Below are 71,065 nucleotides of genomic sequence, written 5' to 3'. Positions count from 1 at the left end.
CAGATGGCACTGTGTATCATGGTTATTGCAAGAGTTGCTTCTATCCCGCCGTGGATGAGGAGTAAGCCTTGGGCAGGCTTCTTTATTAATCCCTATCCTTGCTTTTGTGGACTGTGATCCTACTTGGCACTGTACTAAACTATGTTGGCAACTTTACTTTCAAACTTAATTTGCTTCCGCTTTTATCTATAAAACTCAGTTTGTAATAACTCGGTTTCATACTCTGATGATGAAAATGTATCTGTGAACTTTATTTAATATGTGATATATATGTTGAATCATGTACGATCTTGGTTGTTGTAAATCGTTTATTGAGACCCGTCATGGTACTCGATGGACTACCGGATTTATATGGGTTCAAGTATGACAGTGCGACGGCTTGCGGGCTGCTATTGTACTTGTACTCTTATAAATTGGTTGGTTCTACGGCATCAAACTCCACCACCACAACCCTTGCCCAGGCATGCTAGACCTTTTGCTTTCAATGCTCATTACATTCTTAGAAAATACTCTAGTGGTAAAATGAAAATCATGTTCTTAGAACCTCCCAACAAAAATAGGCCTAAGAAAAATTAAGTTGCAAAGTCACTTGTTGAGAAAATCAATGGCCCTCAACAAGTTTGGGTCCCTAAACAAGCTTGATCTCTTGTGTGTAGGTGAACTACAAGACCGGTGGAAGTCATTGGGTAATTGATAGTGGTTGCACTCAACATAAGACCGGTGATCCTCGTATGTTCACCTCACTAGATGAAGAAGTTGATGGTCAAGAAAGAATTACATTTGGTGAGAATTCAAAGGGCAAAATCAAAGGATTGGGCAAAGTGGCAATATCAAATGATCATTCAATCTCAAATGTGCTATATGTTGCTCCGTTGAGTTTCAACTTGCTATCCGTTGGACAATTGTGTGATCTTGACTTTCAATGCTTGTTTACCGAGAAGGAAGTCATTGTATCTAAGAAAGATGATGACCAAGTTATATTCAAGGGATTTAGATACAACAACCTATATCTAGTGGATTTCACCTCTGAAGATGCTAACTTGAAGACATGCCTATTCACCAAAACATCACTTGGGTGGCTATGGCATAGAAGACTTGCTCATGTTGGGATGAGTTCACTCAAGAAGCTTATGAAGAATGAATTAGTGAGAGGGTTGAAGGATGTGAAATTTGAGAAGGACAAGCTTTGTAGTGCATGTCAAGCCAGCAAGCAAGTTGCAAACACTCTTCCTACAAAAGCTTTCATGTCAACAATAAGAGTGCTAGAGCTCCTTCACATGGACTTATTTGGACCAACAACTTATAAGAGTTTGGGAAGAAATCTTTATTGTCTTGTGATTGTTGATGGCTACTCTAGATATACATGGGTGTTCTTCCTTCATGACTAGACCGAAGTTGCATCATGTTTCAAGAAGTTTGCCAAGAGAGCACAAAATGAGTTTGAAGTGAAGCTCAAGAAGATAATAAGTGATAATGGAAAAGAGTTTGACAACACAAACATTGAAGCTTATTGTAATGAAGTTGGGATCAAGTATGAGGTCTCCGCAACATATACTCCTAAAAAATGGTGTTGTTGAGAGAAAGAACCGGACACTTATCACACTTGCAAGAACAATGCTTGATGAGTACAACACACCCGAAGCTCTATGGGCGGAAGCTATCAACACCGCATGTTATGCATCTAACCGCTTATTCCTTCAAAAGTTTCTTGGCAAGACACCTTATGAGTTCCTCAATGGAAAGAAGTCGGACGTCTCATTCTTCTAGGTGTTTGGTTGCAAATGCTACATCTACAAGAAGTGACAACACCTAGGAAAGTTTCAAAGACATTGTGATATTGGCTTTCTTGTTAGTTACTCATCAAAGTCCAAAGCATATTGAGTATTTAAGCATGCCACCGGCTTGGTTTAAGAAACATATGATGTGGAATTTGATGAATCTAACAGCTCCTAAGGAGCACATGAGAATCTTGATGATGTAGGTGATGAACCATTGAGGGAGGCCATGAAGAACATTCCAGTTGGAGACATCAAGTCTAAAGATGATGAAGATGATGTACAAGTGATTGATCCACCTTCGTCATAAAATGTGCCACAAGATGGTGATAAAGATGGGAGAGTAGAAAATGAAGATACTCATGTCTCCTATGATCAAATAATGGCACAAGCTCAAGATGTTGATGCTTTACAACATCCCCCTCAAGTGGTTGATAGAAGAAATTCACCTCTACTATAAGCTTATCCACAAGATCTCATCATAGGGAGTCCTTCAAAGGGTGTAATGACTCAATCTCAAAAACTTGCTTCATCTATTGAACATCACTCTTTTGTCTCTTGTGTTGAACCTAAGAATGTAGAAGAAGCTCTTCAAGATTCAGATTGGATCAATGCCATGCATGAAGAGTTGAACAACTTCACTCGTAATGAAGTTTGGACTCTTGAAGAGCAACCACAAGGTGCAAGAGTCATTGGAACAAAGTGGGTATTCCGCAACAAGTAAAATGATCAAGGCATTGTAGTGAGGAACAAGGCAAGACTAGTTGCAAAGGGGTTCTCTCAAGTTGAAGGGTTGGATTTTGGAGAGACCTTTGTATTGGTTGCAAGACTTGAAGCTTTTCATATCCTCCTTGCATATGCATCGCATCATGAAATGAATTATATCAAATGGATGTTAAAAGTGTATTTTTAAATGGCTTCATAAATGAACTAGTCTATGTTGATCAACCTCTTGGGTTTGAAGACCCTAGATATCCTATTCATGTTTATAGGTTTCTAAGGTGCTATATGGGCTTAAGCAAGCCCCAAGAGCTTGGCATGAACGCCTTCAGGATTTCCTCATTGAGAAGGGCTTCACCATTGGGAAGGTCGACACCACACTATTCACCAAGAAGCTTGATGGAGAAATCTTCATTTGCCAAGTATATGTTGATGATATCATCTTTTGATCATCAAATGAAGATTATTGCAAAGAGTTTGGTGAATTGATGTCGAAGGAGTTCTAGATGTCAATGATTGGAGAACTTATATTCTTTCTTGGTTTTCAAGTCAAGCAAATGAGAGAAGGGCTTTTTATCTCTCAAGAAAAGTATACAAAGGATCTTCTCAAGAGGTTCAATATGGATGAATGTAAGTCAATCAAGACCCCAATGCCATCTAATGGATATCTCAACCTAGATGAGGGAGGTAAAACGGTTGATCAAACTCTCTACCACTCTATGATTGGCAGCTTGTTATATTTAATCACATCTAGGCCTGACATCTTGTTTAGTGTGTGTATGTGTGCTAGATTTCAAGCTAATCCTAAGGAAGCTCATTTGGTTGTCGTTAAAAGAATCCTTAGGTACCTTAAGCACACACCAAGCTTTGGCCTTTGGTATCCCAAAGGAGCTAGATTTCAATTAGTTGGCTATTTCGATTCGGATTATGCCGGTTGCAAAGTTGATAGGAAAATCACATCCGGAGGGTGCAATTTGCTTGATAGATTACTTGTGTCTTGGTCCTCCAAGAAGCAAAATAGTGTGGCTTTGTCCACCGTCGAAGCGAAATACATTGCCGTGGGTGATTGTTGCGCACAAATACTTTACATGAAGCAAACTTTGCTAGACTATGGTGTAGTTCTAGGAAAGGTGCCTCTTTTGTGTGACAATGAGAGTGCGGTAAAGCTTGCTAATAATCCGGTTTAATATTCTCACACCAATCACATAGATATCCGTCATCACTTTCTTAGAGATTATGTTGCTAAAAATAATATATCACTAGAAGGTGTAAGGACCGATGATCAATTGGCGGATATCTTCACTAAACCGCTAGAAGAGGCTACATTTTGTCGGTTGAGGAATGCGCTCAATGTGCTTGATTTTAGTAACTTCACTAGAAAATGAGCTTGTGTTGTCCCTTGCATTGCATTGTAATATACAACATGTTTAATTTTTGGTAATGCATTTAGGGTTTGTTTAACATGGTTAAGATAACTGTCGAAAAGCGTGTGAAGAAGCTTAACCTTGGATCAAACTTGACAAGCAACTAGAATTAATTTCAAGTATTGCATTGCATATGCATGTGTGTTGTTATGTTGTTTCCTTTCAATTACCCTTTTATTGCCTATTTTCTTAAAAAGAAGTATAGCCTAAGGCAAAATATTTTGAAAATTTTGAGGGTTTGAGAGAGGTCACTCACATCAGTCCCAATTGGTGTTTATTTGGATCTTATTGAAGTTGGGACTTGAATGGGAATAGGCAGCGTGAAGGAACAATGAAGATTTGCTAAAAAAGGGCGATTGGACGCTGCATCGGACTCTAGATTCTAGCTTCCGATTAGTTCCTAGGAGTTGAACAAAAGCGCAAAGGAGTGACCGAATGCTAAAATAGTGTTCTTCCTACGTCTGGTCAAATGGTGTCCCTACGTCTGGTCAAGTGAAGAAGGCCTTGTCATGATCGATCGGACTCTGGCTGCGTTTGGTCAAGGGTAACTAGATGCGTCCGGTCACGATTTGAGGGGATTTGGACCTCTCTGTAGTCGACCGGACTCTGGGTAGCAGCATTCGGTCGCTACCACCAGAGCGTCTAGTCAGTAGAAATCATGCAGATCTAGAACTCTTTCTCCTTTCCTTATCCATCACGTGGGGGCCATCATATAACTCTGTACATCACCGCGGTTTCACCTAATCTCACAGCCACCAAGCAATCGTGCCCACGCCGACTTTGCCGGTTCCCTAGCCGCCGCACCGCGCCCACTCTGCTCCTACCGTCATGGTCCCATGCCTATGACTGCCTCTCCACTACATAGCTCGGCCGCCGCACTACTTCGAACCCTAACCCTAGATGTCTAATTGCTGACCCGGTGGTTCCCTATGATTCGTTCCTCTGTCGTTTGGTCGTCGATTCACCGGTTCCTCAGGTAGTAAGCCATCGCCTCTAATTTCACATCTAATGCTTGCATCTTAGGGTTTCATATCTCTAGATGTATATTGTAATTATTCATATATCTGATCTACTCCATCGTGTAGCGAGTCGGTGTCTTTGAGGTTACTTTGGCAGTTGTCAGTTAACTTGGGGCCAAGCCCGTGAGTACAGATCGAGGCCAAGCCTCATGAGTGTTAGTTGGTAGTTGGTTCTTGTCCATGACAGCAGTTCATCTCAGCTCTAGCAATGGCACATGTCAAGAATGTTGGAGGTGGTCCAGGTGATGAGGATCCAAGGCCTCCACCTCGCTTGACTGCTTAGGAGAAAGGCAAGGCCAAGAAGACTACAATGAAAAAGCGGAAGCTCGTTGTTGTAGAGGCTAAGAGAGTAGCAGCAGTAGCAGCAGCAGTAGAGCATGTAGAGAGAGGAGGAGCTCAGAGTGGTGTCTGTATTGCAGATCAGCTTTCACCTACACAGAGGGTTGTCATCGAGAGGGTTGAGAGTCTTCATAGTAGTCCAGCTGGGACTATCATGCTTTGAGGATGATGTGTTGCTATAGATGAGAGTTAGCCTCAAGGGGAGACTATTGAGCAGCAGGCACATCTAGCTGAGCAGTCAGAGGGTACCTAGCCGATAGAGCAGACTCAGGAGGTAGAGCAGACTAAGGAGATAGAGTAAGCTCCTCAGCCATAGCTACGACGCTCTGGTCGTACTCATGCTTAGGTGACACCGAGTCCTGAGACACAGAGGAGGGGTTGTCATCTGCCTCCTAGACCATAGGGTCCACCCCTAGTGACTCACCATGACTTGAGAGCTACCACAGCCAAGCAGGTATAGCAGCTTCGATTTGTGTAGTTCGAGGACTGGTTTTCGCCAAGACAGGATGAGCGTGCTTCAGAGCACTTCTACACACTACTGTAGGAGGATTTCTATCAGGCATATCTTAACAGTGGGGTTGCTTTTAGATCATAAAGAGTGTGTTCTATTGAGGCACTTGTAGCAGCAGCAGGAGAGCAGATTTGCCCACACCTCTCTTATCTACCAGGGTTGATAGACCTACTTGGACAGACTGGCCAATATGTTCCATCATAGGTCCGTGAGTTCTACTCTTCACTTTGGATTGACCCGGGGCATAGGTTCATACACTTTGCATTCAGAGGCCATGACTATAGGCTGTAGAGCTCCAGGGTCAGAGAGATCCTTAGGATTCTAGAGTCACCCATTCACCTTCATGAGGTTTGCTATGGTCAGACAGAGCCTCCTAGATGCCCTCACGACAGTCTTGTGCCTCCTATAGATCTGGTCTGACCTTGCTTCATAGAGCCTTTTGGTGAGGGGTCAAGCAGGACACCTAGAGACCTTACTCCTATAGGTAGGCTGTTTGATGCTATCATGAGGAGGACTTTGCTCCTAAGGATGGGTTATCATGAGGGATTGACTCGCATCTAGCTATGGCTAGTGAACTCTCTGATATAGCAGATGGTTTTTATATTTGAGATGTCATCCTTTTAGAGATGGAGGACACTCTTGCAGAGGGGTTTAGAGGTCACCGACAGCTGCCTTATGCTCACTGGATCATATTATTGATTCGCAAGGCAGTTACAGTGAAGTCCCTAGAGACGATGGCTGAGTACACAGGTGCTACTACAGAGTTTCCACCATTTAACCTAACTTAGATGCTCTGCCACAGTACAACAAGGACTCCTAGCCAGCCATGTCATCATCTAGAGGTACCAGAGACTGTATCCTAGTAGGATGAGATTATTAGGGGCATTGCAGTGACAGAGGAGGAGCAGCTAGATGCTTAACAGGAGGGTATAGTCAAGAGCGATCCTAGTGATAGCTCAGATGATGATTATCAAGCTATTCCTCATATGCCTCCATGACCACATGATAGTGAGGTCGGTGGCTCTAGCTCAGCTCCACCCCATCCACCATAGATAGACCCCGCTCTTCTTGCTATTCTTGAGCAGATGAGGTAGGATCAGGCATGCTAGGCCTAGGAGACTGCAGCTGCACTAGCATAGGTTCAGGCTAGATAGGACGAGTTCTAGAGACAACAAAAGGCCATACAGCAGCAGCAGCAGGCCATGTAGTAGCAGCAGCTCCTGATGCAGCAGTAGTTACTTGGATTTATGCAGCATATTGTCACTGCTATTGGGGTTGCTCCGCCACTATCTACACCTCAGCTCATCCAGCCTGCCACCACTTCAGTGACTCCAACAATATAGCCCAGTGGGCTTTAGAGTCAGGGACAGCCAGCTACATAGTTTGCTTCATTGATAGAGGTGTCCGAGTGGTTTGCTTCGCCAGTGATAGCCTAGGGTCCACACTTCACACCTATAGTTACAGGCTTCACACCAGCTCAGAGTTCCTCAGTACTTGTGACTGACACCCTAGTATCTAGGAGTCTTGGTGCGACTTTTAGCAAGCTTACAGGGTAGCCTACACTGCTAGAGCTATGTGTCTCTGCTCCCACTATAGTCGCTCTAGTTACTAGGACTGCAGAGACGCTCCCATCATCCGTTGCATCATTAGAGCCAGCTACTACAATAATACCTACAGAGTCACAGGCCACACCAGTCCCAGAGCAGACCCAGACCGCTTCAGCTTCACTTCTAGCGACAGAGGGTCAGACAGCTCAGAGCTCCAGATCAGAGGATGATATTACATAGTTTCAGATCACTCATCGCACCTTGGCACCTGACTCGTCTGCTCCTACCCCGCTGACTAACCCTTAGGTTTTTGGTGCTTGATGCCAAAGGGGGAGAGGGATCGAGTATGTTAGATCTAGGGGGAGCGATATATCTAGGGGGAGCTTATGATTTATTACTTTTGGCTTTTTATGTGTGATACATTATTATGCATTCATGTTTACTTTCATGCATTGAACAACATACGTGTGATTGTGATACTTATGTGATGTGTTATGTGATATGTGACATGTGTGCTCTCTACTTTGATCTATATATATGTCATGTCACTTCATTATGCTCATTTGCTTTTGCTTCCACGTTTTACACCGATTCAAATGAGCTTTATTTCTTGTACTCATGCTTATTTCATATCTATTGAGTACACCATGTTGGCTTGGGTCATATAAGCATGTCTAACTCCTTTGCTCTTATTGTAAAAAGCTTATATGAACCAAGCATGTTGAAAACCTCATCTCTTACACATACTCGAGGTTGTATTGTCATCAATCACCAAAAAGGGGGAGATTGAAAGCATCTAGGCCCCTAGTTGGGTTTTGGTGATTAATGACAATACGAGATTACTATGACTAACGTGTGTTTTGCAGAGGCAATTAAGTTAGGTCATGGTAATGGCAAATGATTAGGCAATCATGGTTGTCATGCCTCTACGATGGAAATCATTTTGGTTTTCAAAGGATGGACGACAAGGTTAAGGATGGACTAGTTCTAAGTGTCGTTTGGTGTTGAAGAGACACTTAGAGTAGTTTATGACTTTGTTTTTCCTTTGACATACTATTAAGGGGGGTATGGACTAATAGCTTGATCTAGGTGAGTGTAGTGGGTTAGGTGTGGTGCACACTTGTCAAATCTAGCACTAGGTAGCTCAGAAGAAGCCCTAAGATCAATTGGAGCAAACTTCATTCACATATGATTTTGAGTTGGAAGTGAATGGAGGGTCAAATGACTAACTGAATGCTGGTCCAGTAGTGACTGGACGCTGAAGGGTGAGTTCGGTCAGTTCATTTGATCAACTGGAGCCATCTGGTTGTGATCGGACGCTGGGTGCCAGAGTTCGATCAACTCTAGAGAAGTTCTAGAGAGGGAGTTTCCTGATTGGACACGTCCGATCAGTGCTGACCGAACACTGGTCAGGATCCGGATACTAATCGGACGCTGAATAGCGAAGTGATCGGACTCTGGGTTCTAGCATCCGGTCAACATCAGTAAGGTTCCAGAGAGCAGTTTTCATGTCTAGACGCATCCGGTCTGTGCTGATCGGACGCATGTTAGAGTCTGGTCACAACTTAACAGCTCTGTGGCAGGGATAACTGACCAGAGCATCTGGTCGCCTTCACTAGAGCGTCCGATCACCCCACATAGTGCTGACTCAACCTCCTAACGGTTCGTTTTGAATGAAGGGGTATAAATACTTTCTCTATTCATCCAACTCGAAATCATATTGCTGACTCAACCTCCTAATGGGGAGTGGCGACTCTCTGATACCTCGGTAAAACATCGCTGTGTTCCTTCTCCTCTCTTTACTTTAAGTATTTACATTTGAGCAATTCATTTCTTGTCTTTACATTCTTAGAATTGCCATGCTAGAGTAGGATTGGAACTTAGGGTGCTAAACTTTTGTGCGGTAGACCAATAGAATCATATTTTAGGCACAAGGGGTGAAGTGGGCTAAGTGTAGGGTTTAATTATTGCAAAGAATTTTAGAATTAGCCCAATTCACCCCTCTCTTGGGCATCTTGATCCTTTCAGCGAGGAAACCAACGGATCCGGTGAGGTCGACAATGGATCCAACGAGGACAAAGCGAGATCAAGGGTTAGGGTTAGGGATTGAGCTAGGGTTGGGGATTGTGCCAGTGCCGACCAGCGGTGGCTCTAGAGGCCATCGGAGAGCGAGAAGAAGAGAGAAAGTCAGAGGTGAGAGAGGAGAGTGAGTCGCCGACATGGCGACGTGGCTACGCCAACGCAGTGACGCTGACTCACCGAGAGAGGAGAGCGAGATGAGAGAGGAGCGAGTGAGACGGCGCTACGGGGGAGAGCCAAGAGCGAGGCGAGAGAGTGAGAGCAAATGAATTCGGGCGACGGAGCGAGACACGGCTGACCAGCCGGGACGGGCAGTTTTATACCCCCTATTCCAATGGCCAGATCCAACGGTCTGATGGGAGCAAGGCCGAAGATCCAACAGTGATGAGCCGTGCCGCTGCCGGGCCGACCCATATAGTGTGTCGTGCCTAGGCCAGCACTATGGGCCAGAATAGCGGCCCAGGAACGGCACTAAGACCGGGTCAAGCTAGACACTGGCACAAAGGCCATCGGGTCGGTGAAAGGTCCTTGTATGGTTTTGGTAATTGAGTGACAACCTAGGTGGACTAATTGTGTTTATGTGAGATACACAGGTGATTAGTCCATAGGTACATGTGTGTGAGCAACATATGCCATGAAGGTGAAAATGGCTTGGAGATGTTGCAAAAGCTCACACAAGAGAAGATGAAGGAGCTCATTACACATGAGACATGACATTGAGTCATGTGATCAAGGTGGAGAAGATCAAGATAAGACTTGGCTTTCAAAGGCTTTAGAGCGATGGACCGTGTGGCGGTGAAGCTTGAGCAATACTTGGCACCGATAGACGAAGGCAACGGTGAAAAGCAAGTGAAGTCAAGATCGATGAACCAATATGATCACGTGATGATATGAAGTGGATCATATCATTGTTGATCGTGTTGGTCCATGTGTTGCATCGACATTGGAGGAGATAGAATGGAATGCGCAAGACAAAGGTATAACCTAGGACATTTCATTTCACCGGTCATAGGTGTGTAGAGAAGTTTATGACCGGGTTTAGGATAGATGGCCATACTATCAAGAGGAGCAAACTTGTTTGCATATTGGTCATCTATGTGCCACTCGAGTGATCTAACTTTGCATCATCACTAGAATTGAGTGGCATGGCAAGTTAAGTGGCTAATCCTTTGAAAAATGATTGTGAAAAGCTAACACACATACACATGGTGGTGAACACTTGGTGGTATTGGCACATTTACAAAGGAGATGAAGTTGGAATTGATGTGGATCAACTCGGTGAAGAAACAGAGATGAGAAAGGTCCCATAGAGTGGACCGGACTCTGGTCACGCAGTGACCGGACGTTGAGGCTCAGCGTCCAGTCAGTGGTGGCAGTCAGCGTGCAGCGTTGGTCAGTCGATCGGACACTGGCTCTGAAAGTGACCGGATGCTGGAGGAAGTGTCTGGTCCTATTGTCGAACGAAGCAGTGTCACTAGAGAGTGATCGGACGATGGGGCTATGTCCAATCACGTCCGACTAGACGCGTCCGGTTGGGGTCGGTACCTTACTATAAACGATCGGATGCTGAGGGTCCAGCGTCCGGTTAGTTGAAGCTGCTGCATCTGGTCAAAAGATGACCGTTGAGATCGGAAGAATGCTGTTGAACGCAGGTGACACATGGCTATTATCGGGCGACCGGACGCTGAGGTCCAGCGTCCGGTCAACACGACCGGAGCATCCGGTCGGCCCGATTTTTGCCCAGTGAAGGGGTAACGGCTAGTTTAGCCCTTGGGGCTATAAATAGAAGTGACCTTCAGCCATGGCTAGTGCTGAGCACCATGGGGGACTTTGTGTCCATGCTTGAGAGTGCTTAGGAGCCCTCCATCTCACACATACTTGATAGTGATCATCCAATTGTGTGAGCGAGCGATTCTAGTGCGATTGCATCATGAGGTTGCATCGAGTGGCACTAGGTGATCGAGTTGCAAGCCGGTGGTGCATGTTACTCTTGGAGGTTGCCACCTCCTAGACGGCTTGGTGGTGGTCTCCGTCGAAGCCCACAAGAAGCTTGTGCGGCGCTCCGGAGAAGAGCTTGTGAGGGGCATTGTGCTCGCCCCACGGGAACCACGAAGAGCAACTTTAGTAAATCGTGTCATTGAGCTACCCTCACTTCTAGGGTAGGTTCTTGCGGCGCCTGACGTGCGGGCTTGGCGGGTGATGCCAATTAGCCGCCGAACCACCAAGTGAGAGGTCGACACAACGGGGACTAGCGTGTTGGGAAACACGTGAACCTCAGAAGAAAAATCATCATGTCAACCTTGTTCTTCCTGTTGGTTTGCATCCCCGTTACACAAGCTTACGATTACTTTTATATACATTGAGCTTGTGTTGTTGCTTTTGTAATTAGTTAGCTTGTGTAGCTTGCTAGTTACCTTCTTGCTTGTGTAGCATAGAAGTAGCTCCCTTGCATGGCTAATTTGGTTTGTGTAACCTTGTTAGTCACATTGCTTAGTTTGTGTAGCTAAGTAATTGTGCTCTCTAATTTGGCATTGGTTGCCTTGTTATTGAGCATTGCTAGTGAGCTTAGTTGGCTTTGTGCTCTTGCTTACTAGCATGTGTAGGAGCTCCCTTGTTGCTTAGAGTACTAGTGGAATAGGTTTGTGTGACCTTGCTTCTAGAATTGGTTAGGAGAGCTCTAGCTAGCCAGGCACCTTTGTTGCTTAATTAGTATATTTGCAAGGTGCTAGTGAACATAGATAGAGGGGTGTAGTCTTGGCTAGACCAATAGTTTTAATTCCGCACTTGTTTTGGTTAGCCAACATGATTAAGTTTTAAAAAGGACTATTCACCCCCCCCCCTCTAGTCGCCATCTCAACCCTTTCAAATGGTATCTGAGCTTGGTCTCTCATTTGTGGTCTTCACCGACCCGAGAGGATGGCGGCTTATGGGCTAGATATTGATTGTCCACACATTTTTGATGGCACACACTTTACGTGATGGAAAAATTGGATGATATACAATTTTAAGTTTATTTGCCCTCAAATGTGGTGGATGGTAGATGTAGGCTTTTCTCATGTGTTGGATGAAGATAATCTAACTCAAGCACAAGAGAAATGCCTAGATCTCGACATCCAAGCTACTAACATCATGTATAGATCTTTGCATGATTGTATATTTGGAGAAATCATTGACATGAAGACTGCCCATGAGATTTGGAGTTATCTTAATGAGAAATATGGGACAGTCTCCGATGATGATGATGATGATGATGAGCCCAAGATGGAGGCACATGAGTGTGTTGAGCATAACCACAATTTTGTGATTGTGGAAGATTGCTCCACCTCATGGTCAAGTGATGATGATGATGATCGATCTACCACAAGATCACTTGACAAGATTGATGATGCTGCCACAAGTGATGCCAATGATGATGCTACTCCATGCACACTTGATGGTGATAATGATGGATCATGCTCGGGCTACGAGAGTAATGTTTCTTCAAGCTCTCCAACTACATCACATTGCTTCATGTCACAAGGTGACACTAAGGTATCTAATGCAAATGTGATTGATCTTGATTCATATGAGGAGCTTCTAGATAGATATGGTTGCATGATCAAAGCTTTAGAAAAAGAGATGGCTAAAACCGATAAATTGAAAAATGAAAACTCTTTTCTAAAGAACACATGTGAACAACAAAAGCATCTACTTTATGTTACTACTTATTCACATGAGGAGCTAAAATTGGCTCATGAGGAACTTAGTGTTGCTCATGATAACTTGATACAAGACCATGCTTTTCTCACTAAGGAGATTTCTAATGAAAAAACTAAAACTAGTGAGAGCTTATCACATGGGTCAATTGACCAATCACATATTATTGCTAACCCTTGTGATGTAGGCAAGAAGCATGTATCCACCTCTTGTGATGATTTATTAGATATGCCATGCTCTTCACAATTAGATGCTTGTTCTACTTCTATGTCTTGTGAGACTAACATTTTGAAGGAGAACATTGAGCTCAAAAGTGAAGTGAAGAAATTAAGCAACAAGTTAGAGAGGTGCTAAAACTCAAAAGTCACCTTTGAACACATGTTGAAGACTCAAAGAAACTATGGTGACAAGTGTGGCCTTAGCTTCAAGAAGAAGATGACAAAGGACAAAATAAAGAGAGAAAGAAAGATGAAGAAGCTACAATAAAGAAAGCTCTCCCATACCATGTGCTACCGGTGTCATGAAGCGGTACACCTTGCAAATGGTTTCCCTAACATTGAGAAGCTCAAGAATATAAAAGAAGAAGAGAGGCTAAAGCATGTCAAGTGCTTCAAGTGCCGTACTTGGGGTCATCTTACCTCAGTGTGCCCAACCAAGCAATTGGTGAAGCAACAAGTGAAGCCTCAACCAAAGCCACAAGTTGAGCAAGAGAAGACACCCTAAGTTCAAATCAAGATCAACCATGAAGATGGTGGTAAGGGGTGGAAAGGCAAGGCATCTAATGCAAACTCAAGATGCCAAGATGATGAACAAGAATGAAGATGAGAAGAAAGATCATGCTCACATCAAGTGCTTCAAGTGTGGAAGTGTGGGACACTTTGACTCTAAGTGTCCTACCAAGCTTGAGAAGAAGGCTCAAGCAATCCATGAGAGGCAAGACAATGAGAAGCACCACATGAGCAAAGAAGAGAAGGCTCAAGCAAAAAGAAAGTGCTACTCATGCTGGGAAAGGGGACACATGGCACATTCATATCCCCTAGGTGACATTTCTAAGTCTATTTCAATTGTTAATAATAATGTGCTTAGAAAGGATGGTAATGGTACCTCTATGGTTGCTATTGCAAAACATCCCGCTACTCATACTAAGGCATTGCCTAAGTATGTTGCTCCTAACTTGAGAGGACCCAAACTTGTTTGGGTACCATCAAAAGGTGGATGATTGATTGTAGGTACCATCGGCATTGGAGACTTGACTCAATTGATCTCACATTGTTCATCATATGTTGAATCAAGTTATGAAGCTTAGTGCACATCCTAACCCAATACCAAGAGAAAATTGAGTGAAGTCCAAGTGCTACAACATACAAGTGTCATATTCAAGTTGTGGTGATTTATTGGATTATTTGATGGCTTGCAAATAATTGAGTTGAAGCTTGCAAGTTGGATGATCATGAGCCAACCAAGGTATATCTCTTGTTGATCATTTCATTTGGGTGCATATGAGTTGATTGAATTGGATAAATATACAATATTGCTTGCTATGAGATATTTGAATGGATAAATTAATTTAGTAGTCAAGTTTAGATTGATTTGTGTTGGATAAGTTCATAAGATGACATTTAGTAAGTGGTTTGAATGGATATGTGTCTTATGGAAGTATTCAAACAAGTTAGTTTCAAGTTTGATTCACATTTGATGAAGTATAGCTCAATTGTTGAAATCTGTCCTATAATTGAGAATCTGAGCTAGCTGTGATCTTAGCCATATTTGAGTAATCAAAACCTATTGGATTGGTATAAAAATTGGTGTACATGCTCTATACTTATGGTATAAGATGCTGTACAATTTTCATGAGAATTGGATAAGAAATGCTTCGGTTTTGGAGTGGATCTTGTCAGCTATAGTGCAGCAGTTTTTAGCATGTAGCAGTGGTGGAAGAATTGATATATGGCAGCAATCTAGAAGTCAAATGAAGCTCAAATTTTTACAGCTGCTAGATAACTTAATAAAGAACATTTCCACCAAATTTCGTGGTATTTAGATTTGTACTTTGGGAGATATACTTATTTCTTTGAAGGGTACAAAATCTGTCAGAAAAGTGATAGATGTTGGATTGATCTAGAGTCACTTTGATTGAAAGGTCCTCAAGTTGGAAACATGTTTACAAGTGTTTGAGGTACCTAAGTTTGGTTTTGAGATGATCTAGAAGCATGACAAGATATGAGTACAAGGCCATTTGATTGTGGAGTGTACTTTGCATATATTTGGTACTCAAATTGGAAGATCAAGATCAAACTCAAGATGAAGTTGAAGTTTAAGTTCTAGTGACTATTGGAAATCAATTGGTAGAAAGAAAAGGACTTAAACAAGAAGAAAGAAAAGGACTTAAAGAAGGAATCAAGGTTACTCATCAAGTTAAGTCCATCACTTGGATCAATGTATCAAGTTATTTCAGGTGAGTGTCAAGAATGATTCTTAGAGAGAGGTCACTTCTCCCTAGTGTAGGGGCTTGCCGCCTATGTGTAGGTAAACCAAGTGTGGTACTTGGAAGGCTAACATGGAAGTGGTGATCCGAGGAACATTTGAGATACTTAGTTGAAGCAATCAAAAGGGCTGATCAAGAAAAGCAAGTAACACCCAAAAGAGAGCTAGTCATGATATTTCAAGTGGTATTCTCAAATTGATGCTCTCATGCAAGCAAAGATCAAAAGATAAAGCAAGCCAACCACAACAAGAAAGTGCACTTGATCATAAGTGGTATTCATTTCATATGGGTGAAGAATAGAATTCAACATGGTATCTATTGGTCTTCACCAAGCTTATAATTGGACTTCACATTGCTATTGGAGTAATGAATTAGAATCTATGTGACTATCCTCTACTCCAACATAGCAAAGGTATCATTGTAATGTGCATGATCATTTCATCCCTTACTAGTATGCGGTTAGTGCATATAGTACATGCTTCATAGGATCATACATAACAAATGAAATGTTTAAATTCATAGCCTACCACTATTGTTTGAATGATTACTTGATCTAGTGGTTAGTATATGAATTTGTTTATGAGCTAGTAAACCCAAGTACTTGACTCAATTTGGATTGCTAACAAGTGACAAGTACAACGTTGGCAAGATAACCCTTGCAAGAGGTGTGAAAAAGCTTGTCATTGGTTCAAATCGGACTTAGAAGCTTAGGCAAATCAATTTAGTTCAAGTCAATCTTAGAAGCTCATGATAGTGATAAGAGTACAAGCACAAGACAACAATGCAAATGAATATCTAGTTTGTATGTTTCAAATAGTATCTAGACTCAAGTATTTTATCAAGAATCTACAAATAATGTCTAGATCAACTCACAAGTGATATCCTATAAGTGGTACTCATAAAGATAGCAAATGTTTAAGAAATGGTCTTTATTGATAAATCAAACAAGTGGTTCCATACTAGAAGATTCTTTCAAGTGGTATTACATCTATATATGATATCAACCATGAAAGACGATGGTTCCACAAGTGATCCTCAACTTTAAGTGATCATCAAATGAAGAATGCATCCCTCAACTATAAGAGCTCAAGTGTATCAAATGGATGACCCATGCTATCACATAGGGGGAGATATACCACAAATTGGTATCAAGAAAAGATTCTATGTGTGGTATTTCAAGAAGCCCTACACAAGATACAAGTGATACAAGTTACAAGTAGTGTCATTCCAACAATCATGAAGATGTCCATAAAAAATACAAGATTCAAGCCTCAACCATCTACCCCAAATGTATACATGTGCATCAATAAGAAACACACATTTTATGGAAATTGATGACAAAAGGGGAGAGATTGTACAAAGATATGAAAGCTTGATTGAATGGTGGAGAGATTAAGATTGTACAAGGGGGGAGATGAGATATAAAAGAAATAGAGGTTGGACATGAACATGGACAAAGAGGGAGCAACATTGGAGAAAAGAGATGGATCAAAATTTCTTGGACAAGAGAAGCACACAAGTAGGGGGAGCAAGCTCATGAACTTTGATTGATTGCATTTGATATGTACATATTCATGTGCTTACTTGCATTGCATAAGCTTTCAAATTCAATATGCATGCTTGTGTGGTGTATGCTAGTTGTAGAACTTGAATGATGATTTGATAACTAGCATGCATAGGATGATAGCTAGACACTTGGTATGCTTTTCAAGTAATGCTAGTACCTTGCTTTTAATGTTGATCTCACAAGGTATCTAGTGCATTTATTTTCAAGTGATATCTAGCTAACCATGGTGCTAAGGATGAACTTAAAGGTGTAACTCCAATTGGTACACGCTTCAAAGGTTTATTCTATACACCTTAGCATCATTTGGTAGTAATTACTCTCCCATAATTTTAATCTATGCATATGTGCAAGCTTCAAATCAAACACTCTAGCACATATGTAGGGGGAGCTAATACTACCATCTCGGGTTTGTGGTACTTGTCCAAAATCATTTTCACATGGTAAAATTGCTTGGGCAAGCAACATGAATCCAAAAGAGCTTAATTTCCATATCTTTGTAGAGTTGTCATCAATTACCAAAAAGGAGGAGATTGAAAGGTCCTTGTGTAGTTTTGGTAATTGAGTGACAACCTAGGTGGACTAATTGTGTTTATGTGAGATACACAGGTGATTAGTCCATAGGTACATGTGTGTGAGCAACATATACCATGAAGGTGAAAATGGCTTGGAGATGTTGCAAAAGCTCACACAAGAGAAGATAAAGGAGCTCATTGCACATGAGACATGACATTGAGTCATGTGATCAAGGTGGAGAAGATCAAGACAAGACTTGGCTTAATGGACCAGTTGCAAGCGTGAAGGGCAAGTCGAAGGCTTTGGAGCGATGGACCGCGTGGCGGTGAAGCTTGAGCAAGACTTGGCGCCAATGAACAAAGGCAACAGTGAAAAGTAAGTGAAGTCAAGATCGATGAACCAATATGATCACGTTGTGATATGAAGTGGATCATATCATTGTTGATCGTGTTGGTGCATATGTTGCATCAACATTGGAGGAGATAGAATGGAATGCGCAAGGCAAAGGTATAACCTATGGCATTTCATTTCACCAGTCATAGGTGTGTAGAGAAGTTTATGACCGGGTTTAGGATAGATGGCCGTACTATCAAGAGGAGCAAACTTGTTTGCATATCGGTCATCTATGTGCCACTCTAGTGATCTAACTTTGCATCATCGCTAGAATTGAGTGGCGTGGCAAGTTGAGTGGCTAATCCTTTGAAAAATGATTGTGAAAAGCTAACACACATACACATGGTGGCGAACACTTGGTGGTGTTGGCACATTTACAAAGAAGATGAAGTTGGAGTTGATGTGGATCAACTCAGTGAAGAAACGGAGATGAGAAAGGTCCCACAGAGTGGACCGGACTCTGGTCACGCAGTGACCGAACGCTGAGGCTCAGCGTTCGGTCAGTGGTGGCAGTCAGCGTGCAGCGTCGGTCAGTCGATCGAATGCTAGCTCTAAAAGTGACCAGATGCTGGAGGCAGTGTCTGGTCCTGTTGTTGGACGAAGCAGTGTTACTGGAGAGTGATCGGACGCTAGGGCTACGTCCGATCACGTCCGACCAGACGCGTCCGGTCAAGGTCGGTACCTTAGTGTAAATGATCGGACATTGAGGGTCCAGCGTCCGGTCAGTTGAAGCTGCTGCGTCCGGTCAGAAGATGACCGTTGAGATCGGAAGAATGCCGTTGAACGTAGGTGACACGTGGCTGTTATTGGGCGACCGGACGCTGAGGTCCAGCGTCCGGTCAACACGACCGGAGCGTCCGGTCGGCCCAATTTTTGCCCAGTGAAGGAGTAATGGCTAGTTTAGCCCTTGGGGCTATAAATAGAAGTGGCCTTTGGCCATGGCTAGTGCTGAGCACCTCGGGGGACTTTGTGTCCATGCTTGAGAGTGCTTAGGAGCCCTCCATCTCACACATACTTGATAGTGATCATCCGATTGTGTGAGCGAGCGATTCTAGTGCGATTGCATCGTGAGGTTGCATCGAGTGGCACTAGGTGATCGAGTTGCAAGCCGATGGTGCTTGTTACTCTTGGAGGTTGCCACCTCCTAGATGGCTTGGTGGTGGCCTCCGTCGAAGCCCGTAAGAAGCTTGTGCGACGCTCCGGAGAAGAGCTTGTGAGGGGCATTGTGCTCGCCCCGTGGGAGCCACGAAGAGCAACTTTAGTAAAGCGTGTCATTGAGCTACCCTCACTTCTGGGGTAGGTTCTTACGGTGCCCGACGTGCGGGCTTGGTGGGTGATGCCAATTAGCCACCGAACCACCAAGTGAGAGGTCGACACAACGGGGACTAGCGTGTTGGCAAACACGTGAACCTCGGAAGAAAAATCATCGTGTCAACCTTGTTCTTCCCATTGGTTTGCATCCCCGTTACACAAGCTTGCGATTACTTTTATATACATTGAGCTTGTGTTGTTGCTTTTGTAATTAGTTAGCTTGTGTAGCTTGCTAGTTACCTTCTTGCTTGTGTAGCATAGAAGTAGCTCCCTTGCATGGGTAATTTGGTTTGTGTAACCTTGTTAGTCACATTGCTTAGTTTGTGTAGCTAAGTAATTGCGCTCTCTAATTTAGCATTGGTTGCCTTGTTATTGAGCATTGCTAGTGAGCTTAGTTGGCTTTGTGCTCTTGCTTACTAGCATGTGTAGGAGCTCCCTTGTTGCTTAGAGTACTAGTGGCATAGGTTTGTGTGACCTTGCCTCTAGAATTGGTTAGGAGAGCTCTAGCTAGCCAGGCACCTTTGTTGCTTAATTAGTATATTTGCAAGGTGCTAGTGAACATAGATAGAGGGGTGTAGTCTTGGCTAGACCGATAGTTTTAATTCTGTATTTGTTTTGGTTAGCCAACGTGATTAAGTTTTAAAAAGGACTATTCACCCCCCTCTAGTCGCCATCTCGACCCTTTCAGTCGGCCCGTTCCTGCACCGTGCTATTTAGTGCCATGCTTGGGGCGGCCCATAGTGCCGGGACCAAATGGCCAACTATACATCCCACCATGATTTTTTTTTAATTTTAACCCTTTTTTTAATATAATTTTAAATCTAACACTGTCATTTTTTTAAAAAAAACTAACACTTTTGGCCGCGCCTATTGCCCTGGCGTGGCCAAGTGCCTGTGCCGCGCCATGCATGGTGGCGCGGGTCGGCCGAGGGGGCCACTGACGTGGCGGGTCCTGCCGCGCCACCGACCCTGGCGCGGCAGTGCCGTGCCCTGTTGAGTGGCGTGGCTGGACCGACCAAACCGCGCGAGCAGCCACACCACCTGGCCGCTGCGCCTGCCGTCGTCCTAGGCTACCTGGATGGTAGAATCGAAACGCGTCGCGCCCGTATTTTGTTGAGTTTTTTTCACGGCCGAATAGAGAATTTGATAAGCCAATGATTAGTTTTTCATCTTTCATAATACGGTTATGCACCATTTTAACTAATCAATTACGAAAAATTGCCACCGGTGTCCAGATACGTCGGGACTGCCGGTTCTCGAACGCAGGGTACTTAATCTCGCCGACAGTGCTGCCACGACTCAACGAAATGAATAAGAAACAAGTTGACAAGCTGTCACATAACATATTCATTGTTTTGACATAAGTTTGACATAACATAACCAAATAACCCCGCAAGTTTCGGATGCCAATATTCGTTTGACCAAACAAACTAAGACTCAGGAGTGTAAGGATCCCTCGGACGCCTCTGTCTCTTCGGATTTGTTAACAACACATTGGGAGTGTAGCCAACGTCGGTATGGTCGCATCGACAGTGCGTACGGCTCGTACCCTGCAGGTATATGATACGCACGATTACTTATAATTCTTTATGATCATTAGTTCATGGAGCCTACGTATTGAAACAAACTATCTTTGTTAGTACCTGTGAGGCTCCTTGGGTGCCAAACGGGCCACCACCTAGCTAAGACATGTCGATCTCGTCCTATGGCCATTTGTCCCACTGGCCGTGCTGTCCGCAGAAGCCCAAGGGTTCATCATCGTTGTCATCGTCCTCCTCCTCGTCCTCGGTTGTAGGGTCCTTCCCAGCGCTATGATGTGGTGGTGTATGCACCGCGGAAGTGGCACCCTGCGTCATTGGCTGAGAAGAGCTAGCTGGTGTCCTCAAAGAGGCTGAAGACGTGCCACCCGACCGCGCGGGGAGTGGCAGTTCCTCGTAAGGAGTGTCCATGTAGCTCAACTTCTGAGCTAGCTTCCTGCAGCTCTTCTTCACCTTCTGCATAAATAGACGTTAAAGTTAGTTCATTAGCCAAACACATATACAATAAAGACACATTTTCGAAACGGACAAGTTTATGTTTACCTCCACAAAAGCTATGAGAACGCCTAGCCCCTGCCCTCTAGACTCATGAAGCCGGAACGCTGCTTCGTTGGACAGCCTTGCCAATTGTGTCGCCTGGGTACAGAAACGCGGTTGGATAGTTTTAGTACACATACTTAATACCAAAAGGATAACAAATTATACCATTCAAGTATCTTACCACGTATCTTTGAAGTGGGGCTCTCTGTAGCTGTGTCCTACCTAGTGGTAACATCGTACACATCTTTGATGACATCTTCCTCTGAGTCCTCATTAATCGCCACGTCAGTGTATGGAGGCTTGATATGTGTCCTCGTAGACCTATGAAATCACCATAGGTACTCATCGAAGGTGTGCTAGTCGTGTGGAGGACCCGCATGGACCGCATGTGGTACCCTGGTCTGCCACAAATGGATGTACGAGCTGTGTGTCACGCGCCAATCCTTGGTCTTGTACCTCTTCCTACGGTCAAACCTACAACAAAACAATATTAGTTGTACCAAACACACATCTGAATTATAGCATTGTTATTAATCGATAACGCACCCGTGCAATACTTGATTGGTGGAGTAAAGCGGTGGTGGGTAGCCTGTCATTCTTCCAAACTGTCTGCAGACCCAGATGGGCAAGTGAATCTCGACCACATGGAAGAAAATAAGAGGGACGTCGCAGCGATACTCGTGTGACTCGTCCCTAGTGACAGGACTCAGATAGTCCTGGAGCTCCAGAGAATCCCAAGGACACCAAAACACCTGAAATTTCGTAATTGTGTTAGGTTGTGATATAGTGTACATCGAAGAAGACACTGCTACGATAGTATAGAGAGCGTAACCTGGTGTTGTGTGAGGACGTCGAGACCGTTCGTATACTCCCTATACTTGCGCCACGTATTCCCTCTAACTAACTGTGCTTCTGTCCAGATATACAGAGCTGTAGGGAGTGTATCATGCCCGTTCCATTGCTGCATTGAACACGATAATGAATTAGCAACAAATAATCTTATCATATCTAACTGCCTGGAAGAATATAATGAACCGAAGTACTTACCGGTAAACCATTATTAAGGGGCCTCCCAACGGGCAATCATTCCCAACACCAAACTTGGAGTAGGTAGGAGCAACCCCCAAGGTTCGCATGTCCTGAGGTGCGACGGCAGGCAACGCATAGTTGTCGATACGTCCATGCCAGGACTGCGCTGCCCCAGCTGTACCCCGCTATGTTCTCCCACGGCTGGCGAAGTATGTCAAGGAAGATCCAGCTATTGGTGTTGCCCGAGACGTCTGGGAAGAGGAAAGCACCAAGAAAGTGCCAAAGCCACACTCGAGCGAACCTGTCGATCTGTGCCTCCTCAGCTTGTGGGTCTAAGTACTCAAAGCGCTCTGTGATCCAGGACGACGAAACACCGGATCTTTTCCTGTAATTGATCAAAGAAAATGAGACCCGATGCTAGCTGTAAAGCAATGCAAGTATTAAATAGGCTTGAATTACTCACTTATTTTTCTTAGAAGCATCATCGTCCGGTGGAAGAAAACTAATAAACTGAGCCACCAGCTCCCTCCAGTGATCGTTGTCAACTATCCCTGTCACTGGAAGTCCCCCCAACCGAAGGCCTAAAATAGCCTTGACGTCCTGCAACGTCAAGGTCATCTCGCCACAAGGTAGGTGGAACGTGTGGGTCTCAGACCTCCACCTGTTATAAGAATAGAACGACTGTTAGTTGCCTCCAATTTGTTATAAGAAAGTTTACGTACAAAAAATGCACTCGCACCTGTCCACAGCTGCAGTAACTAGTGCTAGATCAAGGGGCGGAAGACCGTGGTTGACAACACGGACAAGCTCGAGGAAACCGGCACGCCGTATGTACGGTGGATAACGCTCGTCCCATGATGCGCCCTGGTGTGACTGCGGGGCCTCAAAGGAGGCAAGGACACCTCTACGCCGTTGTCACTCAAGATGTGTGCTCGATGCTGGTCGTCGTACTCCACCTCCAGAATGGGGTACAACAGGTGCTGCGTGGGAGGAGTCATCCTGTTACAAATTGATAAACAAAGCGTTAGAGTATTCAAATTAACAAAATTCAAGTTAACATTAGTAAGTTCACAAACAAATTCACTAACCTAACTAGCCTAAATCTCTAAACCCAAAATCCTAACTATACTAAATAATAAATACATAATCAATCCATATAAAACTTTGGTTCTAAAATTACAAGTAATCTCTCCGTCTCAAAATAAATACACATCTTGCTTCTCGAGTAGACAAATATGTTTAAGTTTGATCAAAACTAAATAAACGGTATCAATATTTCTATCTCCTAATAAATTTATTACGAAAGTATACTCCATGCTTAATGTAATAGTACATATTATGTTTCATAAATATTAGTACACTATTATATAAATTTGGTCAAAGATATTAATAGTAGATACAAAAAATACTAACTATACTACATAATAATAAAAAAATATAAAATCGAGAGGGAGGTACCTTAGGAGCGGGCGGTCTTGACGCGCCGGTGTTCGTGGCGCGGCCGGCTAGGGCGCTGCGCGGCAGGAGTGGTCGGGCGCGGCGTGGGCGAGCGGCCGAGGCCGGGCCGTGCGGGCGCGGCTGGGGCGAGGCGAGGCCGGGCGGGCGCGTGCGCGGCGTGGACGGTCGGGCGCGGGCGCGTGCGGCCGCAGGCAGGGCACTGGCGGCGGCGGCGGCAGCGTTCGGGCGTCGTGCGGGCGGGCGGCCGGGCTCGCGCGCGGGGTATATATCTGCTCCTGCCGCGCCACAGATCAGGGCGCGGCACTGCCGCGCCATGGTCGGTGGCGCGGCAGGACTCGCCACGTCAGTGGCCCCCCCGGCCGGCCCGCGCCACGTCAGCCCTGTGCCGCGCCACAATGCATGGCGTGGCACAAGCATTTGGCCGCGCCAGGACAATAGGTACGACCAAAAGTGTTAGTTTAAAAAAAACGACAGTGTTAGATTTAAAATTATATTAAAAAAAAGGTTAAAATTAAAAAAAAAATCCCCACCGCTTGTCCGCATCCCAGCCCGGGCTCTGCATCGGTTATTTGATGGATGGGGAAAGAACGTTCGCTGGGAAGGAGCCTCTACAGGAGTCTTCTGGAAGATGGGAACGAGTGGAGGAGAAGGCCTCCACGTGTACGACAGTTGGTTTCTTATTTACGGCAAATGGATGGAAACTTTGTGCAGGTGCTGCCAGTGGTCAGACGTTAGCGTTTTTTTTTGACAAAATTTAAACTCTACGGTGGCGTTTTTTTTCGGATGGAGGGAGTATGCGTCGTTAAGGCAGCACGGAGTGGGCGTACAATGTGCCATTGTCGGGTCACCTTTGGCAGGCAGCCGGAGAAGAGCGCGAGATAAGAAGACGACACGACGTACACGACGACGTACGCCGCCGTCACAGGCACGCCAGCTCATCGCCGGCCGATCGATCGATCAAGAGAGAAGCATCTCGATTGGCCGATTGCTGCACCAACGTGTGTGACGACAAATGAATGAAGCCGTCCACGTTTAGTCGCCCTCGCTATGAATAAGCTTTGCATCGGATTCGCTCGACAGGGGAACATGCAAGACACGTACACCACCGGCGGTAGCGTTACGCCACGAACAGTGGTCAATGTTTTGTCGTTGAACGGCAGCACGTACTGTATACGAGTACGTGCAACGCTAGATTGCTGCTGGGGCTAGTAGGATATACGTATATCGTCTGATCCCATGTTTTCCCCGTTTTGGGTTCATCGGCAAGTGCTGCAGTGTGCAGCGTGCTTTGTAAAGCTCGGTCGAGCTAGTTATTGATAGCTGCTTTGTACCAGGCAATGCAGTCAGTATTGCATCTTCCACTTCCTTCGTCAGATTGTTTTGCCAAAAGAGGTGTGGGGCTGTGGGAGTTCGGCTACATGAATCAGGTTTAATTAGCTGCTCATGCATGCCTTGCGTGTGGTGATGTGGACGACATAGACGACGATAGTCGATAGATAGATTATGATGATGGAGCCGACAGTGTATGTATATGAAATTGGCTTACCTTTGCCTACACTGCCGCCGGCGAGGGAAGCGTAAGCCGGTTCCGAACGTCCAACGTAGGTATGAACGCGTGCACATGCATGTCATGTCATCTACTAAATCCGTTCCAAATTATAGTTCGTTTAACTTTTTTATCCTCGGTTTGATCACTTGTCTTATTCAAAAATTTGTGCTAAATATCACTTCTTTTGCTATGGCTTGCTTTATTAACAAAAGTTCTTCAAAAATAACTTAAATTTAACTATGTTTGTACAAATTTTTTGAATAAAACGAGTGGACAAACTTGAGATCAAAAAAGTAATGAATTATAATTTGAAACGGAGGAAGTACCTAGTTTTGAGTATGACCCGACGGTGCGAAATCACCAGCGTATCTCATGATCAGTCTGCCCCATGCCTGCGCGCCCGCCCATTACTAGATGCAGCCTGTTCGGTTAGCTGGTTCATATCGTTGCTGGTTCGTGAAGAATTACTGCTGGTTGGTTTACGTAAGAGAAAAAAACTATTCCTACTCCGTTTACGACAAGCCACAGCCAAACGAACAACCTGCATTTATTTGCTCACCTGCAGACAGCCGGCTGCAGCTAGCTGCGGGGATCCGGCACGGAAAATGGCATCCCCGCAGGCGGCCGCCTCCGCCCTCCGTGCGTCGGCCGCATACGGCGACATGACATGCAGGGAGGCTAGGACTAGGACAGAACCTCTGCGGCTCTTCATGGTCGACAAGCTCGACATTGAGGGTCTGTTTAGTTCCCAAAAATTTTTAAGCAGTACTCATCCCATCAAATCTTGCGGCACATGCATAGAATACTAAATGTAGATAAAAAAAAACTAATTGCACAGTTGAATAAAAAATTACGAGACGAAACTTTTAAACTTAATTAGTCCATAATTAGACACTAATTACCAAATAAAAACGAAACTGCTACAGTAGCCAAACCCAAACTTTTTTAGATCTAAACACGCCCTGATATTAAGGTGCTATGGATTTCGCAAAATGTAGTTAAGCCTTGTTTAGTTCCAAAAAGTGCTACAGTAGCCATCACATCGAATCTTGCGATACGTGCATAGAGCATTAAACGTGGACGAAAAAAAAAACTAATTGTACAGTTTGATTAAAAATCGTGAGACGAACATTTTAAGCCTAATTAGTCTATGATTAAACACTACGTAACTAAATTCCTAAATTTCACGCAACTAAACAACTATTCTATGAAGTGACCCCATAGCAAAAGAAAGCGCTGTATTCTGGCTGTCTGATTGGATCGGGGGTACCAATCAATCCCAGCATGTCCTGCACTGGCCTGATTTCTCTGCAGATTTGGTCGGTTTACAACTGACTAGACGGTGGTCCCATTTGCAGAGCTTACACATCTAATAACTGCAGTGATGCTGTAGAAAGAAAATCCCAAGCTGATTACAGTTGTTAACCTCGTGTAATTCCTGAAGCATACGGGGGGTTCTACTTGTACATTCTTGCAAGAACAGGAAGCGTCAGCGATATCAATCAGTTCCCAGGTCAGCAGCATCCAGGTCTTCTTGCAACAGACATGCACAATACAGAAACAACTGCCAGTAGAGCAATGAAATACCCCAAACCGTCCAAATGTATTTGAGCTATACGCCTATACCGCGGGATCACAATGTGGTAATAATATATACACATTTCCAGATTTCCTATCACACGCCTTTATTTTCGCCAGCCTGCAGAAACCTGGGCTTGTCTGCGTGCAGCAGGAGCAATTGGCCAACTTGGCTTTGCTGGCACCGTACATCAAACAGGATCATGCTTCTTGGACTTTGGGTTCGATGCTTTGTATAGCCTGCAACTACAATCCAAGTAGGCCCTAAACCCCCCAATCTTGATCAGATATTTGTAGTACGGCTAGGGCCTGTGGGTGAGCATGACCAACTCAGCACAGCCCAAATGCACTGCTCTTATGTACCATACAAAATAGTACATTGTATCCTTACATCTCGTTATAATTGTGGACTGCATCAGCAAAATGGGGAAGTTGGGAACTGATAATGGCATTCCTGATGTATGCGAATGCGTCAAAGTTAGTTGGATGTAAACAAAACTATAAAATTCATTGTACATAGAATTCTCCAAGATTTGACTTAGGTAAAGCAATTTCCAAAATACAACTGGATGAGTGATGCAATTGGTTTGTCCCAGATGTACTCATCAAGCAAATTAACAAAACTTTGGAATTTTGTAACTGTAAATTGGATCAACAATGATGAACTATTGCAATAGTAGTACATACCTTTGTAAGAACTCCGAACTTCAACAGATGTATTGAGTAACTCAAAATTTAGAGGGATGTAAACCAATCAGCAATAGTTCTTGAGAGGACTCTTGTTTCATTGAGAGCCAATGATTTCAATCCTTGTGCAATGGCATCTGCTGGAGTGTATTCTGAACCAACTTGCCATTTGACATCCTGTAACACAGCAAAGGTGAGTGCCTGACACGGCTGAAACATATGAATTAACAATTTTCTGAAATGGTAAACAAGGTAAGAGCACTAAATTCTCTGTAGTGTGAAGCAGTGATTTCGAGCATACTAAATGGTGGTGAAACCCTAAAATAACATCATCTTGCTTACTTACATTCTAGTGCTGTCAAGTAGAGACTAGAGACTATTATTGTGGTGAATGAAATAAGGTGATGCACTTGCACATATGTTTCAGAATTCCTTTAAGTACCCATTCTGTCAATACAATGCGTGAATGAAAAGTATGACACATCACCTGTATACATGGAGTTAGATGTGTTCCTGACAGTATGACCTTCTTTATTTGTCCACCGATTGAGTCAACGCGGGATCTCAGGACGTCTTCAACTATGTCTGTATCATCAATAGCATCTACGCTGAATTTGACCTACGAGACCAAAAAAAAAAAAACAGTAAACCAGAACAGCTAGAGGTTGGATCGGATAGATGCAAGTTCATCAGTACCAATAATGTATTGGGTACGCTGTAGGAATTCTTGCAGAATTCACGGTTTTCAGGTGGTGTTGGTTTGAATTCAGACACACCTTCTGTAACCTGCAAATAATATGGGAAACAGCTACCATCATGACACAGATGCACTGAAGCCTGAAGGTCACTATAAGTCTAGCAGAGGACATGGATGTACTGAAGACAGTTTTTTTTTTTTTTTGAGCCTGTACTGAAGACAGTTAAATGAAAAAAATAGACGTGCTACTTTCTAATCTAAAAGAAATTCCAATAGACAAGCATAATTTCATACAGTACCTGATTCATTACCGATGGTAACTGATCGACAAATTTGCTCAGGGATACCATAGCTTCTTGATCATACTCACGTAAAAAACCTCCAGCTAAATCAAACAGAGCCTTCCATGCATCTCCTAAAGTCATGACATCACATCTTTTTAAAACAGAACATGAAGCATGTCAAGCAAAAGTTCATACCCTTGTTTTGTTCTTTCATTTTACAAATTTCAGCAGACAACAGTGCACACTTTTACCATGTCAGAAAGTTATATATGTTATTGTGTGTGGCAGCAGCAACACGATATCATGAAGCACTGAACTCCAGAAGCTACAAACTATAATTAAGAGCAAACCGTCAACACTAGACGGGGTGATCAGGTTGCTTGCTCAATGGATCCATAATGGAAAGCTTGTGATAAAGCATAAGTTTGTTATGGCTCTTTCAGCCAAAACAAATTTATTGAATAGATAGATGCAGTGGTGGAGCTTCACGTTAAAGTTAGGAGGGGCCAAGAGGGGCCATTAGTGCTAATCCACATAGATTTTCAACATTTACTGCTCAATATTACTCTTAAGAAACAATCGAAATCAGGGGTGGCCATGGCCCCCTTTGGTCTCAATGATCCTCTGCCACTGGATAGATGACAGATAACATGAGCAGCTAAGTTGTAACCCAACAATCACCTGATGCATTTCTGGCCACCGAGTAAACAGGCGAGGCCTCCATCATAGGCATCAGTTGACTAAAAAGGGGCCCTATCTGCATAAAACAAACATACTATTAAGAGAGAATAACGTCCAAAGGCCAGTAGGAAAGAGCATAAGGCAGCGTTTCACATTTTAGACTGAAATCAGCTCCAAATGCAAATTGTTTGTTGGAAGCTTAGAAAAGAAGTATTGAGTAGCATCACATATGTTCCTCAGATACAACTAACACTTTCTTATTCCAACAAAGTGTTATGAAGGCCCATGATGCATTTTCTATGCTCATTTCTGAACCAAAGTAACTGATCCTGAATTTTCGCTCCCATTGACTTCACAATAGATTAGCTGACTGAACACATCATACATATAGCCAATTGCAATTTCAGCATTTTGTTTACCCTTTTTTTGGTTGATAGTGGCAACGCCCTCCATAGAAAACATTGGACAAACAAAACACATGACAGTAGTGGCTGCAGTACAATATCAGAGAACATCTACATTCTACATATGCACAGTATGCACAGTATGAAGCCAGGTTAGACACATGAGCATGGGTTGCCTAGCCAATCTAGAATATTATTTAGCATTCTACAATGTTAAGACAATCTGTTGTCCACAAGGCTCTGATCCGAACCAGGACAATTAGCCATCAACCATTCGGTGATACTGGATGTCAATATAAACAGGTTAGTATAGCTCAATTATGCAATGAATGCAAAACAACCACTCGGCTGTGTCCATTATCTGTTTTTTGCATCCTTGAAGGCATTTTCTTAAGAGTAAAATGCACGAACGGTCCTTAAACTTGTCTCGTGGTGTCACTCAGGTCCCCGAACTCTCAAAATGCATTTTCAGGTACCCGAATTTGTCTTATGGTGTCATCTAGGTCAAAAACTCTCAAAACTTCAGTTTTAGGTCCTTGAAATTGTGACAATGTGTCATCTAGGTCCAAACAAGCTCCAACCAACCCACATATTGGTCTCTAGCACTCCATCTACATGCTCTCCCTCTCTCTTCTACCTCCATCTCCATGCTCTCCCCCTCTTTTGCATTCTGATCTAGTGTGGCATCGCACCACAATCGCCAACTCATCATCCCTAACCCATGCCTTCATCATCGTCCACATCAAAAGCCATGACGTCATCAGTAGTGGTGACGACAAGGCCAAAAATTAGTGCTTTTTAGACGAAAGAGGTAGGCGAACGATTGCTTTGCCATCAAGTTCCTACCATGGTCAAGATTGAGGAGTAGATCGGGTCTATTTGGACCTAATTGACACACTCTGGGACCTAAAAATAGCATTTTGAAAGTGTGGGACCTAAATGACACACAAAGAAAAGTTAGAGGACCTAAGAATGCATTTTACTCTTGTATTTATTACAACTCAAAATCCAAATGTAGCGTGAATAGTTCCATGCAGTGGCTCATCTTGAGATGTCAAGTCCCTCTTATCAATTAGATGCTGGCCTCAGTATTGGTGCCACTTTACTCTGGGGTGATAGATGCCTGTGAGTGCAAGGAAAGGATATCGCGGTTCTAGCTCCTAACCTCATTGCTTGCATTTACAAATGAATCATCAATAGGCAACTGTGCAGGAAGCTATGCTTGACAACAAATTGATTCAGAATATTAGAGGTGCTTTATCACAGGTTGTCTTAAAAAAAAAAACTGACCTACAGGACAAGCATTGCTGCAGACTTTCAGCATTTGGATAATACACAGCAAAGTAAGCATACCGCATGGTATTCCTGAGCAGTATATACTTGGAAAACTTGGGTGCCAAGATGCTGCCTGTTCTTCATATGGCTCGCAGTACACAAATGCTTCTGGACACTGGACAGCAAATGGATTGGGCCGTAGGGGGCTACCACATCCAACTGCTTATCTACTTTGTGAACAGGAACGCTGCTAGACAGCACACAGATTGGCCTGTACGGGGGGTGTCACATCCAGCTGCTTGTCTACTCTGTGATCATGAGAACGAAATGATAACACACATCTTGGTCTTTTGCGTGTTTGCATGTCAGTTATGGTTCTATTATTTATCCCAGATGATTGGCTTACCAGGCATCTCACCTTGGGGTGATGAGACCGCTTTCAGTGATTGTTAGAAAAGGTCATTCCAGGAGATCAGACAAATAGTTGACGAATAGCTTTAACTCACTAGTGATTCTTGATTTCTTGGGGCAAGGCTGTTATGGAAACACTGGAACGATTGTGTGTTCAATGGAGGTACTCCAAGTATGCAAAAAATCTGCACAAGGCCATGGAGAAATTTCAGCTATCGAGAGATGCAGGGGTGCCTGGGCTCTTTTGGTGGTGTTAGGGTCTTAGTGAGCTCTGTTGTTGGGTTGACTACAATGTTACTGTGGCACGTCTGAAAACTTGAAGTTAGTGTTTGTGTGCTTATTTTCTTGTGCGGTTTGAATGAGTGCCATGTGTTTTTATTGGTTTGTTTTTGTTCGGACCTCTCTCTCTCTCTCTCTCTCTTCTTAATGCAATGATGTGATACCCTCCTACATGTTTGAGAGAAAAAGAAGGGCATCAAATTTTAGATACTCAACTGTCCACTACTCACACAAACACATTATATAGTTGTTACAACGCCCGCTTGAGTATGGTGGCTTGGGGATCCATAATCTTGAAAAACTTGGCTTTGGGCCCAAAAAACAGATCCCTCAAGACCTTGGGCTGGTTTTCAGGTTCAAATTCCTCAGTGCGCAGAAGCAATATTTCGCTTGGCGGTTGACTGTGTTGTTGGTAATGGGGAATCAATTTTATTCTGGAAGGACAGGTGGCTGAACGGCAGAACCATTAATGAACTAGCCCCAAATTTGATCAAAGCTATTCCCAAAAGGTCACTCAATAGAAGGACAGTAGCTGAGGCTCTAAATAATCGGAGATGGGTGGCAGATATCAAAGGGGCACGTACTGTCCAAGTCTTGGAAGATTATCTCAATATTTGGGATCTAGTGGAGGGCTTGACCTTGCAGCAGGATGTACCTGATCAGTTTAGATGGGAATTAACTCAGTCAGGTACATACACCAGCAAATCAGCGTATGCTGCTTTCTTTGTTGGGACCATCAAATTTGCACCAGGGAAAAAGATTTGGAAGAGTTGGGCTCCACTCCGGTGCAAGTTCTTCATTTGGTTGGCTATCAACAATCGATGTTGGACGGCAGACCGACTTGCTAAAAGTGGCTTGCTCCACTCGGAGGCTTGTCCTTTTTGTGATCAGGAGGAAGAAACCATACAGCACATCCTTGTGGGCTGTGTCTTCACCAGGCAGATTTGGTTTTCAATTCTCCAAGCCCTACATCTACCTGCTCTAGTGCCCTCAACGTCAGACACCAAATTCTCTAGCTGGTGGAGGAAAGGTCTTCGGCTTATTCCAAAAGATTTGCAAAAGGGGTTCAACTCTTTAGTTATTCTGGTAGCTTGGGAAACCTGGAAACACAGGAACTCTTGTATTTTCGAGCACGCTAGGCCTAGCATTCCAGATCTGCTCCAAGTGATAGCTGATGAATGCAGTTTTTGGGGGTTGGCTGGAGCTTCTAAACTCCAAGAGCTCCTTGCCTGGTCGCTATCCTTGGCCGCTTAGGTTGTGTCTAGGTTGATCAGGGTTTTAGTTGTTGCCTCTTTTATTTTTTTCTGTAAGAGTTTGGTTCCTGTTGGCGGTGTGTGTGTGTGTGTGTGGGTGGGGGGGGGGGGGGGGAGTTTTTTGTACTTGGGCCGGTTCCTGCCGGCCTTCTGTTTCTTTCTTCTTCTTAATGAAATGACACGCAGCTCTCCTGCGTTGTTCGAGCAAAAAAATATATTGTTGAAAACCCCACACTGACACTCAGTTAGCCTACAGTCAACACCCTCTTTCCTTGCTTTTCAGGTATTACTAACTAGCAAGAAGAATTGAACCAGCAACTTGTATCCCTACAAACTAATTTTAGGTCCAGATTTTCTCCTAGTCAAAGTTAATTAGAAAGTTCAATATTAATTCCTCTACTGATCCATACATAAGTTTACTCCTTTCTATGCTTGCTAGTCAGCATCTGCAATTTGCTACTCTTATGCAGGGAAACATTAAGTCGTGAAACAGAAAAAGGCACAACCATTAACCATAAGGTAATGAAGCCCAGACTAATACCTGTTCAAAGTAAGGCACAGCCTCCGAAGCCGGCCTATTGTTGAATGAGACAATGGCGTTGGCCTAAAATGAGGATAACCCAACAGAGAAATAAGACCAAAACCACTTGGTGGTCAGAAGTATATCAGATTATATGCAATTTTAAGGAACACAAAGCTTTTCTTTTACTAGTTCTACTGAATTATTAAATCAAACTGAAACTTTGCAGACAGATTTCTCATCAACGAAACATCAGCGGACCTTTGGTATCTTTTCAGAGAAGTAGCTTCCCACCAGCAGCTGAAGCAGTGCCCCGTTGCTGCAGACCATCACAACAGCACAATTAAATGAGCAGAATACAAGACATCAACAAAACAGAGCTCGAGGCTTCCTCCGTGTCAAATCATCGAACAAGTGGCGTGCGACATTCCTCGCCGAAATCACCTGTGGCCGACAGAGTAGAGTGGGAGCTCCGCGATGTCCCGGGCGCTGAGGCCGGCCTCCGGGAGCCCCGATGCGAGGAGCGCGTCGTAGCAGGCATGGAACCTCTGGAAGACCTCTCGCGCGGCGGCCTCGTGGTTGAAGGTGACGTTGTACGGCACGCACACGACCAGAAAGCCCTCCCGCGCCAGGAGCTCCAGCAGGTAGCTGCGAGCAACCAACCGCGCGATGAGCCAAGCGCACCAGTGCGAGTCCAACCGAATGTCAATGAACACGTTTTTGCGTTCAAGTGTGACCGACCGCGGAACGGATGGAATCCTTGAACCCACGCGCTAACGAACTTACCCGTAGGTGACCTCGGGGACGGCGCCGATGAAGGCGCCGCCGAGGAACTTGATGACCGCCAGAGGGCGTCGGCCGTGCGGGGACGGGAAGATGAGGCAGGAGTGCTCCCGCAGGTACGGTTTCCTCATCGGTGGCGCCGTCCTGGGACTGGGGGGCCCGAGCACGGCCAGCGAGCCGTCGGGGCTGAGCGACGCGCGGCAGGGGAAGAAGCCTCTCGATGGTATGGCCCGGTGGGCGTGACGGCCACGGGTAGGATGGGGGCGGGGGTTCGCGGCGGGAGAGGCGGCCGGTGCGGAGCAGAAGAGGTGAGCCGCAGCCATGGATGGAAGGGAGCAGGTGAAGCACGGTGAGCCGGTGAGGTGAGGCGGGCAGGCGCAGCTGAAAGCCTGAAACGAACAGTCGAAGACGAGCTGACGATTTGGCCACGAGGGCCGCGGCGTGGCCGGGCGTTTCTGCCGTGGACGAGGGAAGCCTGTTTCTGCGCCGTGGGCCTGTGACCGTCCCGAGGCTGTGAGCCACAGTTTTGGCCACGCATTGACGCCACTGCCGGCTTGCGGAAAAATCGATGTCACTGAGACTTTGAAGAGCAGCTCTCAAATCCAAACCAAGCAATTATTACTTTGTATAATTCCAGCAAAAACTTGAAGGAATTAGCTGTACAGTTCATGTAAAGTTTTATTGAAATTCCCACGTTAACTGGAAGCGACATCTCCTCATTCATATTTCTTGCCAATATTACAGAATTTACAGTTGCCCAGACGAATAGATCTAAGATGCGCATTATGAAGTACGAAAAGAGGTTATACAGGATTATGCTGACACGGAAGACATGACTTTCAGAATGAGAACCTAGCCAAAAGCATTGCAGGTTTAATGCCTGGCGATTTTCCTTGTAAACCTCAGTAAATTCGGCTGTACAGTCATACAATTGGACTAAAATTACAGCTATATACAGTAACAATGATAGAACCGGGGGAGGGACGAGACATCACCTGATCAGCTAGCACTGTCCTTGTACTGGAACTACTTTATATACACAGTATATGTTGGCAAAATTTGCTACCTCAAAATTTGGGTGTGCTTGTGTTCAAAGACTCATGAACAAAAGCACGGTATGTGGTCGAAGTCAATCAGTATGAAGAAATCATAGACCAAAGTCAGGTGCAAACTCTTATCATCTACTAGCTCCTCTCCATAGGCATATCCAACAACTTAGGTCATTTTGTTCTCCCCAAGTCCCCCACCTGCATTCATTGTAACAGTGAAAGCAGTTAGAAATTTATAGGATGGCAAAAATGAAACTTCAACTGTGTCTGAAGAACAGACCTTACAGCGTAGGGATAGGGAAGAAACCATTCCCATTTGGATAATCCAGCATAGAGTAGTATACACACTTGCCAAGCATAAATGGCCTGGATACTCCAGTTACAGATCCAAAAGCCATTCCATTCAGCAGACCCCTCAGTCTGATGAGCAAGGAGCTAACCGAGGACAGACTCTTTGCAGCCAGCAAGTTGCAGTGCATCAGAATATTCAGTAGCATTTTAACATGGTACATAGGAAAAACTCTTCATCACGCGAATATGTGCATGGTGATTCATCCTTGTTGGAAGCTCACTCCAGGCGTACCCAGTGCAGAGAGCTCCTGCTCTGTGCGGGTTTGGGGAAGGGTGTTAGTGGCAAACCTTACCCTAGCATGTGCAATGCGAGGAGACTGCGACTCGAACCCGGGACCTTCCGGTCACAGGCGGTAAGACTCTACCGCTTGCACCAGGCCCGCCCTTCCAGAAGCTCACTCCAGCATTAGTGTTTTACTCTTCTGACCTGACTGACCCTCATCACACAGATGTATCCTTCTGAACAGGCTTTTGAGGGAAGAAAAAGATAGCAAGCAAGGAGCAGATACTTAAGCCGATAACACCATCAAAAGGATGCAGATGGTAAGTGCCAATCATCCAAAACGGAGTTTCGGGTTTCGGTGTTAAAACACCACTGCTTTGTATTAAATAACTGGCAGTCATGATTCCAGAACGCAGGCCAATGGGTGCAGCAAGCTTTCCTTTTGTCCTCTGCTTAAGCCCAAAAAGCACCAGAGAAAGTAGCAAGAAACCTGGTACCGAGGGTAGTGACCTGCCATCCAATTGTATCGATGTCACTATTTTGCAAATGGTTTGCAAAAGTGAAACATGCTTGAATACAAAAAAAAAACATGGATAAAATCGTATATAGGCATCACAAACTGAATATTTCATATCTTTCGAAGCTTTTGAAAAAGGGCAACTAGTTAGTTCATTGATGTGACATATCATGCTTGGTTTTATAGTACCATGAGGTATGCACAGAAAAAATAAAGTTCACCGCACCCAACATCCCCCTTTTTGGATCCCCACTGCAATAAATATATCTCCCAAGTCTAGTGATGGTTACCTTGCCATTACATGTACATATCAATAAGGCTTTGCTTGGCTGCACTCTAATCCTTATCCACCCCAATCCACATGTATTGAGGTGGATTGAAGTGCAGCCAAACAAACCCTAAAAACGCTGAGAAAACAGGTGATGGTGGGCAAGAATTGACGTACCGATGAATTAGAGAAAACACAAGTCCAGATATCATAATGGCATTGTAGTAACCAAGATCAACAGCAATTTCCTCTGGAAGCCATGATCTGAAAACCATTTCTTCCACAACAGCAATGCTAGTTGCTGTGGCAAGCCCTCGAAGAGCTAGCAAAAACACATTACTAGAAGACTTGATAAGATCAAGGGGTCTAGCTAAAGATGAAGAGAACCCTGTCCGAAAAGTTGCAAAACCGAGTAGAATGCCTATTGAGTGCACCAACCCTACAACTGTTACACCTCCAGCCAAACCTTGAAAAAATTCCCACAGCTGCAATAAAACATTAATTATTACATACTATATACATAAACCAGCACTCTTCAGTTCTCTGAGAAATACCAAGTAAGGTTCTTTTGAGATTATAAGTTTATACCCTAGACGCAGACCAAATATTCATCCCGTATTGCTCAACTGGATCCTCATAGCCACGTATCCTTTTGCCCCACAGCATGACAAGTATCATTATAGAAACATACAATCCAACAATGCAAGCATAACCAATAATCCCAGTTGAAGCACTTATTGTCCAACTTTGAACAAGTGTTGGCAGTAGAGGAATCACAACAGGGGACCATAGGATGAGAACCATTAAAGAAAAGCCCATAATCCTATAATGCAAAGAAGGAACATTTTAAGGACAGCCTAAGAACAGAAAGCAAACAACAGAAGGTATAACATGTCTACAATGGTGAAATTTCAACTGACTAATCCATGGAAGGGCCAAACTTGTACACATGAACCATGGCTCAAGTAACAACAACAACTACTACAGTACCACTCAATAATGAACCACTGAGTGATACCGTCCCAAATGCTTCATATAGCTTAAAAAGATGTAAGGCCCTAACTGCTTATCCAGAACAGTGAAAGTAATGGTCCTGAAGCCACTTTCTTTAGAAAAGAAACTATGGGGGTTCAAAAATGTGCCAGCTTTTCACTGACCCAAAAAGAAAGGGTAGTCTCTCTCAGTACTCGCTAAAAATGAAGAAAAAAGAACGACAACATCTTGGAGCTACTACAGAAAAAAACCGAAAAAATCAAATCAAAATTCAAGCTAGTATCTGAAACACAAGAGTAGGGGCACCACATCTGGCATTTTGAGAGGACTACTGAAGCATCTTTATAATTTTGGCTTGGTTAAGTTGCTAGATGTTAAAGAGGAACAGCACGGTCTGTAGTCGGTCATCTCTAGTTATGCCACTGATGGACAGGAAAAATGAAACTGAAGCAACAAAAAGAGTCGATATGCTTTTGGTAGAAATACTATTTTTCAAGAAAATAAAGAGACAATAAAAATTAAAATAGAAAAAAAGTAAATACAATAATTCTTTTTTAATGAGAACAAATGAAATGTAACTACATCTATTTGAAAGAGATGAGGATTGAATCTCTCCATCTATTAAAAGGAGGAATAGGGTTCAAAACATCAGTCATCCCAGTCAGACTTCCCAAGGGGAACACCCAAAAACACTGATTATGGGCCATCAGCCCATCACCTTCACACATAAACATCTCAAACCTGAACTCAACACAAATAGAACACAAATAATCAAAAGTATAAAAAATAAACACAGTAAATCAAAATATATGAGAAATTTCATGAATTACTAACATAAACCATCTGATGAAGACATACCAATTAAGTTCTTGTTTTCTATTCAATTGCTGTTCTCTTGCGCATAAGAACATAAGACTAACCTCTGAAATAAGGGCTGTTCGCTGATACGTAAGAATGATATAAGCCTATCAGTTAAGCTCATAGCACCACGAATTCCGCCCCAGAGTAGAGCAATTTTTCCAACGAACCTCAAAATTCCACCCTTTTGTCCGAGTTCAGCTAGAACTGCAACAAGCCTGCTTGCAGAAAGTCAAAACATAATAAATATATTCACAGGAAAAACGAAAAAAGAAAAGGAGTAGTGACAAAGGAACAAAACAATAGTAACATTAACAGACCTTTCATGATCAACCTCACCATCACCCTTTGTGGGAACTACCGGCCCTGCAACAGACATGGCTTTCTCAGCAAAACTGCTCATCAAACTGTTCTGGCTCTTTTCCTGTGCAGTTTCCTCATGTTTGGCACTTTCGATCTCAACAAAATCCTCACAATTTTCATCCTTATTTTTCTGAAATATGAAAGTTGAATGTTTTATGAAAGAATGGCCTGATAAGAAGAAATAAAGGCAAATTTTGTATGGAATACCAAACAAACGTGGTATTGGCTAGTTCCCACCACAAATGCTGAAATTTGCCCGGTACCATTATCAAATCGTAGTCACTTGCGTAGGACACCACAACGATTATTTTGTTCATTTCAGGTCTGTGGAGAGAGAGGTGGGGGATATGACCTTTTTGCCCTTGTATTCATCCTCTTCCTCCCAGCATTGTGAAGGTAACCCTCTTTTTCCCTCTTTTCACATGCCACTGCAGCTTGACTTGTCCCCTCCCACGCCACCGCCATTCCAACTATCCGTTTCAGCCACACCCACCCCCCTCCCATCCCAAACCCCCGACTAAATTGAGGACCACCACAAGCACCTGCACCCCCATTTGCTCACCTCTCCTCACCCTCCAGCTCAATGTTGTGCTGCTGCCACATGTACCAAGCACCGACCGAGTAGTAGGGGGCACCACTATTCGCACAACTTATCCATCTATGACAGGCGAGGCATGTCTTTGTGGGCACCACTACTCGCACTACTTAACCAAGCCCTTGCATACATCGAGGTCAAAGGATGGGAGCACATAATGGTGTGCAAGGGAGAAGATCATGAACATGTGGATGCTCCAGGTGCCGATGCCTTTGACATTGGTGAGCATGGTGGCAACGGAGTGGTCGTCCATGTTGACAATGGCAGCCGCAGAGATGATCCTAGAGGCATAGTTGCAGTCAAGGTCATCGAGGTAGGATGCCTTGCACGGGGATACCCACCCGATCTGGCGGAGCCAGTACAGGGTAAGCGAGAGGACAGCATCGGGAGCCATGCTACCACGCCGCGGGGAGCACGAGAAACCGGGAGTAGACGGAGGCAGCGGCCATGAAGGTGGGCTGATGGTACAGGATGCATCGGATGAGGGAGTGCAACAGGTGGTGCGGGCAATGGAATACCAGGGGCTGATGGGTGTTGATGATGGTGGCAAGGGCAAGGTCCGCGACACGCAGGTGGCGGATTTGCCGTGACCACATGGCCCTCCATGAATAGGGGTTGGCCCAGGATCAGGAGAGGATGAAGAACTGACATGTGGACCCTGAGGGCAAAAAGGACATTTCCAAACTTTCTCTCTCCTGAAACCTGAGAAATGAATAAAATAATCGCTCTGGTGTCCTGTTAGAGTATTTATTCCCTCTATCATTTATTGTATATCGGCTGCCTCTTGGGTTTCTACTCAGTGTGCTGCCTAGGGACTCCCGGCGTGTTGCCTGGGACTTCCCCCCTCTTAACTCTCTAGCTTAGCCTCTCTCTATATATATGTAATACTCCTGTAATCTAATCAAGTAATCTAAGCCCTTTGGCATTCCTCTATCATGGTATCAGACTAATCACGTCTTGGGCCTCTCCACCTCCAGCCCACCCCTCTGCTTCCGCCCACCTCTCTCTGCTTCGGCTGCCGCGCCCCACCTTGACGGCTGCAGCGCCCATGGCCTCCGGCGGCTCAACCTCCGGTGCCCCGGCAGCGTCCATCGCGACGAAGCCCTCGCCGCCGCCAAGTCGCTGGAAGAGGAGGCCGCCTCCTTGCACCTCACCAACTCCGAGCGCAGTCAGCAACTCCAGGAGGAGCCTGATCTTCTCAAATCAGCCGCCGCTGCCCAGGAACGCGTTCGTGCCGCCGCTGCTGCTCTTGACCAAGAGCGCGCGCAGGCTGACATCCTGGAACAGCAGGCCGCTGCTCTTCGTGAGCGTCTTCGCCCGGAACCCCTCCGGGATGACAACACCGTGGACGGCGACGACGACCGCTCCGAAGCTGCGGCCATTGCTCATCTGCACAGCCAGGCTGCTACTGTCCAGAACATCAAAAATTTGATCCCCATCGTTCTTGATCTGCAGTCTTCCAACTACTCCAAGTGGCGCGGCTACATCCTTCTCACCCTCGGCCGATTCGCTCTGAAGGACCATGTCCTCAGTGACGATTCCCGCTTCGCCGACCCGACATGGTCGCGCATGGACTGTGTGGTATGTTGCCGGCATGTTGCCTGGGACTTCCCCCCCTCTTAACTCTATAGCTTAGCCTCTCTATATATATGTAATACTCCTGTAATCTAATCATCAAGTAATCTAAGCCCTTTGGCATTCCTCTATCATGTCCTATGGCAAATGGCTGGATGTGACGTCGCCAATATCACGTTTGTTCTATAGTAAAATTTGCTTAATAAAAAATGTATCACTCCTCTAATGCAGTATATCAAGGAAAAGAGCTATGTATGTCTTATAAGAATGAGAACCACTACTTGAAACTTCACTAAACTTTCAGTTTGACAAGAAAAAAATAGGTTGAGACCATCATCCGTGTTTTGTGTGCTAAAGGAATCAAATACTGAAAAGCAAATCATGAAACATGTTTTATTAATCTCATCCAGCTAACCTTAAACATGACGAGAGGAATTTGGGAAACAAATATAGCATATGAGATATTGAGATGTGTTACGGTGCTTGGCAGGAGCCGGTGGTTCCTCATGACATATATTTTGTCAGCCGTTGATCTTAAAACACACTAATTAATTGTAACTAAGGGTATTATAGTAAGTGCGCTTAATCCGCGTGGATGCACAAAACAGACGAAGGCGCCGGAGCACTCATCCGCTACAGACATCCCCCCAGCACTCCTCCCCGTCGCCAAACTGCCACCGCTCCCACTTTCAGCCCACGGCCTGTCGCCGGCCGCTTGCACCTCCTCTTGTTCTTTGTGCCTCACGCTATTTGCTGTTTGCTATTCATCAGAATTGAGTCATGTAGGATTACCCTTTGCGTTTGCATGGTTTCAGAGCTCCTGACCTTGCTTATGTCTTTATTGTTACTCTACGTGTGAATAGATATGAATCTGAAATGATCACTCTAGCCTTTCCCTATTTTTCCTATTTAGTTCCGGGCCACAAAATTTAAGTACCGGTCCACAACTTAAGTTCCTTCTACTAGGTACCTCTCATCTATTAACCCTTAGATCAGGATCAACGGGCGGCTATTATAATTCCCAAGCATAGTAAAATTTCTCTAGCAATATTATATAGACTATAGAGTAACAGGTACAAAGGAAATCATAGACAGAAAATGAACTTGGGATATTAGTTTACTTACTTGATTATGTGCTACCAAAGCAGAAGCACCTAGGGCAGCCGTCACAGCCCCCACTATCATATCTTGACCCTGTGACTTTGTCATCTGCTGGTTGTCCCCACTGGTTTTTTCAATATTATTGTCGTTTGTATTTGCTTTTCCACTATCCTGAACATTCTCTTTGCTGCTATCCTGAACAATAACTTCCTCACCCAAAATATCTGACTTCATAGTCGCTTTCGTATGGTCACCATGCTTAGACACACCAAAATGGAAGCAATTTCTCAAACATGCCAAAGTTACACCAACTATGACACCGACAGGAAGAATGTTCCTCAGATGCTGAGATTTCTGAACTGCAGTTGATACAGCTTCAACAACATTTGTTCCATGTATTGAACCAAACTTGACAGTTGTTGGACTTCTTTGCCCACGTGTCACTGAATAAAACTCACAGTCAAGGACAACAGTTTTAGAAACTTCTGCAGCAATCTGTTCTACATCATTTGCAAGACTTCTTTCAAGTTGCTTAGTATCTGTTATCCCTATTTTGCGCCCAACTTCCATTTTAAGGGCACTTGATAGTTCATCCCTAACAAAGCATGTAAGTGCCTCTCTCAAATCATTACCAGGTATTGACCTGGTTGCTACTGTATTATTCCATTTATTTGACTTGTATGTAAAGTCTGGAATTTTTCTTGGTATAAAGTAGGGTGGCTGAACAGCTTTGTCCATCTTAGATGAATCTTGTGAGGATTCAGAAATGTCATTTTGCGCATTGTACATCTGGTCTGCAATTTTCCATTTACCCTCTTGTGGATCAAGAAAAAGATCAGTTGCCGAATTAGACTCCTGTATTTTGAGTTGCAATTGTGTGTAAAGAAATTCATGAAGGTACATTGCATACTGCGCCTTCAAGTAAGAGTTGACAGCTATATCTAATAAATAGTCAGGCAAGCCATTGACCTGCTTGATACCATCAGCATCCACACGATCACCAACTTTGTTTCCTTGGTAATATCTCATTTTTTCCCTACCAGATGAAACAATGCTTAAATTGGGATTTCCCTCACCAAAAGCACAATCATCTTTGGACATGATTGCATCACTTTTTCCAGGACTGCTACCTTCTGGTTGTTTAGATGATTGGTTTATTTCTTCTCCACTTGACGCTTTCTCTGTATTCTCCTTTACATGAGATTCTGTCTCATCCACAGAAGTGCCATCATCATTTCCATCAGAATTTTCAGCATTCTCAGAATCCTGTTGTTTCTGAAACTGATCAATCATATTTTCAAGAACTCCAAATACACTATTGACAGCCATTTGAGTCGAGTCATCAAACCCAGTTAATGCATCTAATGCCTGGGTCACAGTAATGGGCGAAGGTTTCGATCCTTCTGCTTTAGAGACTTGCGTGCTTTGATCATTCACATTATGAGCAGCCTTATCTTCACCTGTGTGAATTGTGTCACCTTCCTTTTCTGTTGCGTTAGATTGTAGATTCTGGTCTGTTGTAGCATCTGCTGATTGCTCCCCTTCTTTAGAAGCCCCATTAGAGTTGGCCACTGACTGATCATCAGAAACTTGCATTGGAGTTGTTCCATTGTCCTGTTGGGTTATATGCTGCCCTTCACTATTATCATTGGTTCCATAGTTAGCTTTATCTGATTTATAAGGTTGTTCACTTCCAATTTCTGTCGCAGTTCCAACAGGTTCAGAAGTTTGAGAAGGCTTTCCTTCTGATGATTCGATGCTTTCTCCAGGTTTATCATCATTTTTCATATTAATGTCTTTCCAATCCCCCTCAGAAGCTGTTGCAGAAATCCTGTTCTGATCAGCCATCTTAGCATCCTTAAGCCCACTTTCATGACCAGAATCTTTGAGCTTTTCCTGGGCCAATGCCTTGGTGGTGGTTGATCTTACATTGTTCCAGCCAAGTCGATTCAATGCATCTAAACTGAGAGTCTCTCGTTTGGAATTTAAAATTTCAGTTACAGAAGCTGTAAGTTTTCCTCGCACATCTTCAGGAACAGCTTCTTCTAGAGCTTTCGCAAGAGTCTCCCCTTGCTCCACAGCTACCAGAACCTTATAACAAGAAACAAAAAAGTAACTTGTAAGCAGCTTGATATACATGTTCTATAGTACCCAAAGTTCCTGACTTCAGCACACCTAAAGTTTCCAATGTTCAGATTTCTAGCACACCTAACTTTTTCCATCCACTGCGGTAATCCATGACGAAAAGTCGAAAATACCCACAAGGCTAGTCCTAACAAGGCATTGCTTGTTACCGACGCCTCAGTCCCATGCCCAATTGAACAGTACACACAACTGAACAGTACACATACTGCGAGACCTTGTAGCCATCGTCACCGACCAACCAATCAGACACCTGCCTGTGGACCACAGGGCCTGCTGGATGACAGGGAGGGAAGGAGGGCAAGGGAGGCGGTGCAACTTCCTCTGCAGGCCACACTACCTGCTGGGCGCCTGGGCAGGCAGTGCCACCCCAGCAGAAGGCCACCAGGGATCCCGTGAAAGAGAAAGCAAGCTGCTTGGTGACCTACAGGAGGCATGGGCCTGGCACGGAAGAGCTGCTCAGTCACCTTTGTCTCATTGTCTGTCAGCAGACATGAGCAGAATGAGAAATAGGAAAAATAGCAGTAGCAGAAAAGGATCGTGGACATTCTGGTACTGCTCATTGTGAATTAAAAAAAGAAAAATTGTGAAAACGGTACTAGTGGTTGACAAAGTGCTAAAAGAAATTAACGTTTGAACTTTGGTACTATTGAAGTGTGCCGAAACCATTCGCTGCTAGTTTGCTTAAGTCAGGACCTTTGGTGCTGTAGAACCAATTTTGCCAATTTAATATGCCTGCATACCTTCTTCTTCTGATCATCATTGAGAGTACCAGGCATTGTAGCATCTAGCATATTCATCACGAGACTTGCTGATTGTAGTACCTGACCTTTCTCAACATCTTCAGAACTCTCTTCTAACTCTTCTTCCAGATCTTTGTCTACAGTTCCAATGTCACCATTATTTTCCAGCTGCCCATCTTCTTTGTTTTGAGCATCAGAGTACTTTTTTGCAGAATCAACTAGCAGTCCATTTATTCCATGAGGAACATTATTATACAAAATAAGTTCAGAATGCTGACGAAAACTATTTCCTTTTCGAGGTTTCCTCTCATTCACTTGAGGTTCAACAAATGCTAGACCTTTGGACGGGTTAATTGTGATGTCCACATCTTTGATAAGTGGATGCCGACCCTTTAGAAGAGCAAACTCGACCGCTGATAACCACTGCATATAATAAATGCAAATAACAAGTAATAATTTTGAATTTAGTACACTAGCTTAAAATACACATAATGGAAGAAGCACATACATGCGAGATCGATAAAATATTAAATCCATGGGACACTGCAAGTGACAATGTTGAGTATTTTTGTTTCCAGTGGTCATGCATGCTATAACATCTAACAGAGCAAAAAAAAAATGAGGTCGTAGGTGTACATCAATCTTCTGTATGCTACTGGTTCTTGAACAAATCATCTATTTTTAGAAGGAATACTTCTACAAATCAGTTACTGGTGTTTCTGTGAAGAAATCTTGTTAAGAAAATGAAAATATACATGTCTAATGCTTGAAGTGGTATAAGAATGCTTCCAGCAGGGTCCTAGAGAAAATAAATAGAAAAATATTTTACCTCTAAGGCAAGATTCTGGCACCATAACACAGCGTATCTCTGAAACGTGAAGATAGTGGAGTGTACACCAGAACAAAGGAGAAGGCTTGTGAAAGGATTTTCTGATATTGAACTGCGGGGCACTGCAAGAAGCGGCACAGTCCCATCATCACTCTGCAGTACAGCATATATTCAAATTAGATAATAGAAAGATGCTGTTCACAATGCATGCAATAAATTTCAGAATGACGTTAACGCTCATTAACTTTTGATATCCAGACAATGGAATTACTACAATATGCAAATAACAAGTTAGCTAAGCTCTAGTATTGCTTATATTGTTGAAAACTATACCTGTATAAAAAGTAGAGGTATTTTCACATGGGCAACTGACAGCCTTGTGCTAATTTCAGCATAGAAATCATGAAGAGTATCGAACCCATGTGAAACCATGGATATAGCTCCATCGAAGTCCCTCAAACAACTGGCTGACAAAGCCTTTTGAACATTGAAATTTTTAGCTTTACCTTGAAAGAGTTCCTGAAAGAATACATCATCAGTTGTTTGGTACTGCACTTACAGGGAAAAGGCTAAAAATACTTGTGACAATGCCATGAATTATAGAGATCACAAGAGCAACTGGTTGGTAGAGTAGCTCAACTTATACAGATCCTAAGCTTCAGTGAGGCACTACCACACTAGTACAGCTACTTCCTACAATGACCTATTGCTAGTTCTGTGGACTGATATATGCACATGCCGACATGTGACATTGTCAGCATATGAACACATGACATACATAGCAGAGGGGTTACATTTTTTCTTGGAGAGCAGTGGGGATCAAACCTTATTAGCACGCAGAATATCAACCAAGCCAGTTGTGAGCTTTTCATCAAGAGCTATATGATGAGGAAATGATCTCGTTGCTTCTTCTAGATCAAAAGGGTTGTCAATACAAACAGCAGCAGTAAGAGGAGTAGACTCTCCAACTTCCACGAGGTACTTTGTAAGCATATTTGCCCCATAGCCCCATCCAACACCCATTAGTGTTGTCCAAGGTCTCTTGCTGTTTATAAACTGTACTGCTGTGCAGATATCATCACTGTCAGCTGCTGTAAATAACCTACATAAGCAGGTAGTTTAGAAGCCCTACAATTTCGAACAGATATCCATCACTGCCACACCTCAAAACTTATGTACAAACATCAAAAGGTACACAAATGCAACGAAGTACTACATAGGTTCCAAATTAGAGGTCACTTTAGTTTTTTCCTAAGTCAAACTTATCTTTGACCAAGTTTATAGAAAGATGCATCAACATCTACAACATCAAGCTTGTTTCATCCTCCATGAAATATGTTTGGTAGTTGGTATTGCATTTATCTGAACTTGTAGATGTTAATATATTTTCTAAAATTTTGTCAAAATTAGAAAAGTTTGACTTAAGAAAAAGCTAAATTGACCTATAATTTGGAACGGAGTAAATAATATGATGGGTGCATTAATGCAACAGTTTTGGAGTGCATGACTGACAATAATGGATCCATGGTGTTCCCATGTTGTAAGAATTTTCAGTGTCAGAAACATGCAAAATGATTAGTAATGGGTCAGTAGAATAACAATAAGCTAACACTTGTGGTTGATGACATTATCTGAACTAGTCATGGACTCATGGTACTCCATTGGCATCAATCTGTACAGTGGACTTTTCCAATTACTTTTTTTGTTGCATTAAAGCAATCACGGTTGAACAAGCAATATTTCGTCTGAACTTTATTTAAGACGTCTTCATAATGGACAGAAGTTATAATAGCATATATGTGGCATAGTTAGTTTAAAGTTTTAAACTGAACATATATATTAGTAACGCCTGGCATTGAGGGCGAACAATCACAATTTAGGTAATGCAAATCAAGCAATGAACACATATTGAGATGTTAAAGTGAATTCCTATACAACAAGCAGTGAGCACCTAAAAGTGACTGCAAGTTTCTAGTTCTGGTAAGTAAGGAGCTCCTTGTGATAGATAAAATTTACTCTTAACGCCCTCAAATTAAGTGGGCAACAAATAAGCATCCCAAATGAGTAGAAGACTTTCACCTTGGGGTAGTGACTGGGGAGCCGCCGCACCCTCTGGGGTTCATTACAATAGGAAAGTATCCATTCTTCAGCGCATCCAACACGAACACCTTGATGCTGCTCTCCATGCTCCCCTCGTGCGTGCCAGGCACTATAAGCACCGTGGAATCCAGCCCATGCTCTTTGTCCAAGTCCAAATTATCAGGCCAATCGAGTGCGATCACCCCACCGTCCTCCAGGGCGATGCAAATCCTCTGGTACGACATATCGCAGGCACCGTCCCCGCCGCGCACCACGGGGACGCAGCCCCTGCTCAGGTTCACGTAGTGCCGCTCCTCGGTGAGCAGGCGCTCGTTGACGCCGCCGTCCTCGAAGGACACGGACGGGCAACGCAGCAGCACGCAGCGGTTGAATGGCGTCGGGCTGGTGAAGAGAACCCACTCGCCCGCGACATCCCCGCACACGTCGTAGTCCTCGGGTTCCTGGGACGGCGGCGGGAGGCTGGTCTGGGACGAGGAGGAGGACCAGGAGGACAAGTAGGCCGCGACCGCGGCGGGGCCTACGAGCGCGAGGGACGAGGGGAGGCTGGCGAGGAGGTCCGAGAGAGAGGCGCGGGGGACGGCGAGGCGGTACGGGCGGTGGTGGTGGCGCCGCCTCCGCTGGCGCCTCCGGAGGACGAGGAGGAACGGGGTGGGGGGGGCGGGCGCGGCGCCCCGGCGAGGGAGATGCGACGGAGGAGGGGGGCGGGAGGCGAGTTGCATCAGCGGCGGCTGTGGCGAGACGCCACGGGGACAAGCCTTGGGAGTGGGAACGCGGGCGGCGACGAGGGAAGCCGGTAGCGGTGGTGTGGTGGAGGAAGACGCGGAGGGGATCGAGGAATGGGAAAAAAAAAGGGGCAAACGCGACGTCGACGGGGACGAACGAAGGCTCGCGGCTTTTCGAGAGTTAGGCCGTTAGGCTGACCGCACCGCGCCTACGCCGAGCCAACCGGCAAAGCAGCATGGCCCACCGTCAGCACTTCTTTTACAGGTTAGGAACGGGCAGCTGCCGCCGGAAGGCCTGTATACGGCCCCCCAAATCATGCCGCAGCCCGTCGCTGCTGCGGATATAGGCGTGGGGCCCGCCCCGAAAGCGGATACCGGCGCGGTGTGGAACCTCTGCCTGTCCTGGTCTCCTGTAGCGAATGGAGATTTGGTGTACCCCATAGCGGCGCGCGGTGCAGCTCCTCCACCGCCATATTTGCAGGCGAGGTCCGTTCCCAGGTCCCGGGTGCGGATAGCCTTAGGGACGGCTCATCCGGCTTCATCGGTGAAGCCAAAGCCGGTGAAACTAGAAAAACTGATTTTTTTTCGATTTCTAGTTTATTTTAATCTTGGCTTATAAAATGGCTTCACGCTACAGTGTCTCGATTTGCGCAAAATAGATGAAGCCGAAGCCGGCATAAGCCGTGCCAAAAAGGCCCTTAAAGCTCCCGCAGTTTGTTTTTGTGGCAAATACCGGGCCCACGGATTCGCTCACCGACCGGTGGGGTTCAGCACGTTGTGTGGAATGCCTGACTGCGGGTCCACGAAACCGTGAGAACGCGAAGGGCACGGCGGCGGTGGCCTAGGACTGGGAGGTGAGATGAGGTGGTGAAGGCAACAGATAGCTCTGAGAGCTTGGGCCGCCTCCTCGTGGCGCCGCTCATTGGCGGCCATGCACGACAAGGGGGGAAGAAACACGTGAGCTCAAAATAACAAACACCATGTTCGTTTGGTCGTATTTGGCTTATAAGTCATAGTGTATCAATCATCGAATAGTATTTTTCTCTTATATCAAACTAGCCAACAATACTTTCAACCCTAGCTTATCAGCCAAACCAGCCCAAACGAACAGGACGAAAATTGGCTCGTGTCATGCTAGCACTAGTCCTCCTAACTTCTCCCATGCGGCCTTGCTAAGTGGAAGGCACAATGAAGAGTGAAGACTGAAGTCAACAGATGTGAGTTAATGAAGCTCTAGATTTTGCAAAAAAAGAATATGCTCCCTTTGTATTTTATTACAAACTGTAGATTTTTTTTGTTTTGTTGTAAATCAAATTTCTCTAATTTAATTCAAGTTATAAAAACAAACCAACACATGCAACATTAAATTAGTCCCACCGGATCCACAATAAAATGGTGTTGAAATTGTGTTGTCCACAATCAAGTTTGGCCCAAGAGATCGCTCCCACCTTCACCAATCTGTGCTCCGTGTGGATCGACCATCTCCGCCACTGCACATGTTGAAGTCATAGCGTAGTTTGGCCTTATAAAGAGATAAGCTCGAGTCAGGTGTCATTATTGCCTTGCATATGACTCAGGTCGTTATCATTGTCTTGCACGTGACCAACATGTCAACTCATGTCGAGACTTTTATTTTGCATTCGATGTCGTTGTCCTACGCATCATGAGAGGGATTGTCTCTTTAGATGCATATCTTCATTCCCACGAGCTCACTCCTCTTTCGTGCAACCTCAACCTCAACGCCCTTAGCAAACTCAAAGTTGAGCTAACATCATGGACATGTCTCCACCAAACATCACTATGGCAGGGTCTTCATCGCAAGATCTTTGTAATATGTCATCGGCATCATGACCTATCGGTGTGTGTGACAATAACACCAACATTGTTTGTCTACACTGTTGTTGCGCCTCTCCTCTACTTCAATGACTTTCAACATCCAGTCCATGCTCGCACCTTTGGTGGATTCCTTGCAATCAGAGCTCTAGAAAGTTCATTTGGATGAAGTGATGCGCCACCTCAAGCAGACGACTTCTACCATTAAGTTGTGGCTAGCACGTATGGCTACACATTTGGAGTGCGTAGAGCCTCGTGGAGAACATACCATGATGGTTGAGCTTTTTGGCCCATGTTCTTCTGTTTAGCTCTCTTTGACAATTTCGGTCTCCGATTCTCTTCTAGCTTGCACGTCTACTGACTCTTTGGTGTGTGAGGATACACGTGCGAACACCATAGACTCTATTGTAAAATGGCATGTAAACTAGGATTTTTTGTTGCAGAAATTCATGGAGAGACAGACTTATCTCCAATGAGGTGGCTATAAAGATGTGTGACACATAGATCCACCAAAAGACACCCTTAGAGTAGGCCATCTAGGCGCCCTCAGGGACGGGCACTGTTCCAATGATAGATCATATGTTGCTACTGGTCTTCACCTAAGTCAAGGATGTGGTTCTTGTGCAGGATGCATCTGATGATGAGGAAACTATCTTAGATACATGCGTGATATATAGTTCATCAAGGATCCTATCTTGCTTATCACCATTCAAGTTGACCCTTTCCTTTCTATGCCTAAGGTCAAGGCAAATGAGCTCCAGCTAGTAGAGGATCCAACAGTAAAGGCAACATCTTATTTGTCCACCGTAGCTAGAATGGGTAAGGACCATGCATCCCCTCCTATTCTTCCTCCTTCATCAACAACCATGATAGCAAGGTGTCAGCATAATTCCTATGATAGATCATCACTTCATAGAAGCGCTCGCCCTGCTTGGTGCAATGTTTTAAAAGATTTGGGTGTTGTTGAGAATTATGGGAAACTCAACGAGGATGTAATTCGAGACTATCCAGACCACCTTCAGGAATTGTTACTGTCACAACCCAAAAGTCGCCCCAAATAAAACTTTGTTGAACACCCTTGAGCCAGAGTTGAGCTTTTTGTCTTAAGCCCTTGAGCCATAATCCAAGTGCAACCCAGAGGAAGCCTTCTAGGTCCCAAAGTTTGGATAGGATGTGACCCCTAGCTGCCTAATCTTACGAGGCATCTTTATTGACCCCTACCCTAGCGGTTGCCCATAGTGTTTAACATCAATATCTTCAAGACTAATGCTCAGGCTCTAAGTGTGGGAACCCTAAATGGAACCCTACCAATCTCAAGGTGATCAACTACCCACAAATCCAAGTTATCGAGAATGGGAATCTCACCAACAACTCTCACCAAGTCAGGGAAAACAAAGCACATGATGGATTAAACTTAGAACAAGCTGCCAAATACCTCACCAAGGATCACAAGATGTGCCACGAAAGGGGCATCACCAAGTCGATCTATCCAAGAAACTCGACAATCAGGATCTTATGTGTTTCAACGGACTATCCCTGATCTCCCCCACAGACTGTTCAATAGTCACCAGTCAACCATGTTGACCAGTCAGTGTATTAGAGTCAATGAGACCCCAATGGACTGTCCGTCAAGACACCAACGACTCTGCAACATGCAAATGTTGTGTTGTCCTCCTCTCACCCTCCTTGGAACCACTTATCAACGCGTGAGAGTCCCAAGTCACTAGGACCAACCCCTCTCACCCACTTCACTGCTCTCCTCTCCTCCCTCTCTATAGCCAAGAAAGAGCAAGAAAGGAGATCAGACCATGAGCAAGGAATGGATAGAGGATTTGGAGAAGTGTTCATGCTTAAAAAGAGATGAATACGAAGCTCAAGAAATCAACTCAAGCTAGGAGATCTCAACTATAAGCTCGTGATCTGTGTCAAACTCTCTCCTATGTTCATCCCCAAATCCGTGTCCCATGTGTCCTTGCATGAAGAAGTCTTTCTCTCAAGTGATCCTCCCATCATCTTCAATCTTGGAGATCTCTGTCTAGGGTGTGGGGACTCCATGATAGATGAGCTTGAGCTAGGTGACCACAAGATCTAAGTCACCATGGGTAAGTTCTTCATTAGTTGGTTAGGCTCCTTGTGGTGGAACCTACACACCCGAGTTCAAGTTCTCGTCTTGGCACGGGTGCTCGCATTTTGCTGGATTTATTCCTGGATTTAACGGCGCTATGCTTTCAGTGGTAGACGATGTCCCCCTCGACAGCGAGGCGTCTGTGGTGACTTTATGAATCTCGAGATCTGTTGGTTGAGTCCTTCGAAGGTGCTCATAGAAGTAGGGTTTGCGTACATGTGTTCATAAGGGTGAGTGTGCATGTATGTTGTGGACATCTGCGTTGTATTGTACAGTCTAAAAAAACCTTTGTCTCAAGATCAATCCTAGCATAGAGCACACACCTTAGCATAAATGAAGCTTAGGCCAAACCCTATCTCCCATAGTTTTTCTCGCACCTAAGTCATGCACAAGCACCCCCACGTATTCTCAACTCCCAACCTCGCCTAGATCACCCCCACACTAACCCCAAGAGTTACTTGAACACCCAAGCAAAACACATAACACAGTTTCCGTCGACGCCTAACAGACCATCCCGTAGTGTGCTTTTCTTCACCTCGTGTGAATGCGCTGAAGAATACCCGGCTGCTCAAATTTCAGTACATCTAGAATTCTAGATATCTTTTTCAAAAAGGACACAAACTTCAGGCTGTTGTTCAGTGCTTGAAAGGTAAAACGACATTTACTTTTGATGACAATTGACAAAAGTAATTCTGACTGAAGGGAATACTAATTGTAGTAGATGGAAATGAACAGTTACAGTGACCAAATCACGTGTATTTACATCTTGAGACACTGAAAAGAATTCTTCTCCCCCTAAGTTAAAAATGGCCATAGACGTAAAAAGAATCTGTGAGGCATTAATATCAGCAACCTAAATCATCAAGACTTCTTCCCTTTGCTCGTCTTGGCCTCATGTTAATCTTGATAGAGCACTTTTGCGAGAGATGGGGCAGTGAAGATACGAGGAGAGCCTGCAGAAGGAATTACCGCGCTACTAAATTTCAGATCAATCGTGTGACAGAAGCATGCGCGTCTGAACAATACCACAAAACATTATGCTGCAGGCAAATACCTTGCGTGTCATCACGGACTCGATTCCTTCCCGTAGCACAATGTCGGTGTAGTTAGTTCCAAATCTACAATCCAGCGAAAACTGCAAAAAAAAAGGGTTAAATTTCAGAAAACAAGCAAAGAACTTCAGATGATGTAAGTACAAGACAGTTGTTTTTAAAAAAAAACTTTGAAATCACTACATAGAAGAGAAGAGTGTGCGTGGAGTCAGAACCTGAACTTTCGGAAGAGGGAAGTTCATGATGTGCGTCCGGGCGTCGATGCGCCCGGCGACCCTGATCTCCATGTAGCTCCTCTGCGCCGACAGCTCGCTCACGAGGAGCCGTGTCACGTTCCGCTGCGCGAGCACGGCGTGCATGAGCACCGTCACGTTGGCACTCCGCGGGGGCTGGTAGAGCGCCGGCACGTCCATGGCGCCCACCGACTCGTTCGCGTACGCCACGTCCAGCACCGTCGCGCCGTACCGTATCCCGATCCCGTTCAGGTTCTGCGCCGCGAACACCAGCGACGCCACCGCGCACGGCGCCGCCGTCCCGTCCGCGCTGCGGTTCGACGACGTCAGGCTGAAGGACCTGTCCATCTGGATGGACTGCAGGTAGAAGGCCGGCTTCTTGAGCCTCGTGACGAAGACGGCGAGCAGCGCGGCGGCGACGGCGAGCAAGAGGGTGAGCGATAGGAGCAGGTAGAGGCAGAGGCATCTAGCTGAGTGAGGAGGACAGTGGCCGTAGCTGCTCTCCTTGTCGCGACACCCACGCCAGCTGCTGCTGCTGCTACCGCCACCATGATCCATTGGTAGCTGCTGCAGCATTTACCGGCTAGAGGAAGCATGGTTCAGAGGAGCAAGAATGCAAGATGCATTTATATGTTTTCGTTTGCACACAAAGCTAAGGGAAAGCAAGGGTTTCTCAAGTACTTCTCCATGGCCGCAAGCCTCGTGCAAATACTTCAGTTGTCTTTATTCCTTCCGTGAAAAGTCTGTGTGAATCTGAGATCCTTGAAGGAGAAGACGGAGCATCACTTCGACGGGCAGCTACGCATGTGGCTGCTCAACTCTGATATCCGGCCTAGTATTGACTAACGTAGCCTTTGTTTGAAACAGGGAACATTTTCGTTCAATCGAAATCAAAATGTTTTCTGAAATTACTACAGACTCATGCACGTCAGATTTGTTTAGATCTGTTTGATAGATATTTTCCTTATTTTTTCTATTTCTCAAACTATAGAAAGTAATATGTGCTAATAATTATCCAGATCAACGGTCCACGGTTATTTAAGACTACCACAGCAAAACCCAACAAAGTTTTTCTTTAGCTCAAACCCAACAGAGGCTGTGTTGCATAGTGCGATGTTTTAAGGCCCCGTTTGCATACTAGGGGGCTAAAGTTTATTAACCCATCGCATCGGATGTTTAGATACTAATTAGAAATATTAAATATAGATTAATTATAAAACTAATTACATAAATAAGGGCTAAGTGCGAGATGAATCTATTAAGCATAATTAGTTCATGATTTAACAATATGGTGCTAAGATAAATTTGTGCTAATGATGAATTAATTAGGCTTAATAGGTCGAAAACGCTCAGCCATGGGGCTCCCAGTTCTGTCACCCTCCTGTCAGCGGACTAGCCTCTAAAAAAAGAAAAATTCTCCACTGGGGCTGTGGTGTCCTCCTCAGCTGCTCCAAGCCCCTCACCGCGCTGCACCTCCGTCCAACCCCGTCGTCGTAAGGTCCCGTAGCAGGGCGCTCTCTCTTCCCTGCTCCCTCCCCAGCATAAAGCACCTACTCCGACATCTCTCCCACGTGGCCGGCCCTTCCCGCACTGCTCCTTCCCATGTGAAGGGTCGAGATGGCGACTAGAGGGAGGGTGAATAGTCTTTTCTAAAACTTAATCGCGTCGGCTAACCGATATAAATGCGGAATTAAGACTATCGGTCTAATCAAGACTATACCCCACTATATGTGTTCACTAGCACCTTACAAAGATAACAATTATGCAATAAAGGTGCCGGGCTAGCTAGAGCTCTCCTAAACAATTCTAGGAGCAATGTTACACAAACCTAGGCCACTAGTACTTTTAGCGACAAGGGAGCTCCTACACATGCTAGTAAGCAAAAGCACAAAGCTAACGATGCTCACTAGCAATGCTCAATAACAAGGCAACCAATGCCTAATTAGAGAGCGCAAATACTTAGCTACACAAACTAAACAATGTGACTAACAAGGTTACTAAAACCAAATTAGCCACGCAAGGGAGCTACTTCTATGCTACACAAGCAAGAAGGTAATTAGCAAGCTACACAAGCTATCTAGTTACAAGAGCAACTACACAAGCTTAATATGTATAAAAGTAATTGCAAGCTTGTGTAACGGGGATGCAAACCAACGGGAAGAATAAGGTTGACACGATGATTTTTCTCCCGAGGTTCACGTGTTTGCCAACACGCTAGTCTCCGTTGTGTCGACCGCTCACTTGGTGGTTCGGCGGCTAATTAGCATCACCCGCTAAGCCCGCACATCGGGCGCCGCAAGAACCTACCCCTTGAGTGAGGGTAGCTCAATGACACGCTTTACTAGAGTTGCTCTTCGCGGCTCCCGCGGGGCGAGCACAATGCCCCTCACAAGCACTTCTCCGGAGCGCCGCACAAGCTTCTTGCGCGCTTCGACGGAGACCACCACCAAGCCGTCTAGGAGGTGGCAACCTCCAAGAGTAACAAGCACCACCGGCTTGCAACTCGATCACCTAGTACCACTCGATGCAACCTCACGATGCAATCGCACTAGAATCGCTCACTCACACAAACGAATGATCACTATCAAGTATATGTGTGATGGAGGGCTCCCAAGCACTCACAAGCATGGACACTAAGTCCCTTGAGGTGCTCAGCACCAGCCATGGCCGAGGGCCACTTCTATTTATAGCCCCAAGGGCCACTTCTATTTACCCCTTCACTGGGCAACGGTCGGGCCGACCGGACGCTCCGGTCGAGTTGACCGGACGCTGGACCTTAGCGTCCGGTCGCTCGCAGACGACCACGTGTCCCGGTTCCAATGGTCATTTGACTTGACCGGACGCAGCAGCTTCAACTGACCGGACGCTGAACCCCCAGCGTCCGGTCGTTTCCAGTAAGCTCCCGAGCATGACCGGACGCGTCCGGTCGAACACGATCGGACGCAGCCAGCGTCCGGTCACACTCTAGCTTCTGCGTCACCGTACGTCAGCCTGACCGGACGCAGCCTTCCAGCGTCCGGTGCATTCAGATCCAGCGTCCGGTCAGTTGACCGACGCCAGCATCTTCGCGACCAACTCGTTTTCACTTCTAACTTCTTCACCCTTGCACCAATGTGCTAACCACCAAGAATTTGCATCCGGCGTAATAGAAAATAGACATTCTATTTTCCCGAAAGCGCCGAATCCCGCCTCGCAAGCTCGGCGGGAGGGAGAGAGGGGCCCAAACCCATCTCACCCCTGCAAACACCACCTCCTTTGTAAATGTGCCAACACCACCAAGTGTACACCACCATGTGTATGTGTGTTAGCATTTTCACAATTATTTCCCAAAGGATGTTAGCCACTCAACTTGCCACACCACTCGATCCTAGCGACAATGCAAAGTTAGATCACTCGAGTGGCACTAGATGATCGATATGCAAACAAGTTTGCCCCTCTTGATAGTACGGCCATCTATCCTAAACCTGGTCATAAACTTCTCTACACACCTATGACCGGTGAAATGAAATGCCCTAGGTTATACCTTTGCCTTGCGCATTCCATTCCATCTCCTTCAATGTCGATGCAACACATGCACCAACACGATCAACAATGATATGATCCACTTCATATCATCACATGATCATATTGGTTCATCGATCTTGACTCTACTTGCTCTTCGCCGTTGCCATCGTCCATCGGCGCCAAGTCTTGCTCAAGCTTCACCGCCACACGGTCCATCACTCTAAAGCCTTCTACTTGCCCTTCACGCTTGCAACCGGTCCATCAAGCCAAGTCTTGTCTTGATCTTCTCCACCTTGATCACATGACTCAATGTCATGTCTCATGTGCATTTAAGCTCCTTCATCATCACATGTGTGAGCTTTGCAACATCTCCAAGCTATTTTCACCTTCATGGCATATGTTGCTCACACACATGTACCTGTGGACTAATCACCTGTGTATCTCACATAAACACAATTAGTCCATCTAAGTTGTCACTCAATTACCAAAACCAAACAAGGACCTTTCACCATGAGACACCTGGCCCTTCCCTCGTAGCTCCGCACCGCCACCATCCAGCGCCGCACCCCCATCCACCTCGCGTCGTTGGCAGGAAGGGGAGGCTTGCGCCACCGCAGTTCCCTACCAAGTAGGCCATTAGCCGCCGCCAATGCTGTGTTTTTCAAGTGTTTTCAGGAGCTTTCAGACATATTGCAAGCATATGTTTCAAGTGTTTCAGTTGTTTCATATGTATGTTTCAAGTGTTTTATACGGATGTTGCAAAAGTAGATCGGGATGCTGAATATGTTGTAATAGCTATACATGTATGTTTCAAGTGTATGTTCTAAACGTTTCATTTGTTCCAGACGAATGTTGCAAGTGTTTTATCTAGATATTGCAAAAGTAGATCTGGACGTTGCATATACATGCATGTTGTAAGCATATGTTTCAAGTGTTTTTAGGTGTTTCATACGTATGTTTGCAAGTGTTTCATCTAGATGTTGTATATGTTTGTAACGGTTTTCAAATATTTTTCAGGTGTTTTCGCAAGTATTTCAGACGCTTGTTTCAAGTGTTTCATCTATCTTTTTTTTATGTTGCAACTATTGCATCTAGATGTTTTAAAAGTAGATCGGGGTGTTGCACATGTGATGCGCGTGGGAAGCAGCCAGCGGCGCAGGCCCACTACTGGTGCGCTCGCTCGTGAGCTCGACGCACCAGAGGCTCGCTCGTGAGCCTGACGCACCAGAGGCTCGCTCGCTCCCTGTGCGGGCGACGTCCGGACGCTCTAGCAAGTCCCTTAATAGATTCGTCTCGCGAATTATTTATAGCTTCTACAATTAGTTTTATAATTAACTCGTATTTAGTCCTCCTAATTAGGGTACGAGACTAAGGGCCTTCAAACACCCGCTAACTTGCCAAGGGAGAGATGTAGGCATGTAGCGGGCGTCGGGCTTGGTGCCCAGGAGGCATACATTTGAGGTTGCTTGGCTGGTGGACCGAAGAGGGGTAGTATAGAACTTCGAAACTTCTATCGTAGAAATAGTAGACGACAACGACTGGAGTTTTCGTAATAACTACGGAATATAATTGCTTTTTTAGAACAAGTATATGTATGATCGGGGGGAGTATGAGATGAGTTGGAACAAGTCTAAACTTCTACTAGCCGATCCACTCGTGACACCTTACAACTCGGTCGTAGCCTCCCTATTTTGACGCAGGGTGCTCTTATAACCGCCGTCTGGCGACCCCAATCTGTAACCTCGAGAAGCTACAATGGAAGGAGGAAAACCCCACCACGGTCACCAGCGTCGTCGGAGGAGGAAGCTGTCGCCGCCGCTGGGGACGTCATGGAGGAGCGCACGCAGGCGCTTCCCGCGCAGGAGGAGGTCATGGAGGCGGCTGGTGACGCAGATCATCAGTTTGATTTCTTTGTCGATTCCATCGCCATCGGCGAGGCCTTCGTGCACGCCTTGCAGATGGAGGAGCTGGCCGATGTGGAGGTCTGGGACCTGGTGCCGCCCCGCGCTGAAGGACCGACGACCGTCCATGCCGCGCTGGCGGGATCACAGGCCGTCACTCATCACTTCTTCCCAGCAGGGTCGCCCGTCTTCGACGACGACGTTGCCGACGCCGCCCATGCCGACGCGAACGTTCACCACCAGGTAGCCGGCACTGTGCCACTTCCACGCCACGTCCCGACGCGCCTGAGAGGTAACCAACAGGGCCAGGACGTCGACATGCACGAAGAACCATCCGACTCCTACCAGGAGCTCCACGCCGCCGCGGCGGGTCTGCAGATCTTCGCCGTCGCCCAGGCCCAGCTCAATAGCTCTGTCGTCGATCGTGCAGCCCGGGCCATTGCCGCCAACAACCAGCAAGCCGCCCTGGCCAAAGCCACCAACAACCAGCATGCCGGCCCGGCAGCGGCAGGAGGCACCGACCGACCCTCGGTCCCGCAGCCGCAAGAAAGAGGTGCTGGTCACGTACTGTCCTCTGCATACACCTCGAGAATGTTGGAACCGGTGGTGACCACCGAGTTTACGATCTTGGAGTTGGCTTACAGATATAAGGCCTTGGGCTTTACTCAACCTCCCACAGATCCTAGGTCCACTAGAGCTACAACATATAAGGCCTTAGGCCTTACTCAACCCAAAAGACTAGCCTGATAGGTGAGGGTTCTCCCGCCTTATATGTTGTGCTCCCCCACCATCGCTACACGATGTGGGACTAAACCTCAACAATCTCCCCCTTAGTCACACATCAGGGGCAACAATCTCCCCCTTAGTCACACATCGGGGTGCCCCTCGCATATGTGCCCCCGCCATATGTGACGCTCGAGATTTTTTATCGGGTTTAACTTTTTTTTACCATGGGCTCGATACCAAATGTTGGAACCGGTGGTGACCACCGAGTTTACGATCTTGGAGTTGGCTTACAGCCGGCCCGGCTCGTTACGAGCCTGCGCTCCTACAGTTCCCAGGTCCATCGGAGCTACAACATATAAGGCCTTGGGCCTTACTCAACCCAAAAAACTAGCCTGATAGGTGAGGGTTCTCCCGCCTTATATGTTGTGCTCCCCCACCATCGCTACACGATGTGGGACTAAACCCCAATAATTTATTGTTGGAACCGGTGGTGACCACCGAGTTCACGATCTTGGAGCTGGCTTGCAGCCGGCCTGGCTCGTTACGAGCCTGCGCTCCCACAGGTCCCAGGTCCACCGAAGCTGACAACATATAAGGCCTTTGGGCCTTACTCAACCCAAAAGACTAGCCTGATAGGTGAGGCTTCTCCCGTCTTATATGTTGTGCTCCTCCACCATCGCTACACGATGTGGGACTAAACCCCAACAATCTCCCCCTTAGTCACACATCGGGTGCCCCCGCCATATGTGACGCTCGAGATTTTTTATTGGGTTTAGCTTTTCTGACTATGGGTACCGGCCCTGATACCAATTGTTGGAACCAGTGGTGACCACTAAGTTCACGATCTTGGAGCTGGCTTGCAGCCGGCCCGGCTCATTATGAGCCTGCGCTCCCACAGGTCCCAGGTCCACCGAAACTGACAACATACATATAAGGCCTTTGGGCCTTACTCAACCCAAAAGACTAGCCTGATAGGTGAGGCTTCTCCCGTCTTATATGTTGTGCTCCCCCACCATCGCTACACGATGTGAGACTAAACCCCAACAGAGAGGGGCATCCGCCCAGGGTTTAAGACGCCGTAGGCAGCAACCCGTTGGTGGCGGTGAAGCGATAACCCTCCGTTTGGAAACACGGGCTGCCGCACAGGCGACGTCGCGGACCGTTCCCGGTCTCGGCAAAGAAGATATCGTCTCGGCAAGGCAGGCCATGCTTACCGACGCCGCTCATCAGTCCCCGGTCATCCTCGCTGTCATAGAGGAAGAAGAGCATGGCAACAGCTGGTACGACTCCCTCCTCCACGAAAGCTCAGGCGATGGAGGCGATGGATGAGCCGGGACTCCATGATGAAGTACCTTTCTTCCAGCAACAATTTCCATGATTCGACGAGGAGCCTAGGGAGGAACCCGGCTCCAGTCCCCCCAAGAGATTGCGCGTCGTCCACCCTTCTGATCTCGACCTCGACGAGGCAGGCCCGTCGACGACTACGCGGCCGAGGGTGCTCCCTCTCGCCGACGACGAAGTGCCCAAGTTCGACTGCGGCATCTGCATGGAGACCCTCCCCATCCTCAGTGGCGGAGCTTGCATGAACGTGTAGGGGTGCCAATTCAGAGCTATGCTGCTACAGTATTTACCAATAGTAGTATAGACCATTGGAATTCTATGAAAAATCTTTGTTTTTTCAAGTTCTATCTATATAGACTGCAATGAACAATTGGAATTCTGTCACAGAAGAATAATGAACAATGTGCGGATTTACATACTCTTGTAAGCTGTGATCCACTCATCAGCAACAACAAATATGGTACGATAGAGGTAGGAATTAATTGCATACATACAACGATATACAAAAATCCAGAGTGATGCAGTCGGAACAAAGGGGCCAGGACCCAGTCTGGCCCCAGCTCCGTCCGTGCCCATCCTGGACCTCTTCCACGGCATGCAGTGCCAGCACAGGTTCTGCGTGGAGTGCATGGCCACGTACATCGAGGGAAGGATCAATGCCGGCTAGGTGCCGATCCCGTGCCCGGACCCGGCCTGCCCGGAGGCGTACGGAGAGGACATCGCCGTCCTGCACCCCGAGGTGTGCAAGAAGTCCATCGACTTCGCCGCGTTCACCAGCTGGGGCGACCGCCTCACGGAGCGCGCCATCCCGCCCAACCTGCGCGCCTACTGCCCAAACCGCCAGTGCGCGCGGGGTGCTGCTCGAGGCCACCGGCGGCAAGACGCCGGCCAAGGCGTTTTGCCCGGTGTGCAGCCACCCAATGTGTGCCACGTGCGGCTTCGGCTGGAGCCATGACGATGTTGATGGCAGCAGCCAGCACGACTGCAATGAAGGCCCGAATGCCGCGCTTCTGCAGAAGCTCGCCGAGGAGCGTCGGTGGAAGCAGTGCCCAAGATGCAAGTTTCTTGTTGAAAAGATCGATGGGTGCGATTTCATGCGCTGCAGGTACTATATATATATATACTCAATCTCATCCTATTTATTTGACTCAAGTTAACTATTGTTATTTTTGTTTATACTCAAATTAATTGTTGCATCATGAATACTTTGCGTTTACAGTTTAGCACTTGATTTGGTAACTACTCGTACCATTATTGTTAGCGCTTGTTTCAACGAAACTCGTACCTAAGTGAAAATTTTCTATCTTTTACTATCATTTTTTTAAATTCGCATAACTTAATAACATAACATTTATGTTTTTAGATCTAATGTGAGAATACTTTTATAATATAATTCACATGTGTGAAACTACATGGATTTTTTTTGAAATTGATGGTCAAAGTTAGTAATATTTGCGAATGGGCCTATGGTCCCGTGGTAGGACAGTCCAGTTTTCCGCGCACTGGAGGCTGGAGAGCCTCCCAATCTCTTTTTTTGCGTGTGTACGGACGCGCACGCGTATGTGTACGTGTGGTGTGAGTGTGGTATGTGTGGGTTGTGTGCGTCTAAAGTTGTACCCAATAAAAAAAGTTAGTAATATTTAGCTTAAGACAAGCCAAATACGACATATAAAAAAATGAAGAGAGACATCCGAAAAAGCTTATATTATAAGCCCTCTGTTTCAAATTATAAGTTGAATTTGTCTTTTTTTTGGTATATTGATTTTTCTATGTATTTAGGCATACGTTATATCAAGATATATAGCAAAATTGATGTATATAAAAAAAGGCAAAGCGACATATAAATTGAAACGGAGCGAGTAGCATTCAAATTTACCAAACTTGAATTAAAATAATCCCCTCCCGTCTAACCTATAGCTTCCGGGGTCCTTGAAACTGAAACAAGCTCTGATTAATAAGTCATCCATGGGTATTTCACACCTCTCTTAATCTGTCTTAATAAAAAATTTAAAACGGTAAGCTCGTTTTCCCTGTGAATAATCCAAACAGAGCGAATCATCGTAATTTTAGAATTCATTGATCTTTACTTATTATATAAGAAAACCGATCACTTTGTTCGACAAGGCATAAGATTTTTTTTTGTTTCTTCAATGATATTCGCATCATCAGTCATCACACCTAGCTGACGACGTGTGCACGATATCAATCTGAAGTCATGGGATGGGGTGTGAACTCCCACCATCCAGGCTTGAATCATCTTCATCTCCAATCTGATACCTATTTGTTCTTACCTATGATTACGTTTAGTTTCTCTTATTAGGTTGGTGTGTTTCAGAATATATGAACTCTTATTATCTAAAATAGTAAAATCCTGAATTTTGATTTGAAAGCTAGTTGTTTTTTTATTCATATATATTATCATGATTTCTAGTACTATACATTTTAATATTTTGATCTTGATTTCAATGTATGGGTCTTAAAGATCAGTATAACCCCTTGCACTAATGTTTATGGTCTGATGGTGCCCGAAGGTGCAAATTCGTCTTCTGCTACGGCTGCGGTCTTCCGAAGGGAAGGCAAACGGGGATGGAACAAGGCGCCGAGCTGTGCCGGTGCCGCCAACAAGATGCTGCCGTCAATGCTGTCGTAAAGCATTTCCAAATCATTCTTGAGCACGAGTAAACTGCGCCGCCTGGGAGCCACATATCTCGCTCTCGTCGAGAGGGAAGGACAGCGACATCTGACGAAAGACGAATCCTCCGAGTCTGAAAAACTGTTATTGGTTACTTGCAGCACCTCAATTATGTATTAAACTTATTTAGGTCCCGTTGAAACTACGAGCACACGAAGGTCCAACGGGGAAAGATGAACAGTAACCATCTACAGTACCCAACCACGGACCTTTTCCGTGACTTTTCCCCTCCCTCCCCCACGTAACCTAGTTCTTTCATCCCTTTAGCCGCCGCCGCTCATACGCACGGGAGAAACAGAAGACGGAGAAGAGAAGAGAGGGAGGGGAATTAGGATTTGACCGCCGCCGAATCCGTTCTTCCTTCTTGACGGCAGGGCATCTTTTTCTCATTGCGTTTTGTCCTCAATTCCATACTTCCCCCTGCTGTTCGTGATAGCGATGACGCTTGTGGAGTACATCGAGTCGACGAAAGGTGTGGCGGCGGGAATCGCTATGAGAGAGAAGTGAGATAGAAGGGCAATCTTTGTGGTTCTTCATCTTTCATGCTGTGGGGGTAAGATTTTGCTCTTCCCCACTGTTTTTCATTGGAATCCATGCTATGTTTTACTGAATTTCGTGGATTAGTTGACGGGTTAGGGTTATAATCTCAAAATAGGGCCCTGCAGTCTTTCAGGTTGTGCAGTCTGTGTTCATCGAATTTTTAGGGCATCTTAGTGGCCTCAATAATTTTTGCCACTGTTGATAAAGTTGTATAAGACTTCAACACCTTTCTTGTGACACCAAGATCACCATCATAACCCCAGTAGTTTGAGAGATATGGTCTATTTAAGATGGCTGTTTTTTCAGTGACGAGAATCATGATAGTTTTATGTATTCTCTGTTTTGACTATCTTAATGGACGATTTTGAACATATGATCTTAACAAGAGTTGTAGTGTTTTTTCTTAATCTTTCTAGATTGGTAGATATTATAATTTTTGGACGAGTATAACTGCAGTTATATATTTTAAAAGTTTGCTGTCCTGTTTTGGTTGTCAGAAAGGTTCAGTTAAGTTCAGAGGTTATTTATGCCATGTTGGAGATCTCATATGCTAGTTTGTTTTATATAAAAGTTATAGATAATAGTGTTTTACATATTTTTTAAAAGTTCCATAATTTTTGTACGAGTAATTTATCGACAATGAAAATGCGAAACAGGGTTGCTGCTGTAGGTTGATTGTTCGGTTGTTGATTTAACGATGTTATGAATAGTAGTAGATTGATTCAGTTTTTGCCAATCTTAAAGGTTAAAATAGTCTTGGCAATAAATACCAAAGTTGTAGAGTTTCTGAGTCTCTTTGCAATGATGTATACTACACTATTATATCTGAAATATAACTTTAGATGTATGCTTTTGAATTGAGTTGTTACTTTCTGCTGGCAGATTTTTGTAGTTGTTGGTTATATGCTGTATAAGGCTGCTTTTATGTGCTCTAAAATCATAGAGAAATAATACTGTGTTAGTAGACTTCAGTACCTTTAATTTGCCATAGAGATCACCTTTATATCTCTTATGGTTTGGGAAATGTGACTATTGTTTGATGACGCAATTGTGCTGTCAGAATTATGGACAGTATTAGATTCATTCTGTTTTACGATATCTTAAGTCCATATTCTTGTGAAATTATCTACATGAAAGTTTTAGGTAATTTTATAGGCTTTCAAGATTGTTAAAGATCATAAAGTTTGGATACATATATCTCCAGTTATGCATGTTTTATTCAGCTGCAGACTTTCTGTCGTCAGAAAAGTTCAGTTATATTGTTGGCTTGTTTTGGGTATCATGGAGTTCTTAAAATCCAAAAGTTATAACATTAAAGTTGTAGATCATGCTGTTTGGTATATTCTGAGAAAGTTTCACTTTTTTTGTTGAGTGATTTGTCTGTAGTAAAAATACGAAGTAGAGTGCTGCTGTTGATCGTTTGTTTGGTTGCTGTTTTGGGGGAAATGATGGCGCGGGCCATAGGAGCGAGTTGTGTTACTTGTGTATGTTTGTATGAACATGATTTCTGATGTGGTGATACTGTAGCCGGTGGAGCACCTTTGGATTGTCCTTGCATCGTCGTTTCGAGGCAAGTAAATGTAGCGGTGGTTTGCTACAGCTTGGCATAGTTATTTAATCTACCTACACTTTGTCATAACATTAACTAAATCAAGATAATATATCTAAGTATGAATTTACTTATCGTTTAAAGTTACTTATTTATGATCTTCATGTTGAATCTTTTGTCATTTGTTTATCATCATGAGGTAAGTGATATATTTTATCTATCATCGGAAGGTAAGTGATAAGTTTTATGATTGTGGATGTATATGGCAGTTGCGGTAAGTATACTTGAAGTTGCATCATATTATTGCATCATGAGCATTCTTTTCATGAGCATATGCATCGAGCCGGGTCAGTGAGAAAGTCATAACTATTTCGGAGTGCTCTAGAGCCAGGTCGGTGAGAAAGTTATATGACTATTCTGGAGTGCTCTTGTAGATTATGTCGTTGACCTATGGTCATGACCGTGCCGGTACAACATCGTACGTTGCCCGAGGAGGAGTACGATGCAGCTTCATACCTTGTTGGGTATAAAGGCAGTGGACATGCATATACATTGCATTTGCACTCTTTGAGGATCATTGAAATTGAAGTTTTATGTTGCCATGAAGAGGATATGAGGAGCATTTTTTTTATTTATATGATTAGTATTCTTTTTATTTCTATGAGGAGTATTGTTCTATTCATTTATGGTGATGGTTTATTTATTATATATAATGCCCTTTATTTCTTTATGGAATTTTCATTGGATAAATATTATTATCATGAACATTTATTTATTTATTTATGACATGTATTCTTCTATGTTTAAATCGATGTCTAATGAACTTGTAGTTTGAATGACATGTTTAGTCAGTTTGCTTGCTGAGATTTATTCTCACCCCACTTATCTTTCCAAGGTGTTTTTTTGGATGCTTGCGTGAAGGGATGGGAGTAGCGGCACATCTTCACTATTTCACCTACATTTAGAGATAATATCGATAGTTCTGTCTTGTTGTAGTAAACTTAGAATTAACTAGCTTGGTGACCATTTATGGACAATAATAATGTTTGTGTTGGAACCTATCTTAATTATAGCTTTGTTCTTGTTGTTGCTTCCACGTTTACACTGTTGATGGGTGTTTGATGCTGAGTTTTCGCGCTCTGGCACGTGGGAAGGGGCGTTAGTGACATCCTGGGCTGTTGTGGCGCCGGGGGTGTTACATTCCATATGCATGGGATTGCAAGCATAGCGTTGTCTTCCTGCACTAGATTGAATGACCCTGCCACCATCATCTCTGATGACATATCCCCAACCTCCATTCGTGTCCAGCTCCCTGAAAGCTCCATCAACATCGATCTTCAGCCGATCCGTTTGGGGGCGCTGCCACTTGCTTGCCCTCCGCCGAACTCCTCGCTGCACAGGTTTATTCAAAACTTCAATTTCCAGTGCTTGCTTCCAGCTAAGGCTAGCTATGTATGCTGGCTGACTGAGTTGCGCTCGCTCCACCAATTGCATAGTACGGAGTATGTCAGCACTTCTACTATGGAGCTGGGGATACAAGATGATGAACCTTCCATGAAAGAGCAGGCCTGGCCCGTCCGCGGGCGCCGGCCCAATGTCAGGCTGTCCGGTCTAGAATGGAGTGCCTAGACATGTTAGTATAAGTCTAGCGAATGAGAGGGCGAGGGGATCAGACTGGAATTTAACAAGTTCAATACTATTCAAGTACTTCTCAGTTATACACTTCTGTTTCTTCTTGCAATCACATTCAGTATATCACAATTCCAGTCGACTTCTGTTCTTCTTCTTGAGCCCGAGATTCCCTGCTAACAAATTGGTATCAGATTTTGCCTCCCTCGATCCTGCCCCATCTCCCAGTTGGGATCCGCACTCGGACGCGCTGGAACCTCACCAAATCCACCACACACACTTCACCAGATTCCGTCGTACCCTGGGCGCTATGGATCCCCAACTCAAGGTCATCCTCGACGAGATCCAAAAGTCCAAGGAGGATCTCAATCGCCGATTCGACGCCCACGACGAGCAGTGGAAGGGCTGGTTCGCCGATCTCGACCGCGTCGATCACGTCGCCGCCGTCGACAAGCGCTTCGACACCCTTGAGTTCACGTGCTCTGACCTCGCCTTCGACATCGGCAAGCGGGTCGCCGATCTGGAAGCTATCCGCGGGGGTAAACTCCTCACCGACAGCTCTGACCACGTTATGGCCCTCGAGGTCGCCACCACGGATCTCGGCACCTGGCGCCCGGAGATCGAGGCCCTCGTGGATGATCTGAAGCTCGAGATGAAGAAGCTCTCCTAGGCTCCTGACCGCAAGGTGTCCGACGCCCAGCCGCAGTGGCCCAGCGTCGCCATTCCTTCTTCCTCGATGTCCGCCCGTGCGCTCGCCGGCACGCCCGTCGAATCGCCCAGTGGGCACGGCTCTGCATCGTCTCACCGGGACGTTGGCTTCGGGTCAGTCATGACCTGGACGAATGTCCCGATCACGGGTAAGCCTCCCGATCCTCCTCCTCCTCTGCCTAATTCATCCGCCCTGCAACGTCCTCCTATTTCCCTTCATTATCGTTCCCCACCTTCGCTCACAATTCCACCTCATCCACCATTTCCATCCCCAATATTCCAAGCTCCTTCCCCAAACAATTTTCCTCATCATCCGGCCGGTCGCCTTCCCAAACTTCCCTTCAACAAATTCAACGGTGAAAATCCCCGTCTGGAGTTCCAATTGCGAGAAATATTTTTATATGAACGCCGTTGATCCCTCTCTCTGGGTCAGCGTTGCTTCCATGTATTTGGAGGGTAATGCTGCTTGCTGGTATGAGTCCATCGATAATACACCAGCCATCGCTACATGGACCACCTTCTGTCAATCTCTCCATGATCGCTTTGATCGTGACCAGCATGAGGCATTCATTCGCCAACTCTTCGAAATTAAACAAACCTCTACTGTCACCGATTATGTTGAGCGTTTCACCAAACTCGTTGATCAGCTTAAAGCTTATTCTGCTACTACCGATCCACTCTTTTACACTATGCGCTTCGTTGATGGCCTCCGCCCTGAGCTCAAAGCTATTATTCTTGTTTCCAAACCCAAAAGCTTGGATGCTGCTATTTCTATGGCATTGGTGCAGGAGGAGGTGGCCACGGTGCCGACGTCTCGCGTGTCGTCCCAGCTCGATTGGACATCGTCCAACAAGTTGATCCCCAAGACGGCACAGCCCTTGCCGCTTCCTCCGCGGCCTGACAAGCAGCCGGCCCCTACTGCAGCAACACCGACACCAGCTACAATGTCTGTTGATGCTAAGTTGGCCGCCGTCAAAACATATCGCCACGCCATGGGTCTCTGTTACAAGTGTGGCGCCAAGTGGAGCAAGGACCACAAGTGTAATCCTTAGGTCCAGCTCCATGTTGTCCAGGAATTGTGGGATCTCCTTCAAGATGAAGACAACACAACAGATACAGCTACCCCTGCCGATTCTGACCCTCAGGCTTTCTTGGCTCTGTCACAATGTGCTCTCACTGGCAGTTCTGCTCCTCGCACTGTTCAATTTTCAGGCATAGTTCAGGGCCTTCCAGTGCACATTTTGCTTGATTCCGGCAGTTCCACTTCATTCATCAGCGAGTCGGTGGTAGCTCAGCTTAGCCAGGTGTCTGTCAAGCAGTCTTCATGCAACGTTCGTATTGCTGGTGGTGGTACTCTCACAAGTCCAACTATTCTGCTTGTTGTTTAGTGGTCTATCGGCCAAGTTGCTTTCACCTCTGACCTTCGCGTCCTTCCACTAGCTGCAGTTGATATGATCATTGGGATGGATTGGTTAGAATCATTCAGTCCTATGCAGGTCCACTGGCAACTGAAACGCCTGATCATACCTTATGAGGGCAGTACTGTTCTTTTGCAAGGCGAGTCCATGGATGCTCCGAGCCAGTTGCTCTTACAAGTCTGCAGTATGGATAGTACACCTGACACCTTCTCATCTACCGGTCTTCCTCCTGCTATACAGTCCCTCCTTGATGAGTTCACTGATTTGTTTCAAGCCCCAGACTCCTTGCCGCCTTCTCGCCCTTGCAACCATTCCATTCCACTTCTTCCTGGTTCCCAACCATTCTACATCCCTCCTTATCGTTATCCTCCAGCACTTAAGGATGAGATCGAACGCCAAGTCCATGATATGCTGTCACAAGGGCTTATTCAACCAAGTAGCAGCATGTTCTCTTCACCAGTCCTCTTAGTGAAGAAGAAAGATCTCTTGTACCGGTTTTGCGTTGATTTCAGGAAACTAAACTCTATGACAGTCAATTCCAAGTATCCGGTTCCTGTCATTGATCAGCTCCTGGATGAATTGACTCATGCCAGTTGGTTCACTAAACTTGATCTGAGAGCCGGCTTTCATCAGATTTTGCTACAGCCTGGCGACGAACATAAGACAGCATTCCAGACCCACTTGGGGCACTATGAGTTCCGTGTTATGGCGTTTGGATTGACCGAGGCACCAGGCACCTTTCAAGGGGCGATGAATTGCACACTGGCTCCTGGGTTGTGGAAATTTGTCCTCGTTTTCTTCGACGATATCTTAATTTACAGCAGCACTCTGGCCGAGCACATCACTCATCTTTCCCAGGTGCTGTCTTGGCTTCGCAGAGATTCTTGGAAACTAAAATTATCCAAGTGCTCCTTTGCCCAACGCTCAGTCGCTTATCTCGGGCATGTCCTCAGTGCCGACGGTGTCGCTACAGACCCTTCCAAAGTGCAGGCTATCAAGGACTGGCCAAGACCTCCCTCCGTGGATTCTTGGGTCTGGCG

General features: G+C 45.2%; 3 protein-coding genes, 1 long non-coding RNA gene and 1 pseudogene across 10 annotated transcripts; 1 reads left to right on the top strand and 4 right to left on the bottom strand.

Annotated features, from left to right (window-relative positions):
- Positions 1-26,696: 26,696 nt before the first annotated feature.
- LOC136549879 (uncharacterized) lies at positions 26,697-34,802 on the bottom strand. Of its 3 annotated transcripts, XR_010782083.1 has the most exons (11): positions 34,349-34,802; positions 34,007-34,210; positions 33,824-33,881; positions 33,584-33,646; positions 29,421-29,496; positions 28,755-28,870; positions 28,455-28,544; positions 28,246-28,377; positions 27,759-27,935; positions 27,463-27,525; positions 26,697-27,380 (listed from the first exon to the last, which is right to left on the bottom strand). XR_010782083.1 is itself a non-coding variant. In XM_066541306.1 (10 exons), the coding sequence occupies exons 1-9, from the start codon at positions 34,666-34,668 to the stop codon at positions 27,807-27,809; spliced, it is 1,188 nt and encodes a 395-aa protein (XP_066397403.1). In that variant the 5' UTR covers positions 34,669-34,802; the 3' UTR covers positions 26,697-27,525; positions 27,759-27,806. The 3 variants fall into 3 exon arrangements, 2 of the variants coding, with proteins under 2 accessions (XP_066397403.1, XP_066397402.1); XM_066541306.1 differs by having other exon boundaries at positions 26,697-27,525; XM_066541305.1 differs by lacking the exon at positions 33,584-33,646 and having other exon boundaries at positions 26,697-27,525.
- A 294-nt stretch (positions 34,803-35,096) lies between these two features.
- On the bottom strand, positions 35,097-48,905 carry LOC136549877 (uncharacterized). Of its 5 annotated transcripts, none has more exons than XM_066541300.1 (12): positions 48,032-48,905; positions 46,778-47,054; positions 46,286-46,471; positions 45,953-46,105; positions 45,124-45,546; positions 42,263-44,329; positions 38,925-39,097; positions 38,667-38,822; positions 37,342-37,576; positions 36,931-37,238; positions 35,675-36,478; positions 35,097-35,592 (listed from the first exon to the last, which is right to left on the bottom strand). In XM_066541300.1, exons 1-11 carry the CDS (start codon positions 48,769-48,771, stop codon positions 36,187-36,189), a joined length of 5,010 nt encoding a protein of 1,669 aa, XP_066397397.1. In that variant the 5' UTR covers positions 48,772-48,905; the 3' UTR covers positions 35,097-35,592; positions 35,675-36,186. The 5 variants fall into 5 exon arrangements, with proteins under 5 accessions (XP_066397397.1, XP_066397398.1, XP_066397401.1 ...); XM_066541301.1 differs by having other exon boundaries at positions 35,680-36,478; XM_066541304.1 differs by having other exon boundaries at positions 46,778-47,013; positions 48,032-48,171.
- LOC136550657 (alkylbase DNA glycosidase-like protein mag2) lies at positions 39,526-40,508 on the bottom strand (annotated as a pseudogene).
- Positions 48,906-53,577: 4,672 nt separating the features above from the next.
- LOC136548705 (uncharacterized) lies at positions 53,578-54,593 on the bottom strand. Its single transcript, XM_066540138.1, has 3 exons — positions 54,000-54,593; positions 53,787-53,867; positions 53,578-53,685 (listed from the first exon to the last, which is right to left on the bottom strand). The coding sequence occupies exons 1-3, from the start codon at positions 54,591-54,593 to the stop codon at positions 53,578-53,580; spliced, it is 783 nt and encodes a 260-aa protein (XP_066396235.1).
- Positions 54,594-64,338: 9,745 nt separating this feature from the next.
- Positions 64,339-68,154, top strand: LOC136551843 (uncharacterized). The gene is made up of 3 exons (XR_010782677.1): positions 64,339-64,734; positions 67,579-67,670; positions 67,767-68,154. It is a non-coding gene; the product is annotated as an uncharacterized lncRNA (long non-coding RNA).
- The last annotated feature ends 2,911 nt before the right edge of the window (positions 68,155-71,065 follow it).

This window comes from Miscanthus floridulus, chromosome 4 (genome assembly GCF_019320115.1).
Source record: "Miscanthus floridulus cultivar M001 chromosome 4, ASM1932011v1, whole genome shotgun sequence".
Taxonomy (NCBI): Eukaryota; Viridiplantae; Streptophyta; class Magnoliopsida; order Poales; family Poaceae; genus Miscanthus; species Miscanthus floridulus.
Note: the sequence above shows the minus strand (reverse complement) of the source record. Positions and strands in the feature narration are given on the sequence as shown.

Excerpts from the sequence above, each read along its gene's own strand:
- LOC136549877 (XM_066541300.1), bottom strand. The coding sequence starts at position 48,771 with ATGCAACTCGCCTCCCGCCCCCCTCCTCCGTCGCATCTCCCTCGCCGG. Across the intron at positions 37,577-38,666 it reads GAACAGCCCTTATTTCAGAG|GATTATGGGCTTTTCTTTAA; the intron begins GTTAGTCTTATG and ends TTTGCATTATAG. Across the intron at positions 37,239-37,341 it reads ATATTTGGTCTGCGTCTAGG|CTGTGGGAATTTTTTCAAGG; the intron begins GTATAAACTTAT and ends GTTTTATTGCAG.
- LOC136548705 (XM_066540138.1), bottom strand. The coding sequence starts at position 54,593 with ATGCTGCAGCAGCTACCAATGGATCATGGTGGCGGTAGCAGCAGCAGC. Across the intron at positions 53,868-53,999 it reads TCCCTCTTCCGAAAGTTCAG|TTTTCGCTGGATTGTAGATT; the intron begins GTTCTGACTCCA and ends TTTTTTTTGCAG. Across the intron at positions 53,686-53,786 it reads AGTCCGTGATGACACGCAAG|GCTCTCCTCGTATCTTCACT; the intron begins GTATTTGCCTGC and ends TTCCTTCTGCAG.
- LOC136549879 (XM_066541306.1), bottom strand. The coding sequence starts at position 34,668 with ATGGCTGCGGCTCACCTCTTCTGCTCCGCACCGGCCGCCTCTCCCGCC. Across the intron at positions 34,211-34,348 it reads GTCCCCGAGGTCACCTACGG|CTACCTGCTGGAGCTCCTGG; the intron begins GTAAGTTCGTTA and ends GGTTGCTCGCAG. Across the intron at positions 28,378-28,454 it reads GCGTACCCAATACATTATTG|GTCAAATTCAGCGTAGATGC; the intron begins GTACTGATGAAC and ends TTGGTCTCGTAG.